We start from the raw sequence: 72,089 nt of genomic DNA on the forward strand, positions 1-72,089 counted from the left end.
TATAGTGGAAGCAGCAATGACGGCAACTACCAGTTTTGCACGTTTGGTGCCTGAAGTAACCATTCCTCATTGGTAAAACTGATAACAGTAAGCATACAAACTGAGATAAACCGTGTTTTATCTTTACCTACCAAAGAGTTACTTCATGGGAAGCCTAAAGCTTCAGTGTAGGCAATTGGACAAATTACTGTGATACCGAACTGTGCCTATAGCACAATGATGGATATTTTTCTCCCCTCTCCTGCAAAGGAAATTTAAATACATCTGTGTTTCACAGTTATAACTCAGGATGAAACCACAGTCTAAAGTCAGTCCCAGCAGTATAAATAGCTGGCATTTCAGTTAGCACCCCTAGCAAGTGCAAACTGTGTTTGTCTGGAATCACATCTTCTTTAGGGCTGCCAAAATAAAGTAGAGCGTGGTGTTCGGGTTTTTACTTTTTCTTCGAGGCAGTGGAGGTCAGACGCAGCCGCGTCCCTATGTTCCCCCACCCCCACCTTTTCAGTTCTAGTAGCTTTGGAAAGGATACAGGCTAGAAAGGCAACACAATATTGTACATTTCCTGTGTACACACACTATATCCACAACTCCTAACGGCCGCACACGTAGGTCCAATCACAGAATCACAGAATGATATGGGGTTGGAAGGAACCTCTGGAGATCACCTGGTCCAACCCCCCTGCCAAAGCAGGTCCACCTAGAGCAGGCTGCACAGGAACGTGTCCAGGCGGGTTTTGAATGTCTCCAGAGGCAGAGACTCCACCACCTCTCTGGGCAGCCTGTTGCAGTGCTCTGCCACCCTCAAAGTGAAGAAGTTCCTCCTCATATTTAGATGGAACTTCTTACGTACAAGTTTGTGCCCGTTTCCTCTTGCCCTGTCACTGGGCACCAGTGGATTCCAATGGGTTCATTGAGAGCCGTGCAGTTGCCTGTAGAGAAGGTTGCGACAGGTTTACTTCTCAAATGCAGGAAAGTCAGGGTTTTTCACGTTTATTTTCAAGCCAAAACCCTAACCCAGTTACTTCTCATGAACTTTTTCCAGAGTTTAATTACTGCCTAATACAGGGCTCAGTTGCTTTCTCAACATCTGAAGAAGGCACTTTCTAATGAAAACACGGAACACAGTAAGGACCTTCGCAAAGCAGAAGATAATCTTCCTGGTGTCTATCAGCAGTAGCTCCTCAGCACTGACAGATGTTAGGACTATTTTCTTGCCTTAGTAGTAATGGGGGAACCTAACAACTCTTGGATGATCTTTACAAAGAGCACAAAGGAGTGGAAAAAAAAAATACAAAAAGTTGAAAGAAAAACTGGGGGGGAAAAACCCCACCACTAATCACGAACAAGAATTATATCATTGGTCTGGCGTGTTGATGGCTACTAACAGTGGAGCCAGGATCGTTGCTTCTGTAAAGTTGAATACTTGGCTGATTATTGCATGTTATTAAAAATGTAAGCAAAAAGAATATTTTAGGCTCCTACAAAAAGCATTGGATTCAAAAGGTACCGCTCCGTTCTTTTTTGGTGTGTTCAAGCCCCGTTGCAGCAGCTCTGTTCTTCTTTGTCACAGCTCAAACATATTTAATATTCCATCTGAGTTATTCTACATTAGTATTATTTTAACTGACAAATATGAAGATAATATTGCTGCATACAACCTAGTATCACCAGAACTGTGCTTGCCATTCCCATTTTCGTTTCAGCACGCACAAATGGACCTTAAAAACCACCTCTGGAAATGGAATAAATATGCAAGAAGCTAAGACAATATACTTGGAAGGATTCACTTTGTGCTCACCCTATTATATTTTTCCTTAAAAATCTGCTACTGATGATCATCAAAGACAAGGAAGCAGCCAAATAAGCACTTTGAATAATAGGGCATCATAAAAGAAAATTATATATATAGGGTTTTTTAACTTTTCACTGAAAGGTGTTCTTTCAGCCTTACAATCTGTAATTTAGTGGTCCATTTGAGTCTTATTTTCAATACACAGCTCTGAAAATGGCACATTTTGCTGTACTCAAATCGCCTAGCACATTCTTCTTCAGCTCATGCTTAGAAGGCAATTAACTACTGAATCAGTAAACCGAACCAGTTAGGGAAGCCAGAAAAATTTGGATAGGCTGCAGTGCTAGGAAGGATCTGGTACAAAAGACACCACTGGTACAAGCTGTTCCTCAACCTATGCGTAGATGTAATACCATAAACTAAATATGCCAAGTTTTAACAGTTATTTTTCTTAATGAAAACTTAAGTCTACATATTGAGTGTTGAAACTGTTCCAAGTTCCAGTTCTAAATCTTTACCGAGCAATGGTAAAAGCCAATCATAAATTGTTTCAAATACGAAGAAATGAGCGCTTTGTTCTCAAAGCATTGCTAATACTGTTTTCTACGGGAGAGATGTTGAGTGTTTCTCTATAGTAAAGTTGACTGCAACACAGTATCTTGGAGAGGTGGAAAAGATGCCCAAGCCTTTTCAAAACCTGAGGTAGCACCATCTCTGTCAGGCTTTTACCTCTACAAAAGAACCTCTGACCCTCTGTAACCTGACCCTCTCCCCATCTCTCGCCCGACAGTAGAAGGGGATCTCAGAGAAGAGGGGGAATGGAAACAGGTCCCTAGTCGGCGAAGCAGGCGAATCCCCTCCCTGCCTCTCCCACCTCCCCAGTTACCCCTGCAGAACCGGTATGGAATCCTGCAGGAGGAATTGACTGTTGGAGAGGAGGATGGTACAACTAGGCAGGATGTGCCAGAAAGACCACGTCGCCGCAAACCTGGCATCACAACTAGTTCAAGAAGGAAAAGCAGAAGGGTCATCGTTGTGGGTGACTCTCTATTGAAGGGGGCAGAGGGACCAATATGCCGTCCTGACCCGCTTCACAGGGAAGTCTGCTGCCTCCCTGGGGCACGGGTCAGGGACGTGTTGGACAAAGTTCCTGCTCTAGTCAACCCTTCTGACTATTACCCCCTTGTAGTTTTTCAGGTAGGCAGTGATGATGTATATAATACATCCAGGAAATTAAAAACAATCATAAAGGACTTTAAGACACTGGGAAAACTGGTTGAGGGATCAGGGGCACAGGTAATTTTTTCAGCAATACCCTTAGTTGCAGGAGGAAATCCTGAAAGAAACAAAAAGGCAACTGCGATAAACAAGTGGCTCAGAAACTGGTGCCATCACCGAAATTTTGGGTATTCTGAACTCAGGGAATTTTATATGGCACCGAGTCGGATAGCAACAGATGGAGTACACCTGTCTCAGAAGGGGAGAAAGATACTGGCAAGTGAGTTGGCGGGGCTTGTTGAAAGGGCTTTAAACTAGGATCGAAGGGGGAGGGGGTTAAGCGTAGGTTGAGCAGAAAAAAACTCAAAGAGAGCCTTCAACCTGCCATCTCAGCTAATAAGTCGGCCCCTTTAGGCACCCAGCTGAAGTGCCTTTACACAAATGCACGCAGCATGGGGAACAAACAAGAGGAGTTAGAGATGTGCGCACGCCTCCAGGGCTACGACATTATTGGCATCACCGAGACGTGGTGGGATGGCTCTTACGACTGGAGTGTTCGAATGGAAGGTTACAAGCTCTTCAGGAAGGACAGGCTGGGCAGAAGGGGAGGGGGTGTTGCCCTCTATGTCAAGGACCAGCTGGAATGTATGGAGCTTCACCTGGGGATGGGTGAAGACAAGACAGAGAGCTTATGGGTCAGGATTAAAGGGAGCACGGGGGCAGGTGATGTTACAGTAGGAGTCTGCTACAGGCCACCAGATCAAAGTGACAGCGAGGATGTGGCCCTCTACAAACAGATAGGGGCAGCATCGCGCTCACACGCTCTGGTCCTCATGGGGGACTTCAACCACCCCGACATCTGTTGGAAGGACAACACAGCAGAGCACAGGAAATCCAGGAAGTTCTTAGAATGTGTCGACGACAACTTTCTTCTGCAAATAATAGAGGAACCAACGAGGAAAGGAGCAGTGCTGGACCTTGTCCTCACCAACAAGGAGGGGCTGGTCGGGAATGTCAAGTTCAAGGGTAGCCTCGGCTGCAGTGACCATGAGATGATAGAATTCAAGATTCATAAGGCAGCAAGGAGGGTGCGCAGCAAGCTGGCTACCCTGGACTTCAAAAGAGCAGACTTTGATCTCCTGAGAGATCTGATTGGTAAGGTAGCGTGGGAAAAAGAACTGGAAGGGAGAGGGGCCCAAAAAAGCTGGGTGGTATTTAAGGATTGCCTCCTCCAAGCTCAGGAGAGGTGCATCCCAAAAAAGAAGAAATCGGGCAAAATAGCCAGTAGGCCGGCGTGGATGAACAAGGAACTGCTGGACAAACTCAGGACCAAAAAGGAGGCCTATAGAGGGTGGAAGCAGGGAAAGGTAGACTGGGAAGAATACAGAGAAGCTGTCCGAGTCACCAGAAACCTGATCAGGCAAGCGAAAGCCCAGGCAGAACTAAATCTAGCCAGGGATGTGAAAAATAACAAGAAGAACTTCTATAGATATATCAGGGATAAAAATAAGACGAGGGAAGCTGTGGGTCCCCTCCGGAAGGAAACGGGAGACCTGGTCACCCAGGATGTGGATAAGGCTGAGCTACTGAATGACTTCTTTGCCTCAGTCTTCACTGGCAAGGGCCCTAACCACACTGCCCAAGTCACGGACGGCAAGAACAGGGGCTCTGGGAATGAAGAAGCACCCACAGTACAAGAAGACGAGGTTCGAGACCTCTTAAAGAACCTGAAGGTGCATAAGTCCATGGGACCTGATGAAATCCATCCACGGGTCCTGAGAGAACTGGCGGACGAAGTTGCTAAGCCCCTCTCCATCATATTTGAGAAATCGTGGCAGTCTGGTGAAGTTCCCACTGACTGGAAAAAAGGGAACATAACTCCAATATTCAAAAAAGGAAACAAAGAAGACCCGGGAAACTACAGGCCGGTCAGTCTCACCTCTGTGCCTGGCAAGATCATGGAGCAGATCCTCCTGAAATCCTTGCTAAGGCACATGGAGAATAAAGAAGTGATTGGAAACAGCCAACATGGCTTCACCAAGGGCAAATCGTGCCTGACAAATTTGGTGGCCTTTTACAATACTGCCACAGACTTGGTAGACAAGGGCAGAGCGACTGACGTCATTTACCTGGACTTATGCAAAGCATTTGACACTGTCCCGCACGACATCCTGGTCTCAAAATTGGAAACTCATGGATTCGATGGATGGACCACTCGGTGGATAGGGAACTGGCTGGATGGCCGCATCCAAAGGGTTACAATCAATGGCTCAATGTCCAGGTGGCGGCCAGTAACGAGTGGTGTTCCGCAGGGGTCGGTACTGGGACCAGTACTGTTTAACATCTTTGTCGGTGACATGGACAGTGGGATAGAGTGCACCCTCAGCAAGTTTGCTGATGACACCAAGCTCGGTGGCGCAGTTGACACGCTGGAGGGAAGGGATGCCATCCAGAGGGACCTAGACAGGCTGGAGAGGTGGGCTCGTGCAAATTGCATGAAGTTCAACCAAGCCAAGTGCAGGGTCCTGCACCTGGGACGTGGCAACCCCAGGCACAAATACAAGTTGGGTGGAGAATGGCTGGAGAGCAGCCCCGAGGAGAAGGACTTGGGAGTGCTTATGGATGAGAAGCTCAACATGAGCAGGCAGTGTGCACTGGCAACCCAGAGAGCCAACCGTGTCCTGGGCTGCATCAGGAGAAGTGTGGCCAGCAGGTCTCGCGAGGTGATTCTGCCCCTCTACTCTGCGCTCGTGAGACCCCTCCTGGAGTACTGTGTCCAGCTTTGGAGTCCTCAACACAGAAAGGACATGGACCTGTTGGAACGGGTCCAGCGGAGGGCCACGAGGATGATCAGAGGGATGGAGCACCTCTCCTATGAAGACAGACTGAGAGAGCTGGGGTTGTTCAGCCTGGAGAAGAGAAGGCTCCGGGGAGACCTTATAACAGCCTATCAGTACCTGAAGGGAGCCTACAGAAGAGCTGAAGAGGGACTCTTTGTCAGGAAGAGTGGTGACAGGACAAGGGGCAATGGTTTTAAATTGGAAGAGAAGAGATTTAGATTAGATATAAGGAAGAAATTCTTTACAGTGAGGGTGGTGAGGCACTGGAACAGGTTGCCCAGGGAAGTTGTGGATGCCCCATCCCTGGAAGTGTTCAAGGCCAGGCTGGATGGGGCTTTAAGCAACCTGCTCTAGTGAGAGGTGTCCCTGCCCATGGCAGGGGGGTTGGAACTAGATGATCTTTAAGGTCCTTTCCAACTCTAGCCATTCTATGATTCTATGATTCTATGAAAAGAAAAAAACCCAACAAAACAGACCGGAGATGTTACAGGCAAAAGACCATGTACAGATTTTTCAGGGGGAACAGTTGCTAGTTACTTGAGAATAAGCACTGGGTTTGCGTGGCAAGGTTTTGGCAGTGGGGGGGCTACAGGGGTGGCATCTACGGGAAGCTGCTAGAAGCTTCCCCCATGTCCAAGAAAGCCAATGTCAGCCAGCTCCAAAGATGGACCTGCTGCTGGCCAAGGCTGAGCCCATCAGTGACAGTGGTAGCCCCTCTGCGATAAAGTATGTGAGAAGGAGGAAAAAAAAACCTGTGCAACAGCAATTGCAGCTGGAGAGAGGAGTGAGAATATGTGAGAGCAACGACTCTGCAGATGCCAAGGTCAGTGAAGAAGGTGCTCCAGGTGCTGGAGCAGAGATTCCCCTGCAGCCTGTGGTGAAGACCATGGTGAGGCAGGCTGTCCCACTGCAGCCCATGGCGGTTAATGGTAAAGCAGATACCCACCTGCAGCCCACGGGAAGGACCCACGTTGGAGTTTGTGGAGGACTGTCTCCTGTGGGAGAGATCCCACACTGGAGCAGGGGAACAGGGTGAGGAGGAAGGAGGAACAGGGACAACATCTGATGAACTGACCACGCTACAGTACAAATATTAAAGAAACTTCTACAAAACAGGAGCGGAATAATTTCCTGCTTCTGAGCATAACTTGTATAATTGATGCATTTAGAAGTGTTAAAGCAGATAGGCTAGAAACTCTTATCTGTAGGTATACCAAGTTATTTAAAATCCTGTTTTCAGAAAGTTTTTTTCACTGTGCTAATAACAGACAGACAGGCAGAAAACACTGTAACCAGATTTGAGCAGCTTGCATACACAAAAAATATTAACATAAAAAACCGCATATTTTATTTTCAGCTTTAAAGATGCATCTCTAAACAGCCAGTAGAAAAAGCAAGTAAAAAAAGTAAACAACATCGTTTTGTAAAATCACGAACTAATACAAGACTTAATACAAAGTTTTCATATACCACTCAAAGCAGCTTTTTTTTAAAAAAAAAAAAAAAAAAAAAAAAAAAGTAGTCTGGTCTCTAAGACTTCTTCTACTTGAAATAAGTCGTTAAGTACCCACAGATCTTAACTATAAAACAAGGATACATTCTTTCTTTTTTCTTCCATTTATGAAGTCAATCTCCACTTACTTCAATCATTTGCAAGTGAAATTCACAGAGTCTGTTACAGAACTGAGGAGAACACCTACAATTCCATGATTGAAGTCCTTCCGTTTTCAGTACAGGCTCTTTATCAAGTCAACATTGGTCACATATCTTTAGACTGATCATCTTCTTCAAGTTTTCTGATTTCGTTCTTTAAACAGTTGATGGTTTCCCGACTTGCTTTTAGTCTTTCTTTAAGCTCAGCAATTTCAAAACTAGTTTTCTTTTTGGCAGCTTCCAGTTTTTCCCTGGTTTTTACTTCAAGATCTGCAACTGTGGTGGTGAGAAAGAAAAATAAATATTGTAAGTACCATGAAAAGTTGTAATTTTATTTTTTTTTTTAATTGCAACAGTAATTTGGATGGTGTGCGTCCTGAAAAAAAATCTATTACTGTTAGCCGTAGAGATTCAATGATTGTAGTCAAAATCATGTCCAAATAAAAACCTGGAATTAAAAAAGAAAAGAAAGCTTGTTTTGTGGCCTCATTCAAGCCATCAGTTTTGTGGCTGGAGTTAAATAATTCACTAAATCATTTCCCAGAGTTCTTTAAGTGGGAGAAAAAAAAAACCTGACGTGGCAACAGCAAATAAACTGGAGATTACAGAGAATTGCAAGTAATTTATATGTGGTGCCCAGTGACGGCGCATGAGGCTGTGGGCATAAACTCAAACAACAGGAGGTTCCCTCTGAACATCAGGAAACTTTCTTGTACCGTGAGGGTGACCGAGCACTGGCACCGGTTGCCCAGGGAGGTTGTGGAGTCTCCATAGAGACATTCAGAAGCGACCTGGACATAGTCCTGAGCAACCAGCTCTAGATGGCCCATGCTTGAGCAGGGGTTGGGACAAGATGAGCTCCAGAGATGCCTTCACACCTCAACCGTTCTGTGGTTCCTTTTCCATGGATTGTAAACACTTTCTACTCTCCGTCTCACCGGAGTTTAATTCTATGAATCTAAAGGATTTAGTGGTGCTGCCTTCGCTCTTACGAATATCTGACATTGGGGCAGCTCAATCTGGTTTACTGATATGCCCTAATTATATTTTTTATTTGTTCACGAGTTTTTGGACAAAGCTGGTAAAGCCAGCAAATCAATGGAGGCCATGGATAGCCCTTCGTATCCCATATATTACATAATTGTGGCCAGTGGCAAAAAAAAAGTCTTCATTTGTATCTGTTTCAGTAGCATATTTTAAGGAAATATACATTAAAAAAAACACAAAAAATTTTATCTATACCCAGGAGACACATCCAGGAATTTTGAGAGAAGTTTAAATTTGGACAAGATTTTTTTTATGATTCAAATTATTAAACATTTTCTACACGTAAAGTGTAACAAACAACGTGCAGTATAACAAAAATCCACCTCAAGACTGGCTACACTGCGGCAGAAAATACAAGGGGCTCCCATGTCCATGCACCCGAACAGACAGAAGGCAAATCGGAACCCTAACTTTGGGCAGCTTCAAACTCACAGAGACCACTCTGAACTCTAGGTATTCACCGTCTAAAAACACCTGACATTTATTGTCAGGGGAATATACAGATAAGCCAAAGGCCAGGGGAGCCGGACTACGACGGCATTACAGTTTGTAACTAACAAGGTAGGATTTGGGCTCAATAAATATTCCATCTGCTTTCCAAAAGTAGAAGATAAGAGACGGAATTCAGAAGATCAGAAGAGGAACCATCACTAAATGCATTATATTTTATGAATCAATGTCTTTTATTTAATTCTCTTAATATTCTGGTTTATATTTAAAGACAGATAAAGACACAAAGAACATTAAGCTATACTGAAGAAGTAAGTTATGAAATGACCTACAGTTAAAGAACTAGACAGAAAGGAAAGAGACAGGAAGAGCTTTCAGACACTACTCTATCCCAAAAGGGCTGCTGCTTTGACTAAACCTGTACTAACTGTTCTGTATTTCAGTGCTTAAAATGTGATCTTTGCTTATAGTTAACATCCTGATGAGCTGAACAAAACTTTATCACAAATACAGTGGCCTTAATTTATTCTCTGTTTTAACTCATTTCAAAGACATTAAGATGACACAGATCATGCCATCACTTTTCATACTGAGTAATTCTTAATTCATTTTTTTTCAGCAGGCATACACATCAGAAAATCTTAAATTTTTTCAAATAAGCATTAGTAACTTTGCAAAAGTTGAAGCTAATTTACTGCAAAAATACCACTTTTTAGCAGCATCCAGATCCATTGGACTGTTAAATCCTGGGGGGGGGGGCGGGGCGGTGGGACACAACAACCCCAAAACACTAAAAGCAAAACCAACTATTGTTTATTTCTAAAATTAAAATAATTTAATTTTTAACTTACACTCTGTTTCATGCTTATAAGCACCTAGCGTTAGCTGACGAGACGTTGTTAGCAGCTGCTGCATCATTGCAGTAGGATCTTGAAATATCTAACAAAGGAGAAAAACACATGGTATCACTCATACTCTTCAAAATAACGTGAGGATTACATTAAAAATTTACATACCATTTCATCATAGAATTCAGAAACCACAGTTTTCTTTCCCAGGATGGCATTGGTATCAGATTGAAAAAGCTTCAGCAAGTGATACAAGGTTACCTGTAAAAAGACAGAATTTTCTTAGCTTGACAACTGTAGGGAAATACAAGTCTTCTAGATACCAACAAGCAGTATTTGTTCTTACTAAACAACCATACAGGATTTAAAAAATCTTTCAGGAATGCAAAAAAAAAAGTCATATAACTTCAGTAGAATTACTTAAATTTAACAGTGTTAAACACACAAACTATGCAACGGCTTCCTGATACTTTTAAGGTCTATGCAAGTGGTTTAGGACTGGTGTATAAAAACTACTAAGACCTTCTCGCAAACATTTAGGTGATTTAGTTCAAGCTGACTTTGCCAATTAATCAGTTTGAAAGTGCTTTCTGTGACCTTACTATCCCTTCTTGTGAAGGAAAAACACTAGGGGCGCCTGCGAATAGCTTTCCACTGAAATTTATCTCTTGTGGAGGTACTTTTCCATAACTGCACTACAAATGGCAGGAGCTGGAGAGGATCAGGAGCCCTCTGCCCGGCCCTGAGGAACCGCTGACCGCTTGGACCATGACCAGGGAAAAGGGCACGCAGTCTACAGTTCTTTCTTCCATGAACAGGCCTGTGGAAAAGAGCAATGCCTCACCCCGGTTGGTACTTCCTGGAAACGAAGAACGAGACAGGCACCAAAACTGCCTTCCAAGAACAGCCGCAAAGAAAAAAAACAAACCCAACCAACTTTCGGACAATTTGCTCAAGCCATGAACGGAATTAATAGGACAAGTCAGGATGCCACTGAGCACAAAGCACAGGAAGCCCTTTCTAGTCTAGTATCAATTTTCACATACTCAAGAAAAACACAAGATTCAGTTTTCACCTCATTTGGCAAAAAAAATGGCTAAAGCAAAAGGATCGCTGTAGTTCATGTGACAGAGGGAACTCAGTCTTTCCAGAAATAAACATCCCCTGCCACTAAAATACATCAGTCAAGTTTCCTACCTAAACCTGGACAAACCTACCCACAAGATATGTCCAAAACACAGGATGGGAAGAAAGAAATTCATTCCAGTGCTTTATTCAATGAGAAAAGTGTCTTATCCTGGTTTTCCCAGGAAAGGGACTAATGCTATCATAGTACCTTTGCCCTTTTTGACTAACACTGATAGAAAAAAAAAAGGTAATTAGAATATTCTAATATTCTATAACTAGGAAGCCACATAGAAGGGAAATCGTCAGTATGTGCTCAGCCCAGTTAAGATGCAACATGTGGTCACATATTAGTAAACGTCAGAGAAACCAAACGCAGGAAAAGCCATCATGAATGCCGGTAGTAAAGCAGAGAAACAGGACAACGTGGCCAACCATTAAATACATTTCCTACAAAACCAGGCTTCCATGGCTGATGGGACTTATTTTCACCAGCAATAGCCTACAGCACAGCTTGAGACCACCATAATTAAGTGTTGTTACAAGGTCAATGTACTTACAGGTCTTTCGTTTGGATCAATGAAAAATATCTTAATGATTATTTCAAATTCACCCCAGCCTGTTTCGGTGATTTCATATGGTGGTTTGGTAACAACTGCAGTAGGAAACAGAAGTGTTAATACGGGTGATAAAGCCTCAGTGGAACTAATCAAAATCCCAGTTTTAGGAACAAATGCCCAAATGCAAGCCCCACCTCTTAAAGGATTTCCGTAGCTTTCATGCAACTTGAATTGAATTTTTTTCACATAGGCAGACATATCCTAAAACAGAAATGTAGTTTCTGATTATTTACACAGCATGCCAAACTGCTGCTTATTTATCCATCCTGCCTGCCTATCATTTCTTCTGACGCAGCTGCCTTTAAAAACAGTAGGAAAATAAGAAGGTAAATCCAAGAATTAATGCTGCTGCTCCAGCAGTATTTCGTCTCCATAACTGCTCTCTGGTTTTCCCCTGGCCTGGAAAGATCACTCCAAAAACACCGGAGGAAGAGTGTCTTCCCTCTCTTTTTTGTTTTTGGAGACCCACCTGCCCCTTCCCCAAATCCCGGCTTTTTAAAACCCTCGCTCCCTTTTGCGGGATGCTGCTGAGGGACCCTCACACAACGACACCAGCGGTGACATCCTTCCGCAGCCCCTTACGAGGCCGGGGCCGGGACCACCCCCCGTTGACCCCCACACACACACCTCGTTTCTGTAGGGCTTGACGTAAACCGTCCACTGGTGCGTGTGGCCGTCCTCTTCCCTTTTCTTCCCGAAATACCGCGCCACGTTCCCATACACGATCGGCTTCACAATGGTAACCCCCTTAAATAAAGAAAGGGAGAGATAAACAAATAAATAAATGAATGAAAACCCCCAACTGACAAGTATTGACAAGCATTAAGCTGGTGCCTGCAAAGGTCCCGCTCCTCCCGCCCGTCCTACCGCCGGGCCGGGCCGGGCCGGGCCGGGCCGGGCCGGGCCTCCCTCCCTCCCTGCCGCCAGTGCCGGTTCCGCACCTTCACCCTGCCCCCGGAGTCAGGCCCGAACTCAGCCATTCTCTTGAACATATTGCCCCGGGGGGGCGCCGCCCGCAGCCGCGCCGCCCGCGCTCAGCTCCCGCCCCGCTGCCGCCGCCGCCAGGCCCCGCCAAGGCCCGGCCCGGCCCCGCCGCAGCCCTGAGGGGTGGCACCCGCGCGACGGCCATCCCCCGCGGCTTCCGGCGGCGCGCTGGCGTCACGGCGGCGGGCGTGGCGCGGCGTCCCGGCGGTGGCTGAGTGACGCCGTGGGGGGCCTGGTGGGCGTAATGGCGTGGGGGAGGCGGAGGAAGGAACAGCAGCGCAATGAGGAGCTGGGGAGGTACGGTGAGATGGGCTCCTTCTAGGAAAGGCTGCCAGGGGGCCATAGCTCAGCTCGACCGCGGAAGAGCGGCAGGGAAAGAGCGGGTAAAGGGAGAGGCTGTAGAAAACACCTGCAGTCTGTGCCAGCAGAGATGGACTAACCCGACGCGATCCTAACATGTGCCTGCTCACTGTAACAAAGCTTGTTAAATGGAAATTTAACGGGCACAAGCTGGAGCATAGGAAGTTCCATTCAAATATGAGGAGAAACTTCTTTACGGTGAGGGTGACAGAGCACTGGAACAGGCTGCCCAGGGAGGTCGTGGAGTCCCCTTCTCTGGGGACCTTCAAGACCTGCCTGGATGCAGTCCTGAGTAATGTGCTATGGGCAATCCTGCTTCAGCAGGGGAGTTGGACTAGATGATCTCTAGAGGTCCCTTTCAACTCCCAACAGTTCCGTGATTCCATGAAATTCCCACCCCACGTGTCCCCTGGACTTGGAGATTCCCAGGCTGCGTCCCCACAAGTTACTGAGTCCAGGATGCTTCATGACTGATGGCTCACACCTCTCACAGACCTTCCCGGGAGCAGCCAGGGGTAGGAGGGAAAACGCAAAGATTTGCCAAGACTTGACGTTGCTGGGGTAATGCACACAGCTTCTTAACACGAAGACCGCAGGCTCTCCTGTGCTTGTCTCATCTCTTAATCTTCTCCCACCCCCTTTTGGTTCCTCCGCTCCATAGCAACCAGAAACGCAGCCTCTTCAGCACACAGACATTTCCCGATACTTAAAACATCACTCAAAAATTGCCAAATTTCTTGTACAATGTGGAAAGCCATAGGAGGAGAGAGTAACATCTCAGAAGAGTTTTGTTTCAACTCTGTCTCAATACCTACGAAAGAGGGAGCTGGCTATCTAAAACTCAGATTTATTATGAAGTTATTATCAAAGTCCTGGTCTTACTGCTCATCACAAATTCATCACCATTAACAACTCAGCAGTAAGCTGGGTAACAAATGGGACACTTGAAGCCACGATTTGAACTTTAGGGTATTACAGGATGGTTGAAGCGGGAAGTGACTCATGGAGGTCATCTGCTCCAACCCCTCTGCGCAAGCAGGGCCACCTAGAGGCAGTTGTCCAGGACTGTGACCAGACGGCTTTTGTGCATCTCCAAGGATGGAGACTCCATAACCTCTCTGGGCAACCTGTGCCGGTGATCGATCACTCTCACAGTAAAAAAGTGTCTCCTCATGTTCAGAGGGAACCTCCTGCGTTTCAGTTTGTGCCCGTGGCCCTGTGTCCTGTCAACCTGCAAACCTGTGTAATCAGAGATTGCTTCACCCCTCACCAGCTATGATCACGTACAGGAATAAATACCATTAAATCACAGCCTGCAGCATGACCAGGGGAAACACCTTGCCCATTACGAACGTGAATAAGCCCAGCCCTGGCAGGAATTTGACTTCTGTTTGAACCAATACTGCAAATTCCTGGGAAATCTGCCAAAACAGCCCTGTACACAGGAGTTTTTGCAAGGTGTCCATGAAGCATGTCCTTGTTAGGCCTGTTAAGGGTGATGCCCTCCAATCACCCTGCCCACACCTGCTTAAATTAAAAGAAAAGCCCAAACCTCTTTTACCCCTCTCCCTCCAGGCCAGCCCATTACCACCAGCAGTACCTTCTCCATGGCCCGTTGCCTCGAGCCCTTTTACCTCCACCTTGCAAACAACTGAACACTCTTACCCCGCCTTGCACTGTAGTAGAAGGGAATAGCCTTGCAGTGGTGTCCTCTAGTCTGTCTGCTGATCTCCTCCTTGTTGGTATTTTGTAGGGAACCGTGTTCCCCTTCTTCTCAGGGCTGGACATTCCCCAGGGGGTCTCCAGCTGCAAGACACACTCAAAGGTGGGTCAGTGAGGCCCAATGGTGGGTAGGGCTCCACACTCCCCCTACAGGACCATTCCTCCCTGCTTTGAGCTGGGCTGGGAAGAGGCTTCCAGGTCACCATCAGGAGCATTCTGGCTACTAGTGAAGGAAAGGGCTAGGAGGGACCGGTGGTGACACATCTGCGGCAATACACTCCCCAAGAGCAACCCCTGAGGACAGTTGTCACTGCAGTGGCAAAAAGCTCCAAGTAGAGCAGCTACAGCAGTGACTATCAGCCACCTTACACCAACCACAGGTTTTTGAGGAGAGGAATGGCAATAAAGGATTTGCCTGAATTGCTTGAATGTTGTTAAAGGGAAAGGGGAAAAGTTGCAGAACTGGAGAAGGTGGCACTGGACACATGTTCTGTGCCTACTGAAATAAAGGAAATCACCTCAAATGGGGCAGTCTTCAAAGCAGTCACTTTCAGAGTCACGAGTAGGTTGTGGCATAGGGCCAGCTACAGAGGAAAAACCTTTTGGTGGAACAAGTGGAATGCAAAAAAATCTGTGTAACAAGATGACATGGGAAGGACTGGAAATGGATGGGATTGTTTGAACTAGAGTGTGGTACTGGGGTTCCGGTCTGTAGCAAAGGGCTGGGAGTGCCCTGAAGAAAAGAAGTGCTGAACCTGCTTCTACTGACCTATTTTTGGAAGTGGCTGCATGTGATCTGCCACCGTGAGGTAACTGTTGAGCCCAGCCTCCACCCGAGTGTGCAGTTTAGGTGAAGCTTTATCATACGCCGCTGTTGTGAAAGAAATGAGCCAGGTACAGGCAGCTGCTGCTCCTCAGAGAGCAGAGTCCTTCAGCTGCCAGCCGCCTTTACATTTCACAGCTCCCTCAGATGGCACACGGATACTGGCATATTCCATAAACAAAGAATAACTTCTGACTCTGGAGCCTCAGCAAAATTATCATGGGCCTCAGGTCAATCCAAGATTTAATTCCAGAGTAGTGGTTTTAAATTTGCCATTTTTTTCAAGTTAAAAAGAAGTAGGAATGTTTTTATTTTTGGTAAGGGCATTACATACAACCTCACAGGAGTTGACCTTGCCCATAGAATCCTAGAATGGTTAGAGTTGGAAGGGACCTTGAAGCTCATCAAGTTCCAATCCCCTGCCATGGGCAGGGACACCTCCCACTAGAGCAGGTTGCTCAAAGCCCCATCCAGCCTGGCCTTGAACACTTCCAGGGATGGGGCATCCACAGCTTCTCCAGGCAACCTGTTCCAGCATCTCACCACACTCACAGTAAAGAATTTCTTCCTAATGCCTAATCTAAATCTCCCCTCTTTCAATTTACAACCGTTACCCCTTTTCCCGTCACTCCACTCCCTGATAAAGTGTCCCTCCCCATCTCTCAGTACCTGAAGGGGGCCTACAGGAAAGGGCCACTATAAGGTCTCCCAGGAGCCTTCTCTTCTCCAGGCTGAACAACCAACTCCAACTCTCTCACCCTGTCATGTCATGCAAGACTTTTCCTCAAACTTCTTCCAGTCCTAGAAAGGATGAACCCGAGCAGGGGAAGAGGCCGCCTGCTCCAAGGATCGGGCACAGCTGGAGGTAGCACAAACCTGGCTCCAGCAATGAACACTCTCCTGCTGTCCCTCTTGCTAGCCCCAATGGTTTTAACAGGCTGTTAAATTTAATGTGGTGGTAACACTTTTTTGGTTTTGGCAACTTGCCAGTTTATTTTATTTTTTTTTTTTAAAAAAGAGAGACTTGAATTTTTAGAAACCTTCCTTTCTTCTTCAGTAATGGACCCAAGCCCCTCAGAGCTAAAACTCCGAGAGAGTCATTGCTGTAATGATAACCAAAGAAACATTGAAAGAGGTGATACTGTAGAAGTTGAGTTTTATTTCTAAATTCATTTTGAGTAAAAGGCATAAAATTACCTTTTTTTAATATTATAAGTGACTTAACTGAATGGAACAGTCAGGGGACAACTTAAAATTAGGAGGGCACAGTAGGGATCCTACATGACAAAAAAACCCTGTTGTTTTTCTGAAGTATCATACTGTTACCACTGTGAAAGAAACAACAAGAAAATTTCCCTGGACCCCAGCTGAGATGGAAGGCAGCCAGCAGATAGCTTTAATCATTATGGAGAATTTATACTTACACACAAAAGCTCAAAATACAGCTTTTCTTGTCAAGAAAAAGGCTAATCACTCTCATCTGTTTTTATAGCTGCTAATAAAACATTACCCTTCTCAGACCCTTTTTATTCAAAGTACTGTGTGTTAAAAAAAGAACCCACCACACAATTTAGACATTATTTCCAACAGTTTCTTCTGCAGGGCCCTGTTGGCCATTCTACACCATTCACCATTTTCCTTACCCTGACGCTACAAGTCTTTGAGGAGATGGGGGCTGCAGACCTACATTTTGCAAAGATTCCATGCTAAACGATTTAGGAAAGTGAGAACTGCAGTTTTAATTATGTATAGGCTCCAATTAACTTTTCTGAGGTGGGAGCCCAAGTGCCTTACAGCTTGGCCCATGAATAAGGATTCTGTTTGAGATGAATGGTCCCTGTTTCCATCCCCTCCCACCAGCAGGGAGCTGTAGCACATCCAGGCAGAGCCACGGGTTTTTCAAGCGAAGCACAGGCTGTGGATTGTAAAAGGCGGTGAGGGTAGCTGCCCAAACAGGGAGGGGGGATACCAGGGAGCTTTAGAAATCAGTTTTAAGCATCCGTTTCACCATTCTGAAACCCAGTAACTCTACAGGGCTCCCTGCTCGTTCAGAGGCGAACACTGCCTGTTCCACATGGGAACCCACCCATCTTCTGCCGGGTTTTGGACATGTGTTCAACTACAGCCAGTATGTTTTCTGCCTGCGCAGATGGAAACTTCCACTGTTTTCAGTGTCAAAGAAAGGCTTTTGAGAATTAAAGTATTCCTTTCACTCCAAGTGTATTGTATAGAAAAACAGGCACAGGAATTTAACAGCAGTGCACTCAAAGGGCACTCAAAATAATACACAGAAAATAAGGCAAGAAACAAGGACTTTTTCATGAGGTGTCGTGGCAAGGACAAAAAAAAATACAGCTTGTTTATTTTGTGGAAAAAGGGGGAAGAAGCAACTGCAATCTTTTCTTAAATTTAGGACAGTTAAGGATTATGAAATCTAGTTCTGCTGACAAAGTTCTTAACTCCTAAGGAGGAGGGTATGTGGGATAAATGACCAATGTGTGGACATCACAGTAATTAAGACAAGCAAGGGCTGCAGACAGGCTTCATGATTCATGAAGTTATGAATGAAGCAGAGGAGTGGAGAGGGTTTTTCATGCCACTAGATGGCAGGAGGAGACCCTTTGACACCACTTTTGCAGATTACACCATTTTGAACTCTCTTGCCTTGTGTGACAGAATACCTAGGGGCCTACCTTCACCATTAATATACAGGATAAAAAGAGAAAAATCTACTCGATGAGTACCAGTGCTAACTTGATTCAAGCATAATTGACAAAGTATTCAGCAACATATATATACATATATTTAAACACCTGTTTACATTGGGTCATATCTGTAAAATTGGGAAACCCCATTTGAGAAGAATTTCTATTTCCGTTTCCCACTTATACATGGGGCACAAGGTTTACAAGACTTACAGCTACTGTAGTCTGATGGGAAGCAGAGCGTTAATAAAGTTTTCTGCAAATTGTTCAGAAGAGATGGATGAAAAGATGCAGATAGTTAAAAGGGATAGCAATCTTCTGCCTGCAGCACAAAGACCTATATCTCAATTAATAAAACCAGTCTGCAATTGTTTTTCACACTGCCTCTCCAGCATCAGTAAAAAAGCAGTGAGAAAGGCAGAAATTTTTTGATTACTTTTGAACAGCATATACTTTGCTTCTCGGCATTAAAAGCATCAACTGACCAGCATCTCACTGTTTCCTACATTACACGACCCAAAGAAAAGGGAGTTTCTTCTCTGACCCACTTCCAGCTCAAACTTAATCAAGGGAAGCTTCACCTGTCTCATTAGCACCAGCCCTTCTCCCCTCCTTGCCCACAGACAGCATCATCCCACCTCTCGGCTTGCAACATCCTTGAAATAAAACCTGCTGCCCTCCCCTCGCTGCCACTGCCCCTGGCTGCTGCTGTGCCTGTCGCTAACCCCTCCTGTCACCTCCAGTCTCAGAAAGGAAATATATTCCCACCCCACTTTCGCCTCTTGCTGTTGCCTCTGTAAAGGATCTCTCTTGTACAGCTCCCAGCAAGTTATTTCTCTTCAATGTGGAACAGGCTTATAATCTATTTCCAGCCATTTACTCACATTTTTCAGCAGAAATCACTTTTGTATCTTTTAAGAGGTGAAATTGATAAAAATTCAATGCCACTGATACACTTTCCTCCTCTTGCGCTCCCAGTCAACTGCCTCTTACACAGCTAACTCTCTCGAGCAGCAGCAGCCTTACCTGCTCTTGTAGGGCGTGAATGAGCATTAACTCTTTAAAATTAAACTCTTCACTACATTTGAAGTAATCTCTGTAGTTAGCCAAGATGCATTCAAAAAGTCAGGTAGATGCGTCGTGCTTTTACGATATGCCAAACCCACTGTCAGAGGTGGAGGTGCTGAGTGTGCAAACTATGTTCCTTTCACACACACGTCATGCTACCAGCTGGTTATCTTTGGAAAAAGAGACGTTAATTTGGCAAACATCTTTCTCAGTGGATTATCTGAGAGTATGATGCTACAGGTCTTAAAGAGGACCTGGGTAATTCCCAGTGCAAAACAGAGGTTCTGGCCCCAAAATGATTCAACCAGTGTTTCCTTGGCTGGTGTATCATGATTTGTTGTAGTCTAGCATTTCAGGATAAGTTGGGAATAAAGACATTCAGGTGCCTGCATCCGATTTTCCTGCAACACTGTAAAAAAGCTACACAGCTGCTACAACAGCTCACCTCAGGCTCTGGGCCTTTCAATCTGCAGCAGCTATGGAGAGGACACTGAAAAAGGCTGGATGCAAGGTTCTTTTAAGTAGAATTGAACACAAAACAGCTTTCCTAAAAAGCGTCATCAATTTCCTTGTCTCTGAGGGATGGTATTTTCCCCAGAGAGCTTACATGGAAGAAAAAACAACCCACATAGAGAGCACTTACCGTCCTCGTTCTTCTGATACCATTTCAAATCAGACCTTGATGATCAGGCATCCTGGTTAGCTAACCTATGCCTGGACGCTTCCACAACCAATTCATCCATGTACTACTGAATCCTCACTGTTTACCTTAGAGTATAACATCCTATGGTTTTGGGGACAGGATGATTTACAGTTCTCTTCCATTCAACAACAGGAACTGCTGAACACCCTAACCTAGAGGAAAATCGCAACAAGGTATTTTAAAATAGAGTTAGCAATTATAGCAATTATTTTCCCTTGTGCTCTCCACCCAGAAGGAAGTCCCTTGAACCCCACCAGCCACAGCCCAACACTCCTTCCACCTCTGTCCGAACCTCCACTTGGTCAGTGAAGCTGAGCTACAACCCACACTCATCTAGTTAAAAACCCAGCATAACTGTAAAATTCTGACACAGTGCAGCCAGTGGCCAAGTTAATGTTTTCCTATCCTGTTGCTTGCTACTTTGAACAATTAAAATTTGAGTCCTTTAGAATAAGTGACTTATTTTTGTTATTACAAGTTTAGAGCACTAGCCAAAGAAATTCAGGTTCATTTTCTAATGACCGTTTTGTTTCCTCTACACAAACCTATACAATCACCCACTTTTTCATTCAAAAATAATGTTTAAATAAAATAAAAACAGTTGTGATTTTCCAAGCCAATGAGATTGCATTGCAAATTTCTTTTTGAATCTATAAAGATTGGGAAAAAAAATTTTTTTTCAAGTGAAAATCAGCATTCTCACAATCTTACCACTGCCAAATGCTGGAGACTCATCACAGACAAAAGTTGGAGCCGACAACACTGCAAAATGGCACCAGCAATCTCAGATGGTTCAACAGATCTAGCTCATTTTGTGCTGCAGTAAATGAACTTCAACAAGTATTATGAATTATGAAAATTTCACCATTAGTATGGCACAGCATGACAATCCTAATGACTTTTTGTATATAACAGACAGATGTGTGTTTTGCATATACAATATTCTGATTTAGCAGCACAGTGGAACATTTGGCCATGAAACCCCAGTGCCAAAAGTAGTTTAGATCATTGCAGGATGGATATTGTCATCGGTACCAGACCAACTGTCTGCGTGAGGTGACCTGGCAACAGTTCAGCCTGCCCATACAGCTGTTACACCACTGCGTGTTTAACACACACGTTCTTCGTAATGATTAACATTTGCCAGATTTAGCCAACTCAAGAAGCCAGATTAAAATAAAAGATTTATCATCACTGGTTTAATACCTCCTATACAGCCAGCCCACAAACATTAGTATATGTTTGATTCGGAAAATCTAATTTTAAGAGACCAAAAGTGCTTACAAAGCCAGCTTTTGGTTTTTTTTTTCCTTCAGCTGACACATTACACACAGGTCACTGCATTTTGCAGAAAAATGCAAGGAAAAAAAGGTTGGCTTAAAAAAAAAAAAAAAAAGACTGCACTTCTCACTGATTTTAAACTCTGTAAAATCTCTAAAGACCAGATGAGAAGGACAGGAGTTAGTATGAACGGAACTATTTCTAGATTCAGAAATAACTGTAACACTTTATCCAGCTATAACTACATTAGAATGTCCAACATTTAGTTTTAACATCTGAATATTTGAAAAGACTCTGACATAATTAGCACTGCAAAGATATTAGACAAGCTGAAATGAAGACAGACAAAAGTAATTTTTTATATAAAAATGGTCTTTATTTCTTCAATACAAGGTAAACTACTATTGCAGTTTAAGACCAACACAAAAGTTGGACAGCAAATTGCTTAACAGTCTCCTAAAGGCTGAAAAAAAAAGAAACCCATGAAAGCTAGAAGTTATGCTGTATTTCAAGTATAACATCTAAAAACGATGAAATGATCCCTAAACGTAACTAAGTACCTCTGCTGAAAATGTATTAAAATCTGTATTTGCTAGGATACCATCTTACCTTGTTGAGAAATATAGGTCTCCAGAAACTCAAGTATTCAACAGACTCTTTGGCCTGCCAGTATCAGGAAACTGTTTACTATATATATATATATATATATAAAATGCTTTGGAGTCAGGTATTCTGAGAGACATCCATTTCCTTACATTTTGCATTGCAGTTCTGCATTCCCAAACTTATTCCAAAACAAGCCCCCCCTCCTGTATTTCAAAACCATTTCTTGAATAGTTTACTCAGACATCCTTGTGCAAAATGGGAATCAGGAAATGGAATGGTACAGGAAGACAATATAGCCTTTTGTTTAGAAAGTCAGCAGTACTGGTAATAAGTCATAAAAATGTTACGGTTTACCAAACAGGAATGTACTTCACCTTTAAAACACTTGGGGTTGGGTTTTTTTTTTTCCTTTTTTTTTTTATTTTAAAAAAGGATATCTGCAGTAGCAAGGAAACTGAATTTGCAATCACTTGTATTTATAAAAGCACACACATTCCTCATTTTCTTACATTTGAAGATCAAGGGAATGTCTGTTTCATAATGTAGTAATAATATGCACAGATTAAAATATTTTCTATTACAAAATACAGTATACAAGAGGGTGAGGCCAAAGTCTATTACTTGGATATACTCCAAAGTGTTAGCACTGAATCAGGTAAAATCACATTACATGGTATGAATAGATGGGAATTTTTACAACTTAAATGCTCTATTTCATTGGGATCAAAGGTATACTGTTTACTATTTTCAAAAGACTTCAATAAGACTAGTGTATTTCCAAAGAAGCTTTAAAAGATTTAGGTCATACCATAACCTAAAACCCGCAGCAACAACTGAGGTTATAGAAAGGATTCAAGAACTAACAAGTGCATAACATATCAATAGAATGCGATGCTTTATCATATTTTGTCCGACACGGGGGAAAAAAAAAAATAAATCCCATGAGAACATCAAATTGAAGAACTTCTAAGCTCCAAACTGCTGCTTAGTAATTCATCCTCTAAAGCTAAAATCAATCTAAAAGTACACAGCATGTCAGATCTTAATTTGGGGGGAAGGGGGACGGACACCAACAAAACCCAAAAACCACCTCAAACACCCCAACCCACCCCAAGCCTGTCTGCAATATTAATTGCAAGTCATCATAGTAAACAGTTGCAAGAGACAGTATTTCTGCATAAACATCATGACTACTTAGCATGCTGCAACCATTATGTTTAAGACCTATGCAGTCAATTACCAAAATAATTTAAACCCTGAACAAATCCCTGTTGCTTCTTTCCTAAGTCAAAATACTTAGTTTGGAAAGAATTCAATCATCTTTAAGTATATGCACACTGACCTGCACTTTCCTTCTCTAAGATCTTGAGGGGTTTACATTTCAATGCAGAAGCGATTTAGTGTCTTGGATCTCTGAAGAGTACCAGTCTTAAACATGCATGTTTTGTATGTGAATCTACACAACTAACAGTATCTTAATGTGCATTGTGTTAGGAAATTTAAGGCTGTATCTCAGTTTACAGAAGAACCAATTATAACTTTAAGAGGCTACGTATAAAATTCTATAAATAAAAATAGGAGCAAAGTCTGTTTAACCTGTACACGGAGAGCAAGTGGATAAGAAAAGGAAATCAGGAATTAAGTATTTCTATAAAGAATGCCATGTATTTTTTACTAGAAACACAGATGACAAGTATATACAACATTTAAATCTCCAATTATCCACATACAACTAGGAAAACATTTACAAGGGTTTGGGTATGCAACTAAACAATCAGGTAAAAAAATACAGTTAGAAAAACTAGGCCTCACCAATTTCAAAGGAACAAAAATAGAAAACGCTCACCCCTTAAAAAAAAAAAGCTAATACCTAAATTTAACACGATACTTTGTTTAACACAAAAACAGCTATCCAAGCTTATAGGCCACACTGTAAATAAAATTTTGCAGAAGTTCTGACAAACGCTTTTCAAAATGCAATCAGAACTAAAGTTATTGGCACAGAAAGCAAAAAGGGAATGAGGGAAAAAGAAGACTGTACAGTTTCCAAAATGCTATGTTCTTCTTCTAAGAAGTATTTTTGACCTGTCAAAACGTATAGTCCAGTAGAAATTTTACTTTAAAAAAAACCCCTCTACTTCTAAAAAACAAACCTCCAGTAAAACAACATCTGTTGCTAAAGCACTGCCACCCCTAAGCCACTACTTGTTGCTTTTGTCTTTCAAGATAAAGGACACAGCCTTAAGATGTTATTTTCAATGTTACTTATAAAATCAATATTTAAAAGAAATAAAGTATTTCATCACAGACTATTTTGTCCCTTCATCAGCTAAAGGAGATGAAATACAATTGGATGAGCATTAAAGAGCACAGCAGTAGCTATCACGGCATCACCAGTCAGGAAAGTTACCAAACTGCTATTTCCCAAGCGTGTACAGGAAATTGCCAGTAACATTTAATAAATCAAAACCTGGTAAAAATTCTATTACAGATCCAGTTATACATGATGTGCATTAGACATATTCCTTTTTGGTGTCTATCAGGGTCTTTGGATTTTTTCTGTACATTTTTTTTTGTTTCATTAAAAAAAAAATCTAACAAATGAATCTCACAATAACAAGAGAGTATTATCTAAATTGCAACACGGTACATCTATCAGTTAAAACTAAGTATTCGGAGAAAGGGCAGAAATAAGGGGCTTCATACGGGGACCTCATCTCTCAAAATCACAATGATCACTCAGTTTAACTTCTGCTATTTTCCCCCTGCTATTCCCTCCCTGCCACTTCCATTGCCAGCAATGGAAATCTGTATGTGAGTGAGAAATTACACTTCGTGTTAAAAGAGCAACGGTCTCCTTAAATCTATTTCCATGTGGAGTAAAATATCAGTTCCTGCATAAAATGCTTGTAAATTTACTTTTTTATTTTAAGATTTAATAGATCTATGCAATGGAACATTACTTACCTGCTGCCTCTCCAGTATTAGCTATTCCCCATGTAACAGCTACAGGCAGGTTATTTCTTCCTTAAACTTATTACACACAGTAAACAATGTTTTTAAGTAAAGTAAATAAAATTACAACAGTGCTGTTCTGTTTGTAACCAACACCTATTCACAAAAAGCAGGAAATGAGTCATGACTTGTTTGATACAACTTTTCAGTTTTACAAAATTTTAAAAGGCAGTTTTCATTTGCAAACAGGATTAAACAAACATGTCAAATATCTTCTCAGTAGCAAATAGTTCAATAAACACCAGTGATCCCATGCATGAGGAACTGAGGTACACAATTTAAGGGGGGGGGGGGGGGGGGGAGGGAGGGAAGGGGGAGAGTCTGAAGCTGTAGCCAAGTCCAACAGCATCAACCTGGCTGCAGGAAACCTGGCTGAGTGGTAGGTGACAAAAATATTAGAGCATTTCAGACTTATGCAAAACTTTTGCAGTTGCACAGGCTGCTGGTCCCAACTCAGTAAAGCATAAAAATCACTCACATATGCAAAAAAAGGTACTTAAAACATATGTTTACATTCCTTGAAATCTATGGAGCGTAAGCACATGCTTTAAATGCTCTGGAAAACCAAATGGATTTAAGTGCTTTCCTGAACAAGGTAACATTTTCGGTTGGCTGTAAAATGTTCAAAATTGGTAAAAAAAAGAAATCAAGAGTTGTCTAAGAGTTGCCTCGTAAAGCCATCTGAGGTCTTGAAACTTAACTTAAAACAGTAAGTGCAGCTATTTGAGTAAGTGAGAACTCCAAGAATAAATCTGTTACATAACGATTTCAATACACTAAAACCGAGCCTTTGTGCAAGGCTGCCAGAAACTATGTTTTTGCCACTTATATGAACTTCCTATTCACTTGCATTTCACGCTTAATGAAATTTAAAACAAATTCTTATAATTTGAAGTCAACTTTCACTCTGAGCTCCAATAATTTGTTTTTAGGTAAATTTACAAAACCTCATCTGACAGATTTAATGAGCCTCATTTAAATATTGCCCATCACTGAGCACGGACATACAAGTGTACCTTCTCTTTTATATGCATGTGTGAATAAACTCTGAAGTATTAAGAAAATACCAAACCCATCAAGTCTGAAAAATGGGAACATCTGGTTTCTTCTGGCACATTTCTAATATACAACTATGTACAGACTGCTACGCCTTGGGGGTGGAGGGGGAACACACACAAGCACTATTACTATAAAACTGTAAACAACTGCAGAGTTTTGTTCTGGTTTGTTTTTTTTTTTTTAAAGCTAACCTTTCCACCCCTTATCATGGACAGTTTAAGTTCATATGAACAGTTTAAGTTTATATTAACTATAGTGTCAATCAGGATCAAGGCTGTACGAGGGAGAAAATTTTCAGCGTGCTGAAAATCACAGACCTGGGACCACCTCTCCTCAAAACAGAAGACATAGAACTGCAGTTTTTACAGTTTTATATGCCAATTAGCAAATTCACAAGCCACCTAGGTAAACACTGCTAGAAAGCAAAATAGCATTAAAGGTTTTATGTAACCACCTATTTTCATATCAAAATTGAATGTGTGAGAGCAACATTAGTATGTTTAACTCACTGAATGCAAGATTAGGTTGAGGCATATGCAAGAACTATTGCGATGTTTTTAAAGACAGCATCAATGTTTTCATTGTAACATTATCTTTAAATATTGCTGAACACAAGACTTTCCCTGAGGTGTAAACATCAAATAACTTGAACAGCTTTACACATCAGCCCCATTAAACAGTTTATTACAACACTACATCTACTGTAATCAAAGTGGTGCTGTGTACAGACATTATCATATGAACAGTTTAACATGAACAAACTACTATAAAAACAAGCATTTACTTGACTTTTTTCCAATTGCTTGCACATTATAATTGCCAAATGTATATAACCAGTAATAAAGTTGCAAAAGCTATAAGGTTTAAATCACACAGGTTTCCCTCAAATAAAACAGTTAAGCAACATAAAAAAGTAAAAGAGCTACTGGTTACCATGTATGCAGATTTGCTTTATTCAGATCTATTCCTGTTCATTTTATCCATGAATCCTTACAGGCTCAGTTCAATCACATGAAGCAAACTGCTGGACAAGCATCTTTCCTTGAAGAGTGTATCTTGTCTTGCACGCTGTTCCTCTTCCTTCAGCTGTAATGTGTCAAAATTTGTGATGTAGATTTTGCTAGTCCCCATAATACACAGAAAATTGTTGGCTTATCTATACATACACGAGTCGTGCATCTACTTCACCATAATGTAAACTAACACAAAATGCCCAGAAGCAGTAGCTACTTGTTTCTGCACGAAACTGTTTTATAACACAATAGTTAAAAATAAAATTAAGGTTGTTGTACAACAAAGTTTAAAGAATATAAATTTCACAGTTGAAGTATTGAACGATAAAGGAAGAAATAGCTACTGTTCCTGTGACTGATGGGAACATTTATGTAGAACATATCCTAAAGTGTGCATTCTGCAAGGGTAAACGAACAAGCATGTAAGGTAGTTTTGCCACTAGATTTTTACATTTTTACCTGCCCACTTACAGAAATGTTAAGCTGAGTTGACATTTAAGTAATGCACTGATTGTGTAATGAAGTGGATGGCTCACAGCTCAGTAACATTTAAAAGTGCACAGAATCTAATACCAGTAATTCAAAATTTTCAGCAAGCAGGATGGGCTTCACATCTAAAAATACACGCTTGCAGTTTAATCACAAGAACCCACTTTTCAAATAATACAATATAGATCTGCAGGTTTCCTCACCTACTTGCCCTAGAAAAAAAATCCCAAGCCCTACTTCCTACTCTCATCTATTATGGCAAATAAGGAACCACACCATTCAGAGTAAATTATTGTGTAAGAGTTCACAAAATACTTGGGATGGTATAATTCCATACACTGGATTTCAGTTGAATTCCATTACAAAACAATTAGCTATCTTCATTTCATTAATAATTCACAATTTCAACATTCAATAATTTCAAAATAGTTTAAATCAAATTGTTCAAAAAACCAACACATTAAATTGTTCATTTGAAAAACAAGACATTTAGAGGAGCAATTTCATGAACGTGCACCAGTACACAGCTGTCAAATATTCTTCTACCAGTATAATAAGTTCAAAGTAGTTGGGAAAACAAAGTACTGAATTTTCACATGAACAATTGACACATTTCCTCCTTTCCTCAAAGTGACTGTTAATAATAATTTTTTTAAAAAAATTATAACCCAGTAGGCTCTATATACTACAGTATGCACATAAATTAATCCAAATCCAAAGCAGTGACTGGAATTTCTTTTCTTATTCACAGACTTTGTTCCCAAGTTGTGTATGTTTCAACCAGTAACTACTTTTAGGGAAGTTCCTTCCCCAGAGACCAAAATTTTCATAGGAGTTATGTACTTTTAAAATTAATTAGTATCAAAGTGAAAAAGTGCTGTCTCCACCAGAAGATGCATTCAGAGTTGCGAGCTAAGTTAGCACAAACAGGCAGGGGAAAAAAATCTCAGGTTTTTAGTGGAGAAAGTAAAGCGTATGACAGCTGTGAGACTGCATGTCAGAATTTGCTGCTCTCATCATACAATTGCTGCGGCAAGAGTTATGGATCTTTATCACTTCTATGGCGACAGTTAACAGATCCAAAGCACCACATATATGATTTATAATACTAGCATCAGAAAGCTTCAGTTCCTGGGAATAATTTTCCAGATTCGTAAGGGTACTTATGGAACTACAGGAACTTTAAAGAATGGATTTAAAACTGGATTTAGGATTAATACTTTTCATCATAGGGCTCTTAAGATGGTCAGCACCACACTGAACCTTCATTTTAAAAAAACATGACCAACTAAAATCCAAGTATTCTGCCACTATTTCTTGGCAAAACCAGAAACCTTTGTGGTTCCAAAAGGAAGAAATAAATCCGTATGGATTATACCTTCATGCTCAGCCCTTTTCAGTATTCTATAAGCAAGTAGAATATTGAAGTAAGAAACAACTTTTTTTTTTTTTTTTAAAAAAGATTAAATCTCTAGTCAGTACTTCTTGTGAATGCTGTTTTCCATCTGCCTCAAGCTATCTGTCCCAAGCACGTGTTAGGTTTGTACAATTTAACACCATAAAGCAATCAAGTTTCTCAGCATTTCTACTAATAAAACCCAGATTTCAGACTTATCTGTTATATACTTATTTTGTGGTTTTAAAGTTAGGGTTTTATGCCAGAACGTTTCACAAATGAAATCCCAGAACTTAAGTGATCAAACATTTTTGTATTTATGCAAGATGCAACTTGAGCATCATTTTTCACAAAGACAGACTCTTACAACAAAACCCAATAGATTTCTTATATATATATAAAGCATCTTGCAGTAGCAATTAAATTTTTTCCTTAAATTATCTAAATAAGCATATAAAAACAGCTTTTAGAAGCGTAAAAGATCTACAGTAGTTTAAAGCTGTATGTGCATACACCAATCAAGTTTAGTTATAGTAGTGTAGTATGATATTTTCAGAGACTGAATTTCAGTCTCCCAATTTATTCACATTTCAGTAAAATGCATGATATACATTTGTCATTATATCCTCATAGCACCTAAGAATTACTTCATGTAATTCTCCTTTATTTTATTCTATACATAAAGAAAAAATATACAAAGCGAAATCCCACATAAAATATCAGCTTGCAAGCCAAAATTAGTTTTAACTTAACCTACATTCCAGAACATCACGAATCTCCAAATTCTGTGATGCCTTAGCTATAACACAGTGAGAAAGAAGGAATTTCAAGCTCAACTCTATATTTGTCTTTCTGCATGTAAGCTGAGGTACATACGTGATTCTGTTCATCATACATGTACAAACAGACTATTTTACCACCACTATAGTGCACCTTCTTCCATTTGTTGCATCCCCTCCTCCCCTCCATTATTAGTGTACTTACCTGGTATCTGTTCAATCTTAGTGTATAATTTAAGATCAACACCAGAACAATTTAATGATTGTATAAATAATTTTACATGGGAAGAAAAATAACACTCCCAAACTGGTTTCATTCATCACATGTCTTTCTCCTACCATCCCAGCCTGTCTATTCACCAAAAATAACTGATGAACAGAGGTGTGTTCAGAAAACTCAATCTTTAGTTTACAGATTAAAAAGATGTGAATTACTGGCAAGTATCTTTCACATTAATATACGAGGAAGACACAAAAAGGTAAATCAGGCTGCCACAGGAAAACATAAAAATGAGGATCTCTCTCTCATTTCTCTTTTTTCTTTTATTTTTTTGTAAAAAGAAATCTTAGTTCTCAAACCACAATGAGCAAAAGGAAAAGATGGAATTTGTTTGTTCTTTGGAGAATACTGCATTAAGCCAACATTTTCACTTGCAAGTACCTTTATGTTTCAAATGCTATAAAGCCTTAAAGTTTCTTGGGGAGCTTTCACACAGGTCAAATTTATCAAAACTATTGGTTTGACAAACAAAAGCACAGGATGTGGGGAACACAAAAATATAAGCGTGTCTGTAGACACCTCAGAAGACAACAAAATTACAGCAACATGTTCATGGAAAAAAATAATAAAAGTTACGCAGTTACGCATTTGAAAATAAACAATACTGTACTTCATTTTTTCAATTCGTCTTATCACCCTCAAGAAAATGAGAGAAATCACTGAACATTAAGAAACAAACTATATGTTTCCATGAAGCACCAGAGTAGTCATAAAATAGACTTTAAGAAGCACATAAAACAGTGGCACTGCTTGCCCCTTTCACTCTGTAGCAGATTTCAAATACTGAATCAGATGCACAAAGCATGATTTCTCTGATGAATGCTAAATGTAATAGAATAGTGCCAGCCCCACATATGTTCTTCCTCAAAAATATACATTTTAAAAAAGAGATGTTATGTAAATAATGTTCATAATAGCTTAGTATTAGTAAGATCTGAAATAATCCAAGACAAGTACATATACCCAGATCTTGAACAATGCTACTACGACTCACTTAAAATTCTGTTATTAAATAGAAGCTTATTATTAAAATGACTTACAAAAATAGGCATTTTCCTATTAATGTACAAGGTTTCTTAAAAGGCTAATTGCATACTTCACTTGATGTTTTAAGTGGTTGATAACACAGTTACAGGACAGTTCCTACTCACACAAGTAAAAATGAGTATTATTTAAACTATCAGTACCATTTCCCCTCCTACTGACACCAAAAAAAATTCCAATCATGTTAGTTTTTAGATCACTCCAAAGCTGACACTATTTCAGAGGGCTGAGAGCCATTTTTGAAGCAGCATATGAGCCTCAGAAGCACATTAGACTTTAAAATATTTTGCTTACAGTGGTTTGAGAGCAAAAAAATCAGAGGAAAACCATGAAATATGGAGTACAAAGTCTACATACATATCAACTGTTACAATGTTAGTGTGTTTTTGTCTTTGCAACTCAGTCCAAATCCAGTTTAAATAGGAAATAATCAATCAACCCAATAACAAAAACATAAAATGAAAAACTTAACATTCAGCAGTTATAGAAATTCAGACAGATTAAGATTGGGACAATGTATCAGCTAGAAATACATCATTGAGTATCAATTAAACTAAAAAAAAAAAATCTGTCTAAAAAAAAGTCAAGACATGCTGATGAAGTTATATTACTATTCTGTTTGTACACATTAATTTTGCTGTTAATCCTTCTAAATATCATTCTATTGGATTCTTAGTTTTCTTGACTAACGCGGGTTAGAAATTTTTCTTAAATCCATTGTTCTCTTTTATATCTATAGGCTTTCTACAAGCAAAGACAAGATGTTGCAAGGAAATATTCAATTTATAGTTGTTCTGTAGAATGGATTATCAATGTACATGACACCTTACTCAAATGAAGGCACAGAATCTTGCAAGAATTTAATTTTAAATCATGAACTGTACAAACAGAAGTGTAAATACCTGCTATGGTACATCTAAACTTTTTAATAGAGTTTTATTGTTATAAACACATTTAGTAAGTTATTCCAATTTAATCCATCTCTATGAATGTAATACAGTACAAACTGAATTTCACTGTATACAAAAATGTTCACAATGGACCTTTAAAATCCTTCTAAACTAGATATGTAACACTTTTTAAAAAATGCCAGTACAGTATCACAGTTATGACTATAGGTACACAAAAAGGAGAAGTTATCTGGCATGTTATGTGGCAAAACACAGTAATATGGGGAGTTCAGCACTGCTGGTATTTATTAAATGACTGAGACTGTTAAATCTGTTTATGATTATTAATCAATGTAAAGAACAAAAAAAAAAATGTATGGTAACATACATCTTAGTGAAAATGAAACATACAAACCAGGAGATACTCTTTTTTGTGTGTGTGTGCGTGTGTGTAAAACCAGAACTACAATAAAGCCCTTCTTCATTAAGACAGCAACAAGACAAAATGTTTACAACTTAACTTTAAAAAAATACCAAATGCTTTCATTTACATGCAGAATACTAAATGTTCCTTTTAAATCAAGTTCTTAAGACCTATTTTCCTCTTTCCACGAGTGAATCTTACCTATGCAACTCCTCTGAAAGAAAAGAGAAGTCCCAGCACACAAACTTGAAGGAAGTTGCATATATAAATCCCACCTGAACTGAGACTGAAACCACAGTCTCATTTTAAAATTGTGCTTTGGAAATTATAAAATGCAACCTAATGCTATTTGGTATGTTTTCTTGGAGTGACAGGGTAGGGAACCTGTACTTGGCACAGACACTCCATATCTACATGCACAACACTTAATAAAATATGCCAAAGGTAAAAAAAAAAAAAATCATCTTAAATTCCAGGTTATTAACAATTTTAATTATGGTTTGCTTATCTCCACCAGAAGAAAACACTCTGTAAATGCACCCATCACTCAGCTCAATGGTTACCTCGTATTAATAACAACTATTTGTAAATACCACAAATACTCATTTATCGTAAAAAGTAAAAATCCAGTTCAACAAAAAAAGCTACATTTACTCTTGTTAAATCTGTTTTTTCTTCTCTTATATTTTACAGTTAAGAACCACAGTTGCTATTTTTATGCAATTCCAGAAATATTTCTGCCAATCCATTCTTTATGACCAAAAAGTGGCTTCAACAGATACATACTGCCAACTTTATTTCAGCTGCCACATTTCACCTCCTGTTTTAATCCTTTGACTCCCCTCCTCTAGGTCGATTACTGCTTTGTGTGTCCCTGTTACCATATGAACCCAAGGCAACACTCCCACTTAATACTCAATAGACTAGAGCACTTAGTATCAGAATTTGTTGTCTCCCAAAGGAGTCAGTGCACTTAGTATCAGAATTTGTTGTCTCCCAAAGGAGTCAGTGACATAAAAGCCTGACTGAAACACTGACATTTAACTAATACTAAATTATATTTTATATGATTTCTAAAAAGTTTTGTTCTATTTAACTTCTGTAAATGAACTTCCATGAATAAATAACACATGCAAACCTGGAAACTAAATCTGAGCGTAAACTGAAGAAATGGAAGTTTGGCAGACAAGCAAGTCTGCAAGCTTCAATTTTTGTGTACATGCAGTGGGAAATTCTTCTAAAAAAGGGAAGACTACTGTAGAGAAACTAATAGGTAAGGTTTTTTCCAATTGTCAAATATAAGGAATCATGGGTAGCTTGAATTCCCAATCCTCAAAATGGTACATTATATAATGTGATGAACATTTCCATGTATTTTAAAGCTCTCAGCAGTACACTGAAAAAAGCAATATTTAGCATGCTACTCTGTAGCTATTTAGACATTTGATGCACGTGAGACTGCAGGTATATGAAATAAAAGAACACATTAGTTTGTGAACAACCACAAAAGAAACGATCCTTGCATCATACATTTGTTTACTAGACTTCAGAAAATGACTTTCCTATCAGAGAAGGGAGGGAATGAAAAAATCAGGGTGGTGGGGAACAACTGATCATATATCTTATTGAAAATAACACCTGAATTTAGAAGGTGGAAGATACTGACAAGGCACATTTCATAAAATAAAGAGCAAACTATGGCTATATTTCCTGAATTTGATTAAAACTCACTTGGAAAAAAAACAAACAAACAAACAACAAAAAAAACCCCAAACCAAACCCCAAACACTGTTGTACTTGTGCAAGAACAGCAACTGTATGTACATGCGTTCCCTAAATTGAAATAATCCACCCAGGATGTATGAAGGGCTAAATGCTGCAGTCCTTACATAAGTAGATTTTTAAATACAAAATTAGCATTTTAAAATACAAATAAGAAATACAACCAATAAATTTAATATAATCTTCTACAATTACAAAGAGAGCAGACTTACCAGTCTGGCTTACTGCTTTTTTTTTTTTAGAATTGGTTTAATTGCATTTCATACAAACTGCAAACATTAATAGTACCTAAAATTAAAAAGGCAGCATGCAAACTGCAGAAGATAATCACACCAACACTCCCTCCCTCTCCCAAGACCAATTACCTGTTGTTACTTACCTACGTTCATGTCAGATGCTGCAAGAAGAAAGTGATTCAGTACATACTTGCAGGACCATTTAAATGCAGATATTAATGGTGTAAATAATCCCAAACCTAGGGTAGTTACTTTTAGTAAGTCAGTAACAGTAAAGTTAAGAACACAAAACAAATGCTCACCTTCTTTAACGATGACGATACTCTCTCTCTCTGTCTCGTTCTCTGTCACGATCTCTGTCACGATCACGATGCCTCTCCCTCTCACGGCTTCTTTCCCGGTAATAGTCATCATGACGATCTCTACTGCGCGATTTGTGGCGCCTACTTTTTTCTCGTGACCTACTATGGTCCCTCTCTCTGGATCGCTCACGTCTTCTAAAAGAAATTACTTCATTAAATTTTTCCTCAAAATAGAAGCCACCTGCTGCATGCCAATTTTGTGTTCTGTTTATGGGTACGAATTTCATCAAAAAAGAATGTGAGAGAAATATCTGTTCACTGTGATACAGATATGGTTTTGTATGTAACATGAAAGACGGGTGGTATAAAAGGTGACGGCTAAGAACTCAGTTACAGATAGTAAGGTGCATCTGCTTTCTAATCCATCAAGGAAATGATACTACATTCTACTCAGAATGGTGGACAAGGTGGCTGAAATCAGCTGAGGGAACGCACCACACCTCAAACGATCACTACAACATGGCTGCCAATCTGTGCACTGACAGTATGTACCAAAACCAGCTGTCTTTGTGTTTTTAATATTCAAGGCCAACTACAATACTACAATATCCAAATGAACTAGAGGCTCAGTGTTTGTCCTAACTCTGAAAGGGGCGTTATTTAAGTTTTGAAAGAAATATCAATCTCTTATTTGTACTAGGTAGAAGAGTCCATGAATTCCAAATCTACCTACTCTCAATTTTTAGATCGTATGACAAAAGGCAAAAAAAAATTAAATAAATAAAATAATTAATAAATAAATAAATCATTCTGCCCAACTCCCCCCACAGCCCAACTCACATGTACTACTGTGACAAGTGTGGAGAAAATCACTTTTAAGCAAAATGAAAAATGGCATCAAATATCCTCAACCTTGATTTTCAATAGCAACTTCTAATAAAAATTTTGTACTGGACATCTTAATTGATAAAGGATAATTCTATGTTGAAGTCTACACTTTTCAAGAATACCATGCAGGAACGGACACCAAATAAAACTGAGAGTTAAACTTTGGCTAGTCAGATCAATTTTGAAAAAAGGGTCAATAAAATGTAGCTGTGTTTGGGAAACCCCTATTTGGTTCTTCGAAACATTTCTTGTGCAACCCAGCAAATCATTAAGCGTCTTACATGACTTCGTTTCTTCTCTGTGAACTAGTCCTGCCCTACACCTTCCCTTTTGTAAGTAAGGGCAGATGGAAGAGGAAAGTTTTACCTGGATCCAGAACCATAAGATTTGGACTCAATTCCATGAAGGCAGTCCTGAAGAGAGCTAATAAGTACTTTACAGCGATCATCCGCAGATACTTTGGACTGTTTAATTAAGGAAATTGCAGTTACCAAGGTCTCTATAGCACTTCCGTAGTCACCTGAAAATGACATAAGATCATGACCAGAGTATTATGCAATTTAAAGCAAAGATATCTGTATATCTGTCATAGTATTACCACTTTGAGCATCTTCTCTTCAACAGCCATCCAGATCGTTTACTGTAGAACCAAATATTAAAATACTATCCAGATCAGTTCTCAGAATGCATTCTCAGAAACTAATTGGAGCATAGTACAAAATCAGTCATAGGTTGTACCTAAATTCAGCCTCCTGGAAAATGTGGCTTCAGGACTCCAAATTTCCTCACAGAAAAACTATAAACTCTTTTTAGTTGGGTAGAATAACAAACACATTAATTGAATTTTACTAACCAGCACTGGCATCTGATACAGCTCTCGAAATGGCACTGCTTGAGATCGCCCTATTTCTATTCATGATTTCTTCAAATTCTGCTTCACTTAGAGGTGTCCTTGCAGCATCCATTTCTCTGCAAGCAATAAAACTAGTATTTAAAAGGTTAAGAAAAATGTACAAAGATATCATTGCAGTTTTAACAATCCAAGTTTGCAACTTTAAGCAAAGTGACAAACAGAAAAGAAAGCAGGATCTGGGTTTGGTTTTGGTTTGTTTTTTTTTTTTGTTAAGGACCATGTTACAGTATAAAATCCTGAACGCTAAAAAAAAAAAGTAAAATAAGAAAAAAGGTAAAAAACAATTAAAACATTGCTGTATAAATACTTATTCTTGTTCATCCCATCTATTTTGAAGATTCAGCAGCACTTAATGTTGTGCTTTACAAATATTTCAAATTTTCGTAAAATCCTTGAAGTAGACATTATCCCAATTGAATGGATGTGGAAATACACGTACATAGGCAATGCAACTTTGAGCAAAATTAGAGATCATTTTTATTAACAGTAATGGAATTAGAACTATATGATCCTGTTTCCCAGATCTTAACTAAGACCAGAATGCTGTAACTTATGAAAAGCAAACATAGTCTATCATCTTCAAAACACTCCATTTTATGAATGATACTTCAACATTTTATAGCTAATTTTGTTTGGTTTTATTTTTTATTTCCAGTCAGGTTCAGGGTCCTCAAATTTGATCTCCAAACCGGTCACAGTAAGGAGAAAGCAATAAAGCAGAATCCTCATACTCATTACACTTTTTTACTTTAATTATTAGCTACCTATATAGGGTTTCCAAAGTAACAGAAGTTAACCTACACAAAATTTTTCCCAAAAGTTTGCAGTGTCCTATTAGCCAGTCTCTGTATCATATAGAAAATTTGGAGAAATATGTTAGAGAAATGTTGAGACTGTTAAACTGGCCCACTGCTTGGTATTTCTAGAATAGTGTTAGTTCTTCTGGTAGAAAGAAAATGCAGAATAATAAGCAATGCTATCCTCTTAATTGCAAGAAGTGGAACAAGATCCTATAGCCAGTTTAGCATAAGAGGAAATGTCTAAAAATTCATACCTCCCTGAGTTTTGAGTATTATTTTTCGTGTGCCTCCCATAGAATGGAATATGTAATTTTTCTCTTATGGACATGTTATTTCCAGTGAAACGCCTATGATATATAATTAATGACAATTTAAATAGTTATGGATGATAGTTTTAACATTATTAATGAAAATACTGGACAGTAAGTTAATACTGTCCTATTCCCACTCCTTCCCTCCCCAGACATTCTACAAACTGCAGACAACCTCAATTCTGTCCATCAAAAAAATAACCAACACCTTATAGTTTTATTGTATTTCAGGCAATTAAGCCAAATGCTTGAATTTCTATACTTTCTGTATGAACATAGTATGTATAGATGCATGGAATTTTTTAAACTTTGTGATAAAAGAATCAAAGCAAAGTGTCTTCGCAGAAAACATTTTAAACAAGAAGTGTGTCTTATGCTAGCAGTAAAATCACAACTGAAAAATCCAAATGTAACTATATATAAAAAGTGCCTTATAATTTATCCCAAAATCTTCTGTGACAAATACAAATATGGTGACAATCGAGAAACAGCAGCAAGACAGAGATGCTTGAAAGCACAGATGAAAGACTGTTCAAACAAGATGTTAAAAACTTCACAACTCAAGTCAGAAAGACTCGAGAACTCTGTCCCAGATAGGATTAACCCTGTAGGAAAAGCCACTGCTACAAACAAGCAAGACTGCACCAAATGAGCAGAAGCATCTTGACAGGAAAGGAAGATAAAAGTCCTGCAGTTAATTCCCGTGTGGCTTTTGGGACAAAGACACACTTTGAATTGAATCCTGAAGGAAAAAGGGACAAGCAGAGCTGCTGAAAGACGATAACGGTATGAGCTTGGCATAGCACTGTGCTCAATGTAACGCACATATTCAAAAAGGACAACTCCAGAGCATTCTAAAAAGACAGCTTGCAAAGCACAATGGTAAAGGTACACGTCAGAATTTCAAGTTAAGACAGAAGCACAACCAGAAGCTGCTGCATAAGAAGTGATATATAAGTTTACATGTAGAACACACGGAACGATGATACTGCCAAATACAAACTGAAGACAAGCAGCTCAGAGCTGAAAAGGGAAAGCGAGATTACTGGTGCTACATTTCAGGATTTTCCTACTGCTACCAACATGTTTCTGAGAGATATTTCACTGAAAAAGTGAAAAGGGGCAAATTAGAAGGCTGTTGGGATCCCTTCCAGTCCTATTTTTCATTATTTCTAACATTTGTATTAGAAGGGAAAATCAAACATTTCCTACAAGAGGAGTAAATCTGCTACCAAGCACATTGCACCAAAAGCACTCACCTTCCAGGTGGCCCATAGTCACCTCTGTCATATGGTGGAGGTCGGCCATACGGATCTGTTGGAGGTGGGCCACGGCTGTCTGAAGTAGGTATGCCGCTATTGGCAGGTGGGGGGAAGAAAGCTGGATTCACATGTGGTGCAGGTGGTGGAGCACCTGGAGGTGGTCCAGGGAGATGTGGAGGAGGAGCAAGAGTTAAGGGTGGCCCAAGAGGACCAGGTGGACGAGGGGGAAATGGACCCGGAGGTGGAGGTGGACCCTGCTGAGGTGGTGGCGGACCTGGTGGTGGCCCATAGCCTGGAACTGGTGGTGGAGGGCCTGGAGGAAGTGGCCCAAGTGGAGGCTGACCAAAAGGCTGTCCTGGAAACAGAACTGGTGGTGGTGGACGGTCACCACGGTTAGGAGGTCCAGCTAACGGAGGTGGGAGGACCTGACCAGGAGGTGGAGGACCTGGAGGGCCTGGTGGGCCAGGAGGACCTAAAGGTGGACGTGGGGGAGTTTGTCCAGCTAGAAAGAGGAGAAAAAAAAAAAAAAAAGAAAAAAAAAAAGAGTTAAATATAAAGAAATAAAAGACTTAGCAAAATAATTAAAATTCTTGTTTTTTAAAAATTGTTAAAAACAACAACAACAAAAAAAAAAAAACAAACAACCCTCACTGAAAAATTTGCAACTTACACAAGACATGCATGGTCCCACTTTGGGTCCAGTAGCTTAGAAATTTTTTAACAGTTGCTGGACTATCAATATCTAAAGAGAACAACATTAATTGGAAAACTGACAACTCGCCCCCCAATCACTTAATCACATGCTATTGTGACCAAAATCCCCAAAAGCTTACAAAAACTAGAAAACATCACATCCTACTTACACCTGCAACTACTCCTTCATATGGGGCATAAGATACAATATAAATTAAAAATATGGGAAAAACTATATTGGAGAAGGTAAGTTAAATGCAGTATCCAAACTACTTTCAGGTCCTCATTAGTAGTTTCTCAATTTGACCATGTCCCTTTGACTGCTGTAGATGATTTACTACTGAATGACATTTATTAAAAATACTAAAGCTGAAATAAGAACTTCACTGCAATGCAAGCCTGATTGTTTAACAGTTCTTTCCCATGAGAGATACCTGACTAAACATGAACCCCTCCTCTTCAAATCTGTGTTATTCTAAGTGCCAACTAACAGACCTGTCAGTCGACATGAATCAAAGCTGAATTTCTGATGATGTGCAAACTTGTAAGGCAGTAAGGAAAAGAATTACTTCATGCTCTGCAACAAAGGCATTCCCACCCCATATAGCAAATCAGAAAATCTGAACTACACTGCACTAAAGACAAGTCTACTTGCTAATATGAGCTATCTTAATTTTTTCATACTTCAAAAATACGTACTTTGCCACATTATAAAGTATGTCTCTAAAAAATGTTATTATATTGCTATCAAATTTAGGAAGTACAACTCCCTGTTTGAATATCAACAAAAATATTGTTGAATCCCACAATCAAGCTGCGAACCCTGATTATAGCACATTACTGAACTGCCTTCATCTATATCATTTCCCAAAGAAGCATGCTGCACTAATACAAGAAAACACAAATGAAACTGAAACTCCACCTTTGAATTATTTTACCTGGGAAAGGTGGTGGTGGCCCTCCTGGCCCTGCTGGTCCAGGGAATCTGTCTCCACCTGGAATGGCACCTGGAAAACGGCCTCGCCCTCTGTTACTAGGTGGAAATGCTGCTCGTGAGCTTCCTCCTGGGGGACCAGCTTTACCTTCCCCAGACATCTGGCCAGATTGTGTGGCTGCAATGGAAAAGCAAAAGTGTAATTACATAAATCAAAATAGGTTAAAGCTTTACAACACTTGACCTAAAGTTTTACGCAGCGCTAAAGCATGACCTTAGGAGCACCAGCTTGTTCCTTGGCACCCAAACCCAAAGCATTTGGGGAAGAAAAATACAGCAGTGTTTCCGTATGCCCTATAGTAATGGAATAGCATCTGGGAAGACGTCAGTCCTTCCTTTAAGGCAGCCCAAGACCACCAACTATTAGGACTGGGAACCACAAGATGAGGTGCTGGAGGAAAGTACAACACAGAATCTCTCTTCCTCATTCTGTCATAAGCACAGCCTATTCAGACATCAGAATTTAGTTCAGTTTGTCTACGAGTGTTAAATTCTAAATGCTCTTACGTTTTTTTAAAAATTACATCTGCATGAAATTGTGAAAGCTTCTCCAACTGTAAGACAACAGTTTCACCAAGGAGCAACCTTCTTTCAGTGAGCGCTATCTCTTGCCAAAACAGCAGCTCTTCAGCGCACTAAATGATTTTTTTATTTAAGAGGATTATCTTTGTTTAAAGATGCAACTTCATTCACCTGGACTGTAAGTTTTTAATGGCTATTTTAAACTCTGTAGAAATTATCAGATGCTGAGAGAAAAACTGCCATACTACTTTTGAAATAAACTTCTGTTTTTCCAACACAACAAATAAGAAAGGCTTACTTTTCCTTGACTGCATTTCAAACTGACTCAGAAACTGTTTATTACACGGAGTTACAACAGGATTCTGCCCATGCAATTCTCTTTTAGGCAACAAATCCATCAACTTTTTGGAGGATGCTTCTGATCCCACGCCCACAAGGGCAAACCTGAAAGGAAGAAAAGAAAAGAAGTTACACCACAGTTTTTCCCTTTCCTGGATATCCCGGTGCCTCATGAAAAAGGTTAAATTCAGTAAGCAAAAGAATACAGAAGCTGTCTCACAGGTCTTAGTCAAGTTTTCAGAATAGATAAGCTAACTCATTCTAGGACGTATAAGAAGAACCAAAAGCGTTAAGTACAAGATGTATCAAAATATATCACAACAAAAGCAGCTTTTTGGTACAGTATCAATACACTATACATGAATTATATGATTAATATGATAAAGTTATTATTAGCATTCACTGTGTTCCTATTACTACTAAATAGAGAGAAAGGTACATTCATGCAAGGAAGATTATGTTGCCAGTGAAAAATGGGCTCAAGCGCTCATTTTCAACAGTTAACGGAAAATAAAGACATAAAGAAAGATTTAAAAATGGAGGTTGGGGGAACAGTATTCACACTATGAGGAACAACAAGCATCACCACCACCCTAAATGAAATCTAGAAACAGTCTTAATGAAGATGGCCAACAGGATTTAACTTGCATAATAATAAGACACACAATACCATCATGAAAATTTATGCCTGAAATTTAAACTAACAAAGATTATCCATTCACATACTGATAGTTATGAAAATTGAGAACTCTTTCCTGATTTCCATCCTCCCAAACTTCAGCCCATTTACAGAAAAAAAACAACAAATTACAAGTTCTTACCCTTTAGACTGGCCATTAGCACGATTTTCAAAAAATTTTATCTCCAAAATATCATTTACCCCCAGTGAATGAACTGCTTCAGTTAAGTCTTCATCTGTTGTCCACTGAAAAATATTTTTAATATTCAACTATGAAAGCTTATCTATAAGACCAGGAAAAGGGCAACTGTTTTCCATGGATTTTTTGTGTGTGCGTGAAATCAGTCAAGAGGAATACTTAATTCAGGCTGTCAGTATTTTCTGACTTTCGGTGAGCAGTCATTTATACTTTATAAGTCTCAGAAAATTAATTTTAAAAATATACACACTTCCCCATATACTACACCGCATCAACCCCTCCACACAGTATAACAGCTACAGTATGCCCAAAAACCTTTGCATTTGCATAACTTTTGTCTTCTGAGAGTATAGGCTTAAACAGGACTATTTCAATGACTGTTTCTTTTTTCACACACAATTCAATTTTTCTCCCACTGATTCTATTATTTCCACACAAAAGTCAATTTTAAACATCAAATTAATCAGGTGCTCTTTATGAGAACTAGTGAGAGTTTAGTGAACTACATATTATTTGCACAAAAATAGCACAATTTACAGACAAAAAGAACCAAAACTAGTACAGAAACTATGGTTAGAAACAAATGCTTCCACTTAACCAAACCTACTTACTGTAACTTCCTATTAATTACTATGTGATGTTTAACAATTTCACTCGTATCCAAAGATACAAAAATACACTAATACTTATGGGTTTCTTCCTACTTCTGTTAACTTCACTGCTTCTTTAGATTTCATATGGGAAGTGCAAAGCAAGCTTTCAAGATTCTGAACTACTTATCTGATCTCCCTCAAATCAAGGCTTCTTTTAAAAATTCAGCAAATTACTTTGCTGAGAGCTAAACGCAGAGATAACAAACACAACAGTAATGCTAAAGTAGGTAAATGCACCTTTTTTGTATAACTTCATTTGTGAAACCAAATAATGAGTAACAGGTACAAACTGCTGAACATTGGCCTACCTGCTTTATAAATTGTGTTATTTAACTCAGATGAGTTAAGCTAATTCATGTGCATTTTACTGAGTCCATTAATACATTTTAGAATGGTACAACTGTTAAGTCAACAGCTCCTTTACTTACCTATTAGCTCCTGAAACTATGATACTGTAATAACTAATGAAAAAACACCTGAGCACCAATACTCTTTTGCAAGTTTAGCACTAGTAAGAAATTAATCAGAAGGGAAAAAACCTTGAACAAGAGTTTTGCATGTGTGGACCTGGAGGAATTGAATTTCAGATAAACAGATAAGAACTCCAGTTAACTCAGCTACTGACCGGATCTTGCACTTTTGTCTGCTTAACTGCAATTGATTTTAAAATGCTTTAATGCTAACAGAAGTAATTGCTTTAAGGGCAACTGCAATTTAATGAGTTATCCCAAACCTGTTAACTCCTAAGACCACAGAAATAAGCCTCGAGGCAAAAACCTGAAAATAGTTTTGTTCTAAGAGTCACTGCCCTGCAAAAAGGGAAGCAGAAAAAGGCAAAAAGTAATTTCAAGAAAAACTCAGAGAACCTTCCAGCTCCTTTTAAAACTAAAAACTTCAGCAAGAGTTTACTAAAAAATGGGTTCATTCAGTAGCCTTAAATTATCTACAGGCACAAAGTATTGCACAGTTTAAACTTGTTCTCCTCTTTCATTCAGTTCTCTGAAAACCTTAAAAAGATAGTAGTACAAATATCCCTTCATAACACTTAAAACCTGAGAGGAAACCTTGAAGTTTATATTTACTGGAAATTTCCTTGATTTTTTAGACAAGACAGCTCCACACAGGCTCACTAAATTTCGAGTAAGAAAAGCCCACAAACCCACCAAACCCCACCTGCTTTGCTGTACTCCTAATATTTCAGGTAAAACAATTTTTAAGCCAAAAATATTTACAAATAATTCATAATTTTAAAACTCCTGGCTACACCAAAATAGTAATAAGATACTTACCCAAGTAAGATTTCCAATGTACAAGGCAATTCTCTTTCCAGTATATGTATAGACAACATTTGGTGCAGCTCCTTTACCTACATCATCCCCAACAGACGGTGGGAGAGAATCCATGTAATCACGATCTTCTGGGGCATCTCCATTATTTGCAGATGGAGAAATTACATCATCATACAAATCAATCTGATCATGCCCACCATATTCAGCTTCCTGAAATACAAAAGACACCTTGATTAATTAAACACTCTTAAAACTTACTTGAAACAAAATGCTGAGATAACTGCCACGTTCCACAGACATTGTAACTTTGATCCAACACCTACACAACATCCCTGCTGAAAAGGTAAGGCAGTTTCATCCACATTAAAGTGTAGAAAATTCCTACGACTTCTGTTATATTCTAAACTGACAGGGGGGAAAAAAAAAACAAAAAACAAAAAACAAAAAACAACTTCTGGCCACTGTTTTGCATTGCAATACTTCTGCCCTTGTAATACCAGCAGAAGTCCAAAAAACCCACAACCCCTACTCCCAGAATTATAGCCATCAGCAAGCATGAACAACATGCAAAATGAGAGGCTAACATCCACTCTCAAGCAAATCTTTTTTCCATCAAAACACTTGGTAGAATAAACAGATCAAGCTGCTAGAGGAGCCCTACTTTCAAACACAACATTCTACCTTTCAGATTTCTACTGCATTTCTAACTTGATTTTTATCTCCTCATTCACAGAGGGTCTAGACAGGGACAATTCTATTTTGTTTCATTAACTGTAATAAACCCAAGGGTTTGTGTTTATTAAACATTTATTTATTCATGGGCTACAGAGGGACTATTCTACAGCATCATGGCTCCCTCTGAAACATTTCGGTTCAGAAAAGCATCGTGGGGTTCTGTAGTGAATCACCCCCTTCTCCCTTAGGTTGGTAGAGGTTACAGCACAGTTCTGGCCAAGTGAACTACATTCCTTTAGAGGGAATGGAAACCTGAGAGTTAGTTTCCAGACGCTCTGCTTCATGTGCTCAACAACTGCATCCTACCTGCTAAATGGGAACAGACGGGTCAAGATCAATCAGTGGTCCTTCAGACAGCTTTGACTCATAACAGAGGTAGGAATATTTGGTCCAAAAGGCCAGACTAAGTTTACTCTGAAGCAGAGTATGCAAACAGTGCGTTATGTAGACAGGGGGGCCTGAGCACCAACCGCCTCAATCTGCTGATGTGCTACTACCAAGCCATATTAATTTTTTTTATAAAGACAGCTGTACTGTCATGTTGACTGCAAGTGATAATAACCTCCTTCACAAAAACATGCAAAAACTTTTCTAAAACCACAGTGTAACCTTAATCAGTGGGATTGCTTCATTTCAAATATAGATGAAGCTGTGTATTATATATTTGCATTAAGAAACTATTTTTAAAACAAAGACTTATTTTAATACTTGTAATTTTTCATCTTATATACTGTCACTCATCATATTCAATGGTGATCAACTCCACAATGGGATTCTGCTATCCTTTTTTACCATCCTAGCAATCACCCAATCTATGTGAGAGAGAGGCACCATCTAAATGTCTACCGACAGGAAGGCAGTAACTTCTCAGTGAACAACAGTGATCTGTCAAAGCTGAGGAGAATCTCATCATGTTTAATGTTAACCTTCAGCTTTTATATTGATTTTCACAGGCTGCTTTGCCACATGCAAAAGTTGGACTTCAAAAGCCTGCAGAGGGTTCCTCGGCTCTTCCACACTAATCCAACACAGAAACCACGTCATCGGGTTTTGAGATCAGAGATATTTCAGCATCCAGTATCTCATGAATTTGTATCTAGAAACCCACATAAGCATCCTAGACAGAATAGTTCAAGGTACCAGATACGACAACTAGAGAGAATCAAGTTGGATTCCAAAGAAAACAGGCTGCAAAGCTAGCAATCTTGGTTGAAAACCCACTATACCCACAACCATTGCCAGATGATTATCTGTCTTGAAAATATGAAAATACTATCAACTGCTAGTCATACAGAAAGAATATTACTAAAATAAAAAAGACAACACCCAACCCCCCCCCCCAAACCCCTAGATAAGCTAAGTTTTGGCATTGTTAGTCAAGTAGACTTGTTCCTCAGTAAACTGCACTGTCCCAATACACCCTACACTTCAACAGAAAATTTATCTCTCTTAAGGTAAGTTTATCATCATTAAGTGTTTCATATTTTCACCTAGTCTGTCCAGTTCTCTCAGTTTGATTCCTCCTATCACCATAGCTAATGAAATGAAAGTCAGTTCAAAAGAACTGCCTGGGACAGGCCTGAACATTGCATCTTACAAGAAGATTAAGGATGATGTCACAAGGCAATTAAGGAAATCCTCTGCTAAACGTGCAGTAATTCTAGTCATCTGTGTGTATAGATGATGACTTCAGGGAAGTAGAATTTAGTCTTGGTAGACAGATCCAAACAGGCAGCCCCCAGTCTTGCAGCAGATGTACTCAAGCCTATCACTCCAAGAAGGCTGAGGTCAGTGTTGCCAAAAATGCCAGAGGAGGCAACAGCCCACAGCTCTGCTGCACTTCTCTAGTGGCAAGAAACTCCTCAAACAGATCATTTCTATCACATAGACTTTCAAGTCACTATCAAAGGAGGGAAAGAATTATCAGGGCAGCGCAGTCAGCATGTAATTCGGGGGAGGGGGGGGGAAGGGGGGCAAAGGGCCCAATCAAAACAGTGCCTTAATTTAAATCAATAAAGACACGACAAAACCTGATGTTATTCACCATAATCTCTTCCTACATCATGCTGGTTTTGCAGCCAGCATGGAATTCATTCAGTTACCACTCTGTCAACAAGGTGTGTGGTGAGGTGATTAAGAATGATCCAAGTCAGCAACTGCAAGTGTAGATGGAAGAGAGGTGTTTTGATGGCAATTGCACAAGATCCAACAACCCTTCCTCCTTCGTAGGTGTACCATGGAAACTTACCTAAACACACCCTTTTTTCCCAGATGCAGAAGAGTAAGAAAAAATACAGGAAGCGTTACTTCTCTAAGCTACTTCAACAGATGCTCTGCCCATACCAGGAATTGGTTTTGACCTCTTCCGACTTCCTTAGTTAAGAGAAGACTATCAAGCATGAAGAGAAATAATTTCTGCTCAATTCTAATTCACAATCTTACAGATAAACATGCTAAGAAACAAAGTCAGCATTGCTATTTTGGCCCCCTCTACAACCAACTCAGAGCAGCAATACATTTCCAAAGCCCATGTTTTAACTAGACCACAGTCTGAAATGCTAGATCATTTGCTATGGAAAATCAGGACCAAAATTCCACATTCTGTGATTTTAAGTGGGACTGGGTGAATAAAAAGCATACTGAAAAGATATGCTCTCAAAGATTCATGCCAGACTAGCTGTTACACTTTCAGTTACTCAGCCCTTCCTCAATATTTTCTATTTTAATTACTGATTGCAGTGTTTTGCAACATTCAATATGAAAGTGATAAACACACGGAGCATCACAGTCACATCCAGAAGGGACAAATTAAAAATGTTATTATTTTTGGAACTTAGGAGCCATACTCCTCTGAGTTGCAGAGAACTGGTCACTCCCTTTACAAATACTGGTTTGGAATTATTTTTTTTTTAAACTAAATTTCTTGAAACTATACATACATATGAGACTTGCTTTTTTCCCCCCACAGCTCTGTTCAATTTATGAGTTAAACACTGAAATACACCTCCAAAAATACATTAAAAAATAAAAATCAGTGATTTAAATAAAATGTCATAAAAAATTACTATTGTTTCTGAAAAAAAATCCATTCAATTAGGAAAAAGCAAATTATCCATCTTGTCCCTTATCCGTTTTTTTTTTTTATTCAAGTTACAATATATGTGGTCAAAAACTCTAAAGACACGTTAGCATCCTCACTTTTAAAAGAGTTTGAAGGTCTGAAGAATATCACTTTAAAGAGATAAGCAAAAATCTTTCTGATTTTGATTAGCTGCCTGAGCACAGACAGGAACCTTACTAAACAGTAGGCCTTTGATGTTTCTAAAATAGCACACTGCCTGTGGCAGAAACATCCACCACGGTGGACAAGTTTGTTAGACCATAAGATTCACGTTTACTCTACAGGCCAAAACGCTCCCAGCTCTACAACACCACTATAAATTTAAGCAATCTGATCCCTTGTCAAATAGAGTAACTAAAAATTCACAAGTAGTCAAAAGTATAAGTTAAACCTAGATAGCAATGCTGTTTGCATTAGGACAAAGCTAAGAGGTGCCAGATGAGATGGTCTCGAATTTTCTTTGGAGTTTAATATTTGCAAGTATACAAAGGTTATCTTTTCCCCATACCCCTGGCAGCTTATCAACAGAACTAACAAAATACACATGCAATAAGGTATTAAGTATGCATTTTACAATAAATGCAAGTCTGCCAGCTTATGTTTTTTACGAGCAGGACAGCTCTGCCACTTCTGAGTAGAAATTTATTACACCACAATATGTCCATCCCCTCTCATAATGAGACAACTGTCCTCCTGATATAAAGGCTGTTTTTAATAACCTGTTTTATATGGCCACTATTTTTATTATTTATTATACAGAAAAATATTTTCCTCTCCGCGTTATAGGCAAGGAGTCAAGAGAGTAACTAACACATTCCTAAGAATCTGTAGCCACAGAGGTTTCCAGATAATTAGCCCCTTAGCTGCTTACTCCAGCTAAATCACTTTTATTATCCAGTTACAAAATACAAAGTCAGAACTCTTTCATTTTTAATTTGTTAGCATTTAAATATCAAACTAGAACACTACAGGAATGTTTAGACATATCCACAATGCAACTAATTAGAGTATAAACAAAGCAAGCGCTTTCTGCACAGCACTGAAGTAAGAGATCCTTCTGACCAAGCAGAGGATAGAAAACAATTTTTAAAACATATGTATACTCATAAAAAAATATTTTACTGCATAGATTACAGTAAATAATGTATAATAAAACCGTTTTTTACTGTTTAATTACATGCATGTGTGTATGTGAAAAAAGACAACAAAACAAACTTGGGAAATGCAAGGTTGATTAGAGCATCAGAGAACTTGAGAATGCATAGTCACATCTTTATGACCGCAGGAAAGTAACCCTGTTTGCTGGCCAGAGTTACAGGCAATCCTGAGTCAGACCCAAGTTGGCCTCATGCACAGGCTCATCATCTCAGTATCATGCACCGATAGTCGAAGGTTTTGTGTATGAAACCACACCCTAATATTTGCTAAAGCGACCCAAATCTTACTGTGGTCTTCTGCCATCAAGAAAATGCCAGCCTCAGCCATTTGCACACGGATAATGCAGTTCTTATGTGCAGCACAGATCTCTCTTTCTTGAAGAGCAAGATGTATAACATATGCCAGGAGATCAAAGTATGCCACGCAATACTTATTTCTTACCGGTCACAAGTAATGTATGCAGGAAGTATTAAACTTTTGAGACTCTAGTCTCAAAACAAGACTTTAAACAAATACAAAAGACTACTGTATGGGGAAGGCAGCTTAGAAGAACCAAATGGAAAATGAGTCAACCGAGTTCTCAAAAAAAAAAAAAAAAGAGAGAAAAAAGAAAACATAATTTAAAAAAAAAAAATACAACTGGTGGGAGCCAAATTGAGTAAAGCTGTAAGCCAAAGTACAAAGAAGAATACGATTACGATAAACAATAAGTTAATGAAGAGGCAACACAGACATAGTTTTGATGAGCTCCAGATGGAATGGGGAAGATGTATTTTCACTAAGAAGATGTGACTTCAAGTCAAGTTTGTCAGCTCATTGCAACCAACACTGAACACATCCCAACACAGTTCTCAGTTGTCATCCATCTTAGCCAGCTTGTAAATCCGTGGCTCTGTGGTCTTTACTTCACCCATATAACCTGTGGTTCATTTAGCACTAATCAAACAGAACATCCCATCCTCCCACCTTCTTCTAGAAAAAGGCATTAAAAAAAATCCCCGAAGATCCTCAAGGACAAGTACCCCGAGGCCCAGAACAAGACAGAACAATGAAGGGAAGCTCATCCAGCCGCAAGTCCTAAATGACCCATTTGCTGTAGATGCACACAAAAGTTCTGTCCTAGCTTGGGTATAAACACAGTTATACTGAACCCAGAAGAACAAAGCCACACAGTATATTTTTCAGTCCGTGCTACTGGTAAAACTAGAGGAAAGGGTTCCTATAGTCCAAGTCAAACGAATACTGGTAAGTCAAATGAACACACTGCAACACAATCCAAAATCAATAGCTTACTGCTTTACACATATACATTTCCTTAAAAATAGGGTGTTCTGTAAAATATCCACTACGTAATCAAATTAATAACACAAATCACTTTCTCCCTACAGCGTTTTCTCAACTTTCATCTTCAACCATCCACAGATACGCAGAACCATGTCCCATCTTATAAATTTAAGCTGTCAGCTTCAAATCAGAAACAGTAATTCATGAATAGAAGCTTCTAGAGGACATCACAATGATGTCAGAATTAGAGGTAACAAGTAATACTGTAGACCGTAACAACTAGCTTTCTTTTGTTCTTGACAGAATGAAATGGTAAAGTGCAGAGGTGTCAATCTCCCCCAGCACATCTTTCTATTTTAAAGTAAAAGTTCAACTGAGCAGGTCCTGAGACAAAATGAAAGTCACAAAAATGAAACTTGGAAAAGAACAAACAGCAATTATTTTTTTTTTTTTTTGGGGGGTGGGGGGAAATAATAAAACACATACCCCCCAAAAAACCCAAACAACAACCAAACCAACCCAACTCAAAGCCAAGCTGAGGGAAAATGTGCACTAGGCTCCTTCTCACTTTTCTGCCGTATATTTTGCAAGGTTCACGAACTGAGGAAGCAGACTGCAAAAACACAGCCCCAGCAGGAGAACAGCTAGAGTGAATACAGTGAAAAGTGTAAAAGGGTCTCCTGAGCGCTGGAATAAGCTAAATCAAATCATCACAAGCCTCATATGTATCACCATCCTTCTTTGCACTATGGCTATAAGGAATATCCATATTAATCATAACCTGAGTAGACCAGGACAGTGAAACAGAGCACCCCTGTCACTTTTGTTCTGGCAATATCTGTCTGCACTATACTCATAGCACAAAACTATTCTACTCTGAGGGCTTCTGCACACGTGGATTTACACAAACGCTACTGGATTCAAGTTACTTTTTTCTGAAAAAACTTGATTTGTTATCAGTGTTTTACCTGGAACTGATTAAAACAAACCCCCGTTATTAAAGAAACTGAAGAGATGTACTCTTATGCTGACCAGTATTTTTACTAGAGTTCACCCCCATTTAAATTCATATAACGGGTCTTCAATTTTAAGGGAGAAACCTTCACATGAAGACAAACTAAGAGCAAATCAGTCCTCTCCATCATCTGCTCTCTAGTAGGGCATTCTCTTATAGTATACCTTTATGAGATTAGCTATTTATTGATAAATAATTCAGAAGATTAGTAAAGAATTAAAGTTTCCTGAGATAGTTATAAGTTGATATCAAAACTAACTGTGAGTCCCATAACCTATTACCTATTTTGCAGTTCTCTGTATGGCAGGCAGGCATACAATTGGTCACGGACTCAGTAAACCCAGAAAATGTGCGAAAGTGCAGTGTTCTCGGTTATTTAGGTTCTAGGGCAAGAACAATGCAATCTGGGGCAACACAACCTGGAGAAGTGCAGGAGTCACAACCAGGACAGATGGCACACAGAACTGATATGAACATTAGGTTTTGGGAGGAAAGCAGGCACACGGCTTTTTGGGAAAGATAAGGGGTAAAAAAAGAACTAGAAAAGTGGACTACTTGTAATCCAGAGAAGTTCTGTTTATTTCATTCCCACTTCCTCATCAAAATACGAGCTTCTCCTCTAATGATGAGCAGCGTGACTTTTGTAAGGAGTAGGAGAACAACGAATAAGAAATAACTTTAAAAAATATATTAAAAAAGGTAAGACAGTTTCTCCAGCGCTGCAGAATAAAGCTGCACTAGTTCTGCCTCCCCCGCAAAGAGCGGCGAGAAACTGCTACCGCTCGGCGGCTTTTTTATTCATCTGCGAACAATGGCAGTATTTCCCCTCCGCCGCCGGGAAGGAGCCGCTCGCCCCACCGCATCCGGCAGGGTCCCGGCCTCCAGGGCCTCCTCCGACCCGCGGCGGGAGAGGGATCCGCGGCCGCTCCGGCGCGGGCACTTGAGGAGGGAGGGAGGGAATGCGCTGGCCGCCGGCGCACCGCGGCCTCCCTCCCTGCCCGCCAGCAGCCTCCCCTCACAGACCGCGGCCGGGCGGCGCGGCGCTCCCCGCCAAGCCGGGCCCCGATGGCCCCCGAAGGACGGGACGGGCTTGAGGCGCGGCCTCTCGCCACCCCGTCCCGCCGAGCGGAGGGGACACATCCCCGCACTCGGCGGCGGGAAAGCCCGGCGGCAGAGCCAGCCGAACAATGGCGGCGCGGCCCAGCGCTGAGGGCCCTGCAGGCGGCGAAGGCGGGCGAGGGAAGGGAAGGGAAAGGAGGGGAGGGGCCGCGCCGGGCCGGGCCGCGCGTACCTGGTTGAATTCCTCTCCCACATCGGCGTAGATGTCGATGTGGTCCACGCCGTCCGCCATGATCCCGCCCGGGCCGCCACCGCCAGCCGCGCCCGGCTCCGAGGCCGCCGCCGGGAGGGGGGAAGGAGGGAGGGAGGGAGGGAGCGAGGGGGTGGGGCAGGGGGACGTCACTTCCGCGCGAGGAAGGGGGAGCTTCCGCTAGCGGCAGAAGTGGCGGCTGCTCCGGGAGGGGCGGGCTGGGCCCGCCCCGCCTCGCCCCGCCTCGCCCCGCCTCGCCCCGCCCCGCGGATGGTGGGGCAGGGTCGGCCCGTTCCAGGGAGCTCGACGCAGGCCGCCCCCGGGCTGGGGTTCCCTGCGCCGCCATGTTAGGCCGGGGCCTCGCGGCGCCTCAGGGAGCGCAGGGGCCCGGTGCTGGTGGCGCTGGGCCCTCCCTGTACGGGGTGTGCTGCCAGGCGGCTGTGGGGGGCCCGCTGTCTCGGGGGACAGGGCTCCTACAAGCCCTGCTGGGTGCTTGGTCGTGTGTCTGGCTGCCGCAGCTTCGAGGAGAGGGCTGGCCAGCAGAGGCAAAGTGCGTTGATGGCTTAGTAGCCAAGGACTTTTAATTAAAACATCTGTAAAATGAAGCAGGAATGCTGTGTCTTCAAAGCAGGAGTGCACAGCCTGGGCTTAGGAGCACAGTATAATTTGCAGAAAGGACATGAACGAGCACACGCTGTTCTGTGTTTAGCTGGACGCTGAAATACTCGGTTTTAATGTCACGAAGTGAAGAAAATTGGTGTCAAGAGGTTGGATTTTTTTTGTTCATTTGTGGGGGGTTTTTTTTATGCATTCGGAGCAAAGACAGCTTCAGATTATTTTTGGATGACTGTGCCTATTACCCAGATCCATGTTTAAGCTCCAGGTGATTTCAAAAGCAGTGAGCATCTCCTGGAGCATAATGCACAATGTACATAGTGTTCTGCATCATAGATTATGTTCTTCGTACATTATGTTGCGCATCCAAAAATAAAGCTACTCTTTTTACCTTATCATGAGCTGACAATAAGAAGCGTTTCTCAGACTGAATTAAAATAATGTAAAAACATCACTGCAAGGAATAAAAATGCCAAGTGTTATTTTTAGCTTGACTCACAATTTCTTTTTCCATGACTGGGAGAGCTTCCCAGTTCAGCGTCTGTGTCCCAAACAGTCCTGACTTCACATCGGGTCCAGGACTTGGGTAGAGACCATCTCTTTCTACGTTGCTGCCTTGCTACAACATTGTAATCTCCATTGAGAGGAAAGATGAACAGACCAGAAAAGTGCTGAAAAATTGGAGAACCACAACAAGGGATAGTGCTGTAAAATGCCAGCAGTCAAGATATACCTCAGGCATGGAGATGCTTAGGCTTTATTTCTGGAGTTAGTATCTGGCTTGTGGCATGTTAAAATTTTCAGCTGCAGATCTCTTGTGTCATTCCCAATGTTGATAATTCTGGCAGACAGACAAGCATTAATTGAGTTTGTTTTCAACTGTATTGGAGTTTCCTGATTAGAGGAACTATCAGATCCCATACCCTTTGGAAGAGTTCAGAATAGCCCCTGAAAAAAACATTTTAGAGATGGTAGTTGGGAACAAACAAGCAAAAAGCTTTAATAGAATTTTTAGTGTTGGTTACAATTATGATTGATAATACTATGTTTGATCACAGGTTAAAAGTTCATATCTATGAATGCTCAAGTTGTATGTGGATGAAATAATTCCTTGGTTTGGCAAGGAAGATTCACTTTTCTTCTGGATTTGCCCCAGTCCGTACAGGTACTGTTAGAGTGTTGAAATGTAACTGGATTCACATATTTCCTTAATGATGAACTAATTTAGCAACTGGTCTTCTACAGAACAAAATGAAGCACTGTGACACTTAGTACTTCTGGCCACGCTGAACAAAGTTACTGAAGTCAAGAAAACTTAACCCTTGCTGTCCTAATGATCTGACAAAAATTCACAGGAGATAGTAGGTTTTGTGCAGTTTATATGAATATCTTAAAGTTAAGCATAGATTGTAATTATGTTTAAAAGGGCAAGGAAATGAAATATGAATGAGAAAGTCATTATCATCACCTCAGAATCCACCTCAGGGATTGCCACTGGCATTTGAAGGACCCCACTGTGGGGTCTTTGAAGAGATGGGAAAAGACAATGCCTCTTCTTTGCTCTGTAAGATAATGAAGGGGGATCAGTGAAGCCTGTGGACCTCCCTGCACTGTGTTTCTGTGCTCAGGGGGCTTTACCACTTTGGAGCCTTTCTAAATAGTTTGACTTGCTAGATTTATTGCCCACAGGCATTTAGAGAATAGGCTATGATCATTTTTATTCTTGTATACATATCATTAAGCAAATTCTGTAAACAGTGTAGGAGATTAAATATTATGCAAGCTGTTCTATTTCTGCTGTGGTCTCATTCTTTTCATGAGTGCGCTTACTAAATATTGTCTTCATCTTTCTTGTGGTCAGCAATAGCTTCTTTGTGAATTATTATCTCTCTACGGAGCATCTTAAGAGTTGATCCACTCCAGTGAAAATGTTAATGCTTCGTGTTTTGTACACATCAAAATTATTTAGACCATATGTTGCTTTCACCCGGCAAAATTCAGAAGGCTGAGGTAGAGCATGGGCTGAAATAGAAATGTGGTCATGAGAGAAAGAGTTATCAGTGTTACAACTTGGTCTGGGAGAAGAGTAAAACTGGTAAAGTTTGTTGGGGACAGCAGAAGGCACAGGTTGTGAAGTAATTGCACACCTTCCAAACTCGTAGCCCAACATGAGAACAAGTGGCAGCAGATGAACTGGTGCCTTCCATCAGTTCCTCTTTTACACCATGGGATGTTTTTTCATCTGACAGCAACAGCTGGAGCTCCTTTGATATCAAAAGCAGGAGGAAAAAGGGACACTGGCAGCTTTACATAAGAAAGTGCCCTATACATTAAGTCCCTGTTTCTCATGGATCCACAAGAGCCTATTTATTTGTATATTGTTCCTTTGGTCTCTTGTGCTGTAACGATGCAAATTCAAGTATAATCCTCATTTTGAACGTAAAAGCAGCAGCTGTTGCTCTGAGAACCTTATGACGCATGTTCTGTTAGCCCACAAGACCTCTCCATGCTTTCCTCTCCAAGGCCTTTCACAGCCTTTTCTACTAGGATGTTACTGCCACAAGACAAAGGGGAGGAGAACGCTTTTCCTGTCCATTTGTATTCTGTGTGATTACTTCAGAATATATTTAAATGTATTACTTTAGGTAAGAGTGGCAGAACTGGTAATCTATTTGTGCTAACATCAACACAGCAAAAATATATCTTGATACTAAAAAAATTAATTTATGTTAGAAATTTCCCAGAGGTATTGAGACTGAGAATGGTACAGGAATTTTCAAATGGACTTTTTATTTTAATATCAGAGTGAACTGTTCATGCAGTAATGTTACAGACAGCAAAGTGAAAAGATAAGAAATAACTCAATGAAATGCTGTATTAATCAGGATAGTACTCAAAATGAAAAGAGGCCTCAGCATAGTTGAGATGTACAGTGTATGTGTTGTATTAACTTGTGTCCTAGCTTCATTGCATTGAATTTGTTTAGTTTCTTTAGTGGTAGTCCTGAAGCTTTTGATCTTTCCAAAGCTGTGTGAAGCCACTGTGCACGTTCTTTTATTGTTTTACTCCCAGTAAAATAATCCAAGTGGTAAAAGTCTGTACACTCTAAACTGTAAGAAACTATCTTTTCCAGTGAAATGCCTTAGTTTATAAACTGCGCAGACAACAACTGAGAAAAAACATTGGGTTCCACATGAGGCATGAATCCTTGACTGCGTACTTACTTCCAAAGGCCAAAATGGCAAGTTTTATTAACTGCAATGTGACTGCAGGCTGACAAGGAAAGGGACAGTCATGTTCCCATTCCCAAACAAAGGTAGCAACAGTCTGTGCTGGGAAAGGAGGAATATTACCTCCTCTTTTGGTTGCAGCTTACAGTTAAATTGGATTAAGTGTAACATGAAACTGCATCCGAAAGGCATCTACAAGAACTTCTACTGACATAGTATTGTAGGAAAATAGCTGGTATTATTTATCTCTTGCCCAGAGTTGTCTTTTTGTAGGTATCCAATTGTTCTGGGCTCAGAAACGTGAGCATAGTGTTCCATCTTTTTTCCCCCCTGTAACAGCCCATCAGTCTGCTCATTCTCTTGGTTCAGCTGTTCACTCTCTGATTCAGAGCCAGGTTGAAAATTAGGGGTAATCAGAAGATGATTTGCAAATGGCACGGATATTCAGCCCTCAAGGCAGGAAAGTGTATTAGAGTAGGTAAGCATAGTGGAAGAGGTGATGATAAATTCAGTTGACCCGTTTGAATCCACTTCTGTATGAGCTGCTGATCAGAAGGCTCAATTACCTCCAGAAAAAGTATTGAGATTGAATTTTCAGCTTTAAATTACATACCAATTTTTTGATAGCTTCATTTTCCATTTGTTTAAAAACCTCCCTCCGAATTTCATTTTTACCCTTAAGATCGGCACTGATCTATTTTTTGCAATACCTGTCTGCAGTTGATCTCTTCTTCTAAATTAACTGAAACCTCCTAAATGTGCTAAGTGCATTAAACATATCTCTCTTTCTCTGAATGGGCTATATGCATGCATGAACAAAGGAACAGCCCTATCAAGATCACTTTCAGGTGGTTTTGATTTTTCCAAGAATTTAAGCTCTGGGATAAATTAGTTGCATAGGCTTCGGTTCATTTTCTTTTGCCTTTTTAATTCCTGTTTATTTATGATATCAGGAGAAACTCTGATTTTGAAAAAAATCTTCACTGCTCCCCCATGTATTGCACCTGCCTTAGCAATTTGAGCCCAGGCTGGTACAACACAGCTCTCCAGGCTTCATCTCTTTCAAGCTCAGCTATTTAGAGATACGGTTTCAGACAAGAGAAGCCTCCTCCATAATGTTCAATTTTGGTTTTTTTGAAACCAGATTTCGGGAGTGGCAATATCTATTGTTATTGTATTATAAATAAGCAGAATTAGTCTGGAACTGGAAAGCAACGTATCTTATTCAAACAGCATGCCATCCTGTTTCACAGTGGTCCAAGTCTATGCAGCTCTGCTGAGCGCTATCTGCATGAGCGATGGCCAGAGGGAACCCGCCTGTGCCAGTGGCCTCCTGGAGCTCATTGCTCCTGCTACCAGGATGGTGTTTTCTGTGCAGAGACAGCGGAGAGGGACAGTGGCTCAGAGATCTTCCTTTCAACATCCCCTGAGACTGCCCGGGGAACGAGGTTGTGCAGAGAGCCAGGGGGGTTGGTCTTGAGGATACTGCAGAATAAATCACCGCTGCAAGTCCCATGGCAGCTTCTTTCTGCCCTGCAGTTCAGGGTGTAGGTGTACAGTTCACTCACCCCAGAGGAGGAGCCATCAACTGCTGCCCACACCATAAATCACAATTATGCGTGCACTGATTACAGTTGTTACAGGACAAAGGTTTAGATTTAAAGACAGCAAAGGGAGGCAAATAAGCAGAATATGAATTGATGAAAGCTATGTGCGCTGGCGAGCTGACACCAGCATTCTGTCAGAATGCTTGTAGTACAGCAAAGTCGTGGTTTTCAAGGCCATTCTTAGGGACTGCATCGGTGTTCTTTTCGTGTGTCTATGTAGAACAGGCTTTTGCTGTTAACAGCTTAGGGGCAGAAAAGTATTCCTTATTCTCAACAAGGTTATTTCTTTAGGAATTTTAAGGATATTTTAGGAATAAATAATTTTTCATATAATAATTAACTTCCGGTGTAAGGTCTCATTCTGAATTACTTTGAGCCCAACTTCACTTTGTGTTACAGAAAATACACAAAGTGCTTGTAATTATTTTGCATTTTCCCAACACTTTAAATCTGAATTTATTGTATATCTTACAAATGTTATAATATACTCATTAACTCTTTCTCTGTAAGTTAGGTAAGTACACCATGTGTCATGGTTTAACCCCAGCCAGCAACTAGAACCACACAGCCACTAGCTCACTCCCCCCCACATTGCAATGGGGAAGAGAATCAGGAGAGTAAAGGTGTCAAAAAACGTGTGGGTTGAGATAAAAACAGTTTAATAGGTAAAGCAAAAGCCACACATACAAGCGAAGCAAAACAAGAAGTCCATTAACTGCTTCCCATCGGTAGTCAGGTGTTCAGCCATCCCCAGGAAAGCAGGGTTCCATCATGCATAACAGTTACTTGGGAAGACAAACACCCTAACTCCAAACATCCTTCCTTCCTCCTTCTTCTCCCAGCTTTATGTACTGGGCTTGATGTCATATGGCATAGAATATTCCTTTGGTCAGTTGGGGTCAGCTCTCCTGGCTGTGTCCCAACTTCTTGTGCCCCCCCAGCCTGCCTGCTGGTGGGGCGGTGTGAGGACCAGAAGAGACCTTGACTCCTGAGCAACAACCAAAACTACCAGTGCCCTATCACACTATTCCCATCACAGATCCAAACACCGGCATTACACCACCTGCTAGCAAAAAAAGTTAACTCCATCCCAGCTGAAATCATGACACCATGATATTTATTTTAGTCAAAGGGAGATATTTGGGTTCAAATTTCCAAAGGACCTATTGAATTTGTGGGAATCTGACATATAGAGTGCCAGCCACAGCAGTATTAGCAGAAGTCAGTAAACACAGATGGAATTCAGTACCTTTATGTATTTGAGCACTCAGAATTAATGGACATTTTAAAAAACATTGATTTTTCTCTTCCTGCGAGTGTGAGGTCATAAGATATCATCACTAAAGCAGAAAAAAAGAAGTTGAAAATTTCAGAAATATTTGAAGAACACCTGAATCGATGATAACAATCACAAAACCCATATAATTTGACTAATTTAAAATGCAAGTAAGTAAATACAAACTCCTCTTTTGTGTTTATAACCCATCTGGGATAACTGAAGATAAGCAAACTAGGAGAACAGATGAGAATCTATATTAGATTCATTAGAAGGGAGATACAGTCCTAATATTAATCTGATACTCACTTTATTGCAACAGAAAAGGAAAGGAAAAGTATAACTAATTTTGGCTTATGTTTGTGTCTTTACTCCTTTTGTTTGGTTGGTTGTTTTTAACTAGAAATATATATTTTTATTCTATGATTATGAACTGAGCACATATATATGAGGAGCAATGGAGAATTTCACAGACAAAAATAGAAAATTCATATCCATATTTCAGGTAGAAGTTATGTTTGTCAGACATTTTGCATTGAGATAAAAATCAGACATGAAAGAAAAAAAAAGAAAGAAGAGCAAGGGAAATCAGAAGAGCAGGATCAGAAAATGTGGGGTTTGTCAGCCAGATATAAAATGGCTCTAATGTCTGTTTCTATGGCAACTAAAAATGAATGGCTCTGAAGATAAACTCAGTATTTTTTTTCAGCAGGGACATTAATGTTGCTGTCTGCTGGCACACACTTCAAATGATATTCTGTGCCCCAAACTTGAGCATGTACAGATTCAGTATCCCCATCATATAATTTCACACAGTTGACCTGCAACAACTTCTAAGGACAGGGACTGGTCCCTGGTTGAGTCTCAGCTGCTCTGCCCTGAGCAGTAAACCAGAGCCCTGATCCTTTTCTGAACTAAAGCCCACCTGTGTTCACCCATCCTTTACCTATGCCAAAGCCAACTCAGCAGTTTTTAACTCCTTGGAATTACCTGCCCTTTCATTAAGATCAGTTTATTACACGTCAGTGCTATTAGATACACGATGTCCTTCCAAGACGAATTGAAGTCCTCCAGGCACTTGAAGTGGACACTGCCACTGGAGGAAGGGGAACCACACTTCTGCAACCACTCCTTTTCCTGTCTGCACCTCCCCTCTGTGCCTGGGCAAGTTCACAATATAGTTCACTCCAGGATCCCCTGACTGGACAGGATGGATGAGACTTTGCTAATTCTGGGTCCCTCTGTCCTACACAGTCCCCCAAATTTACTCTGTCCTCATCAACCCCCACCCTGCCCACGTTACCGCAGAGTGTACAACATGTACCTGCTGCTTCATGCAATAGAAAACCCTCCTGGTAAGCTGCAGCACGGCCATACCATTCTTGCAGACTCCTTGAACTGAAAAAAAAGCACACAAAAGAGTCATCATGTTTTGGGGCCACAACAGCACCGTGTGTGATCTGTAGAAGACCAAGGGCCAGGTGTTTTGTGGAGAGGAAGGAGCCGTTCTCCAGAGGTGACCAGCCATAAAGAGAGTAGCTGCAAGTCCCTCTAACACTGCTTAGCACTCAATTAGCAATAAAGTCATCACCTGTGTAGACCATGGCGAACTGGGTCAGAGCAGTGGCCTGGCTCGAAATTACCATGGTAAAAAGAATAAAGCTGACATGAGACCTTTGTGTGAGCAGATGGGAGTGGTGGGGGCCATGCATGCAAGGGTCAGGGAAGGGCAGGGTGACCTCTTTCGGTGGCAGTTCTTGTTTGTGCCAGTTCCAAACAACTGTGAAAATATGGCCTTGTTTATCATGGCAGGTTTTAAAGGTGGCTTGGGGTTTTTTCCCAGAAATTCTGGTGGCACCATTCCCAATGAAATATAGCCATTTTTTCCAGCTGTATGCACTATCAGTGTGCTGAACAGAGGACTTTCAGACAAGAGTGCCTTCAAACAGTAAAGCGTTTTCACACAGGCTTACTAAAATGCCCCGTATCAAACTCAACCAGCTGATAATTCAACCAGCTGATTATTTCCTTCAGGGTCCCCATCTGGGACACAACCGACTCGCACCAGTCTTTATAGGAGATGACCTCTCAGTGAACTACAGTATCATGTGTTTCTTTAAGGTTTGTTTTCCATTGCTCAATAAAAATTCCAATGGGGGAATTGTTCACAATACAAGCGAAAAGGAGAAGGGCATACAATGCAGTTCACTGGAAAGAGAGAATTAACCAGCTGTAAATCTCTGCTGTCTTTGCAGTGCAACCGCCAGCTGCAAAATGGTCTGAGGAATAAGCAGGGAGGACAGACTGGTTTGAAGAAGTAGGTAGCAAAAAGAACAGAGCCCCGCCAGTCGAAGACACAAAGCAGTATAGTCTTGAATTTGGTGCTCGGTGATGCAACCAGGTTCATTTTAGATGTGAATCCTCCTGACTTCCCTTGGAAGCTGATGCAAAGGTTTTGAGGAAGATGTGAAATGTTATTTGGCTACAGGTTCAGGAAATTAGTGGCTGTTGACTGCAGTATGAACCGAAATCATAGACTACAAATGCTCACTCACTCTTCAGAGTGAAGATTTCTTTCTTTGCATGTAGAAAACTAAAGCCTGACACAGAAGTAGCGCTAGCACCTTTTTCTTCATAGTGGCATGTGATGTAGTTACAAGTTTGCATCAATGTAGAGAGTCTCTGAACTACTCTGCAGGGCTGTCCAGGCTTACAGCAGCACCATGAACACATGGGCTGCAAAACTGTGGGCTGTGTGTCGACTGTCCCTGTCCTCAAAGCTGGTTATATCCCAGTCATAATAACAACGTGCCAAAAGGCTCTCTGGAGGCTACTCTGTATCTGTTCCCATATTGCTTGAACTGGGAGAACCATCTCCAACTAGTATGTGTCCCTGCAATGTGTTGTAGTTGCCTACAAAAAGGCAAGGTTTTCAGCCCCGGTTCTGTCTTTGAGATCTCAATGCCAAAGTCTGGAGATATTTTCCATATGCGCATCATACTGGAGCATATGTATGGAAGTGTACAACTTTGCATCCCTTCTAATTTTAGTATTTAAAGACTGGCTTCTTTGGCCATCCTGAACTCCAGTGCAAGTTATATACCCTCAAAAAGTCTTCATTGTAGTTTGTACATCTGTCTGGTTTCCTAATAATGTGTTCTAACTATGTTGTTGAAACTCTGGATAACCTTTCTATTTATATTCATATCTGATACTATTTTAAGTGCTTCTAAATTCATAGCTTGATTTGATTACAGCTACAGTGGAAAATAATTGAAAAATAAGCTCAGGACAGGGAAATTTTATAATATATCTGGACTATCTACTACAGTAGATGGCACTATAACTTAAGTCAAATGAGCAAGTCAGCTGAACTGGGATCTTACAAACCTCTAAATAATGGGATTCTTTGTGCAATTTTAAAGAGCATTCCAACAAAGTAAGTAAGGATCAGGCCTTTGGCAACCATCTGTGTTGTGGCCAAATTCCAGATTTTTCAGGTCAAATTATTTCCTTAGGAAAACTATGAATCATGCATTTGCATAATAGTTTTTCCATCTGCTTGCATCTCTCCACTCAGAGACATTTTTGTTCCTTTTAATATTTCACCTGAAAACACATACATCTTGTTTTCTTTATTAAATTCTGTGAAAATCTTTGGATTGCTATCAGCAGCGTACAGCATTATGATCTAATCTTGCTATCATTACTAACTAAAACAATCACGTCTTGCTCTAAGTTGGGAAGATTGCATCCTGGAATGATACCCCACATACTCCGGATTTGCATGTTAATTTGATCTCTCTGAGCTAGAATGTGTATCTGACCCTTTTACCAATAATTTTGTGTAAAGCCCAAAGTTATTTGCTTCTAGTGCTCTCATAATATCCCAGGAGGTAAGATGGCAAATTTATTCCTATTTCCAAATAGAAAATCAAAGAACAGAGAGGTCAAATGGCTTTGCCTTGTTCACATAGGGACTGTGTTAGAATGGAGACTTGCATTGTATATGGAATATATCTATATCTCAGGTATACACAGAGCACATTTTTGTTCTGTGTATCCCATTTGAACAAAACGGTCTGCATTCCTCTACCACTGGTGTTTAGGTTGTTCTGGTGTTTTGCAGAATGAAGGCTTGGTCTGAAGTGACCAAGTCTGGTGTTGCTGTTAATCCCTATATACTTCAGAAAAGGCCCTAAATACTGGAGATCTGAAATAAAGATGTTTGCTTTAGACAAACCTAAGGCATCTGTAGCTGTTACTAAACCTCTTTCCTGTTACTAAAACTCTTTCCAGTGTATTGAAAAAATCAGAGAGCTGTAAATAAATTAATTCTCTCCATTAATTATGTTTTTAAAGACAAGTTGTATCTCTCCAAGAAGCAGAGAAAGAAGTAATTCCACAAGAAAGCATGAGCTGTAAACCTTGCCATGAAGTATCAGTTTATTGTTCAGTGTATATTGAAATACAGCTGTGGCAGATACCACATTCCATCAGGGTCATTGCTTTCTTCAAGATAATTTTGGATATGTATGGACCTTTGTTTCTGCAGTAACACACAGCTGAAATAAAATCAGACCTTGAGGTGTAAGGGTTTTTTGAATGTGTTCAAGAAGAAGTGCAGAAAGGACTCTTTATTTTTTATTATATTTCATTGGCTTGTATATGACTGTTTTCATCAGATCAATTATGCTGCTGGTAGTACTTCCTATAATGCGAGGACATGTTTTTCTAGTTTAAAAAAAAAGGGATTTAAAGACAACAAGAGCTGAATCTGAAAGTCAGGGAGAACAAGCTGTTTCTGCCTTAGGAGTATTATTAGTTTGGTAAAGAGCTCACAAAGCCTTTCCAAAAAGCTAAATCTTCTGTGATTCAGGTTTGCACTAGGGTACACTAGATAATTTCCAGAATAAAAGCAGAGAGCACACATTTATGCAAACAAGGAAAATCCTCAGAATTGTTATTGATAATCTACATTTTTTGTAAGATTTTTTTTTTCTTACCTTGACACATAAAGAATCATATAGGAAATCTCAAATGAGCACTTGAACTACTCAAGACATAACTTGAAACAGTAAACAACTGGGCCTAGGTAAGACAAATAATTGAAACAGTAAAAGAATGAATCTAAATAAATAAGTGCAAACTGCGGGGATGTTTTTTTACGACAAAAAGAGCAGTTACCAAGAGCTATTTTAAAATAAAAATTTATAATGCAAATTTTGAAGGAAATTAGATCCACCATTATATCCACCAAATACAGTAGAGAGAGCTCATCTTTAGTTTCACAGGTCTCTTCTTTCTATGGAACCTGTCTTAAAAATGAACCTATTGGTGGTTTTCATATACCTCATGTTTAAGGTCTTTGTAAAATGACTGGAAATAAGCTCCTAACCTAGGTTTCCTGAGCTAACCTGCAGAGGAGCCTCACTCATTTCTTTAACAAGGGGCTCCTGAATTAGTTGCCTTAATTCAAACAGTGTGAGTGTCCTTCTCAGGCTGCTATAATTTTTGATGTATTTCACTGAAACATTGCATACTATGCTAATAACTTGCATATTGGATGTTATGATTACATCACTAGACTACAAATAGGAAATAAAAGGGTCAGAATCCTTAGATCTAGAGTCCTGCTTTAAGGAGTGTCTCTGAAAAGAGTATGGTTTGATATAAGCCAATTATATAGATAAGTGAAAGAATAATCTTGAAAATATGTTTTTATGATAGTGGTTGCAATTGATTTTATAGTTAGAGAGATTCGTTTCATCTTTACAAATGAAAACAAGCTCACCATGGATGTACTCAACCTACCGTTTTATTCTACTTTGCCAGAATTATCTAAAGTTCTTTATTTGTTCCAGAGGTACTGTGAGGTTATGAAAATACTTGAAAAAAGTAATTCACTACCAACTCTGTGACAGTAGGCAGTGCAACTGCCCTGGTTTTGACCCCCTGAACAATCTGGGATGACTCAGACTAACACCTTCACTTTTGGGAAGGTTCATTTTAAAATGCTTATATCATTTTTTAAACACCCTGTTTGTACATGTCTTTTCTAACCCCTCAAAATTTGCGTTGCAGCTTGTTTCCTGAAAATGAAACTGTCATGCAGACAATGCGTGTCCCTGATCTTCACTTGCTTCTTTTCCAGTTCTTCAGCTTTCTCAACATCTGGGGCTGGAAAAATGCAGTACTTTATACTTCTTTTTCAGGAATGCAACACCTACGCAAAACTGGTATAAAATTGAGACTTCATGATTTAAAATCTTGGCTAAAAAGCTGAATTTGTGTACTGAGCTGCTATACACACTGACTCAGTTTGAATCTGACAATAGGTGAAATTTTCTACCTATGTGATCAGGGAAATGTAGCCCATAGATCAAAATGAAAATAATTCCTCTTATGGAGAGCAAAAACATTTTTTCATACAGTCAAAGCTGTTTCTGTATCTAGAATTGCTTTTTTTTAAAAAAAAAGAAAACCAATTATGAATGTTTTCTATTGTATTTATCACTTACTGTATTCTGCACTTATCAGAAACAGTATATTTATAATAATTCTTTAATTTCACATTTTACTTGATATGTGACCATATTGACCATGACTGAGATGGAATTTCTGACATTTTTTGGTTTTCTTTAATTTTTAAGGGAAATTCAACATTTGAGTCCTCAGTACATGACTGTTTTCTTGTAGGCATGTTGGTGTTGCACCTGTTATGATGAATTTAACAACAAGCGAAATGAAGCACATTCACTTAACGGAAAAGCTTAAGAAGTGAAGAGGAGCAGAGGGAAGACTTCAGTGTGACACTTGGAGATGGCAGTAACAGGCAATCACATGGTTTCTTGCATTTGTAATTCTTGGTGCCACACCAAAGTGAACAGAGTTGTCATCTGATTTTTTCCTAACTTCAAAGGCATCTCCCAAATCCTCAGCAAACTCTTTAGCCTTAGTTGAAAACACCTCATTGCCTGTGTTTTCTGAAAGGAGGAAAAATGTCAAAATATTTACCTTAGGAACAAATTATTGGAAAAATGGTGCCCTGCAGATAATTTGTTGGGACAACAGGATACTTGGTTGGAAAAAGGGGGTGATTATGTTAAAAAGATTTATGACTTACACAGTTCTCTGCACTCGAGTCAAATCTCCTAGTAAATGAACTTTTCTTCTACTTGTGGCTTGCCTTCTCATTTGAATGCCTACGGTGATGGAGGCGGGAAGAACATCAGGGAGAAATATTCTGAAGAAACAGCAGACATTTCTGTTTGCTATCAGTCATTTTAGTTAATGCTCTTCCACCTTAGAAGAATAGGTGAGAGCTTTTAATTATTAGTTGGACCTTAGAATAGGCTAAGCACAGAGTAAGCAGATAGGAAATCTAAAGAAAAACTAGAAACTAATATAATTGTTCTGGTGATTTAGCAGCAGCATTTGTAAGTCACACAAACCTGAGGAAGCAAAAGGGCTTCTTGCTGAGATGACAGACGCAAATGGTTGATTAAATCTAGCAGAGGAACAAAAGGGCCATTTTTTTCAGGAGGCAGGCAATACCTCTCCCAGTTACAGCAGAGTGCTTGAGTATCTTAAATGAGCTTTTGTTATGTTCATGCTCACAAGGGGAATGCTTAATGTGGATAATCTCTCTAATCACTGTGCAATCTGAAAGTTTATTTTTTCTGGAAAGGTCACTCGGAGAGCTCTTGAGAGAGAGGATAAAGAGGGTGTGAACTCTGAAAAGTTGTAAACTGAGAGGGGAGAAAAATCCTGTCCTTGTAGGGCTGTGGAAAGGAACAAAAGAAGGAAGGAAGATGAACCCAAGAACAGTGGGGAATACAGCACAAATGTTACAAGAGGCATGAAATGTCTTCTGTAAGGGAATCAGTGGGAGCTGTATGGTGTCTGAAGCTGGCAACAGAGACTCTCAGGACAGCAATGAACACTATTTAAGAGAGGAAAGATATCACCAGATGTTGTTTCTTCTCTCTTGCATTCATCATTCTTTTGTCTGTTCTGATTTGTCTCTGGTTTGTATCCTCTACTTTTACCCTTCTGTGTGTGAACAGGTACACCTCAACTCTGGAACTTGCAGTTATGGTAACTGGAAAGACTGAAATATTTTCCCTGTGCATTTAAGGGGGGCGGGGGGGGGCTGGTGGAATAGCCTTAATGTGTATTTTTAAACATATTGTTAGTTTGAAGAGTTAAAATTATCACAAACACTGTAACTTCAAGGAGAAACAGGATATTGTATCGATTTCATTGGCTTACACAACCAAGACACATAATGTGGCAGTGTGAAAACTATCTAATATTTGATAGGAAAAGTCCCTAAACCCACTGAAAAAAAATAAAATTTTATATATATAAGTATTTCCACTGTGTAGTCCTAGAATCCCAGGCGTATGTGATAACTGAAACTGGAAGGGATGTCAGGAAGTCTGCATGCAGCCCAGCCTCCTACTCCAAGAAGCATCAGCCATGAGATCAGACCAGGTTAATCAGGACTTTTTTCTGGTCGAGTCTTGAAAATCTCCAAAGATGTAGACTGCAGAGGATCTCTGGAAAACCTGTTCCAGTGTTTGACTTTCCTCAATGTGAAAAATATGTGTTTGTCTACTGGTATATGCCAGTGAGCCAATATTGTTCTTCAGGAAGACGTACAGGTCAGAAGCATAATACGTCTTCATGTCGATACTTCAAAATATTCATACCAGGATTCCTGAATTAAGTTTTTTAATCAGACTCTGTGTGTGTGTAAGTATATATATTTGTGGAAGGCTGAAGAGAATGCGGAGGACTGCTGATTAAACAGAGAGCCTCAAAAATGCCCATCTGGCTAACACCCGAACCAGATTAACGTCTAATAGGTTAGAATTTGTACATTCAGGTGAGTATTTTATGATATTTAATACAAGAAACATCTGTGGCTCCAGTCAGCTTCTCATGAAAGGAAGTTCGAATTGCAAAGCTGTCATAACAGTATCCTCTAATCTATACACTTTAATGGAAATTTCAAGGAGAGGAGGACACAGAACAGTTCTCACCCTCTGGAGCTGGGAAGTGATGTGAATCGCAGCCCTTCAAAACCCCAGAGACAGAACATAGTGATTCATGAGTTCAGTTTAAAAATAGGGGTGTTAAAAATAGTAAATGTTCTTTTTGTTGGTATGCTGGTTTTAAATCCATATAGGTCACAGTTTCTGGCTACACAGGCCGGAAATCTATTAAAAATGCAACTACTTCAAAAGCAAACAAATAGCAACTGACCCCATTGTATAATCCAATGAAACTATGAGCTTGGCTTTATACTGACAAATGGGGCCTTTACACTGCAAAAGGGCCTTGGTGTAAGTAAGAGCCAGGCCCAAGAGTTTTAGTCCAACCAGGTCAATACCTTCTACAGCAGGATGACAATTAAACCCACAAAACATGAGTTTTGGCTTTTTATTAACAGAAATCTCAGCTCGAGAGAGATGAAAGCTGGTGCTTTCTTCTGAAACGCTGAACTCCTGGTCCTGCTCTGTAGATCATCCCTCTTTCCTAAGTAATGGAGAGGGGCCATCATGAGAAGATGGATGGGCCTGACATGGACAGTCTCCTGCCTGCTACCCTGCTCGCCCTGAGAGCTCGCTGGACTTCAGTGCTGTGTCCTACAACGGTATTTCTGATGTACCGTCCTCTGCTCTGTCATTGCTGTGCCCTTTGCGCTGTGTCTTGGTGGGGTTACTGGAAGACAGGCCTACAGCTGTTTTCCTTAGTGCCTGCCCACTCCAGAAACCATCCCAGTCACACAGCATTTAGGACTCTTCCAAAATTAACTATCTTTTTTTTTTTTTTTTTTTTTTCAGGGCATAAAGGTTTTAGAGTGCCAATGAAAAATCTGAGGATAAACCAAGTCCTAACATCCTTCCTCAGTTATCATTTAAATTTTACTCAGTCAAAACTCCCACTGACTTCACTAAGTCTTTTGAGACTTGGCCGTATCACATTAGCACATTGCAATCAGCTATAAAAGCAGCAGCAGAACCGAATCCCAAAGAGTAACATCAGAGCAACATACATTATTTCCATCCAAGTAAAAAGATCTTCCGGGATTTTCTTTTCTGGCCAAATCTAAAGCTAAACACATTACTCATCTGCGCACAAGTCTGTTTGCTTTCCAAGCCAAAACTTACTAGAAAAACAGGAAATAATAAGATTGTGATATATAAAACTAGGTTGCTCTGCTCTGTTAATTTGTCAAAGCCACAAAATGTGTTTTCCATTAGCTTTCAAGTACGGGGTGAAATGTTTAGTGCATCTGTCTACCCATCAATCCACCCATCCATCCATCCATCCATCCATGCACCCATCCATGCATCTTGTTTTTTCTCAGCAAGGCAAAAGTTCAGCACAGTTTTCAGTTATATTTCTTAGTGTCTTTTGTTTAAAGCAAACAACTGACAACACAATTAAGATTGCATTTTGCTCTTACTGATAAGACTATCCCTGTGAAAGGGGAGTAAAACAGCCAAGAACCTCACGCTTAAAAGTGCAGTTCTGCTGGTTCCAGTCTCATTGGTTCAGAAGGTGCAGTCCTTCCTCTGAACAGCTAAGAGTGAAGGAAAGTAGTTGGAAAAATCCCATTGATTTCCAAGAGCACTGCATTCTCCCTAAAGAGCAGTGCCCACCCTTCATTTCCACACTCCTTAACTTGCACTCTCTTATCTGTTTTATTGCACTAAATATCCAGGCAATAACCAACTCTGTAGCTCTTTATTTTCTGACCATATTTTCAGAACTGGATGAAGTGATTTGGTGACTAGTGATTTTTGAAATACTCTTAGAGAGGTCTTAACAGTATGGATACCGCATTTAATCCTTGGAAACTGTGGCAACTTTGGCTGCCTGTGCTGAAAACAGAACTCCAAATTCTACTTTTTTCATTTTTGTAAACTCAAAAAATATATATATTTTGGCTATGCTGTATAGATGTGGGAAATAATGATCATCATTGAGTCTCAATACACCCAAACACTCCAATTATTTCAAGCAATTGATTTTACTAGAAATACATGGGTTTTTTCACTTACACTTCTATATTCATTGTGCTTGTAGTGATTATATGCAAGATATCAGAAAGTCCTATTTACTTGTAAATATATTAATGCTAAATATAGACCCCAGGCAACTGTAGTTCAAGTCTTCCTCTTAATTTATTAACCTTTGGACAATTCTAAGCTGTGTTAAAGTGTAAAAATCTTTGGATGGCACGATTTTCAAGGATTAAATCCAAACAACCTTCTGGCAATTAAAAGTGGATCAGTCCATTAAATGGCCAACGCCAAACTAATGGTCAAATGGTTTATCAGTTCCATGAAATTATTCCAATCAGTCCTTGTCTTCTTTTTGCGTTCCCTCCAAAGTTCGTATTTTAGGAAAGAAAGGGGGAATTACACCACCAGTATGTATAGATGATGGGGCAAAACACAAATCTTTGCATACTTCCCAAATTGTTAGCACTACACTCGAGGAATCCACAAAAATCACAAATACAGTCTTGTGGCTTAGTGTTTAAAATAGAGAAAGAATAGATAGGATTTACGGCAATCAGGTGATTGCTGCTGGCAGTCTTTATAAAACCAAGGGAATGCTGGGAATGCTGAATGTGTCTTTTAACAAATTTCTTGAACATTCAATAGAGAATACAGTTATGAAGTCATTGAAATAATATATTAGCAATTTTTCCCCTACAAAGGGTGATTTTTTAAAAGGCAGAAGCTGTAATGAAATTCAGGACTTTGGTGAGGATCACATAGTGATGGTACAGATATGATTTTGCAATGAAGTGAAGCCAGAAAATGTCATGACAGTGGAGAGTGAGTGGAGTTGTCATCAGGATTAACCTCATCTTTGTGCAGGTGAGCTACAAATGTGAAACTGAAGCTAGGTATAGGCTTGGCCTTGTGTGAGGAACAAACTACATTTTAATATATTACGTAACTAGGTATTTGAATCTTTGTGCCAAATTTCTCACTGGCATGTACACCCCTAGGTGCCAATAAGCATATGCTACATATACCCTAGCCATGTAGTTACTATTATTAGTATTGCTTATTTTTGAGTAACAGTTTAAAAAGCAAACCCAAAGTTTGCAGCTGATGTATGTTGCTAAATGCCATACACCCCAAAGAGTGTCCAAACGTCTTAAGCAATTCCACAATTCTTCACAGAAGCAGACTTGAAAGATAGGAAAGCAGCAAAGCCAAAATTGTATCTAATTTGTGTGGCAGGAACATATGCTTTCAATGGTAATTGAGATGGGCTCAAATGTGCTGTTGTACTTTGCCCTGGATTTTTCAAATCCAAAACATCATATATTGATGATCACATCTGTCCCTAAGGCTGAAAGATCAGGTCACGTGAAGGACTTTGGTACCCATAGCGGACTGTGAACACCAGGACCCAAAATTGCTACTCTTCAAACCGGTGCTCAGGTATGACCTCAGCTGGGAGGCATCTAAAATCCTTGGCTTTTCAAAGGTCCTGAAGATTCAGCCTGTGGACACGCGCAGAAGGTCTGCAGTTTCAACGGGGCTCGGCAAATTGTTTTCTGTCTCATGCATGTACTGCATGTACCTCACCAGAATTCAGAAAT

General features: G+C 40.1%; 2 protein-coding genes across 5 annotated transcripts; both read right to left on the minus strand.

Annotated features, from left to right (window-relative positions):
• Window positions 1-7,177: 7,177 nt before the first annotated feature.
• On the minus strand, window positions 7,178-12,623 carry YEATS4 (YEATS domain containing 4). 2 transcript variants are annotated; one of them, XM_074168852.1, is made up of 7 exons: window positions 12,535-12,623; window positions 12,221-12,340; window positions 11,728-11,794; window positions 11,534-11,628; window positions 10,017-10,109; window positions 9,852-9,939; window positions 7,178-7,779 (listed from the first exon to the last, which is right to left on the minus strand). In XM_074168852.1, the coding sequence occupies exons 1-7, from the start codon at window positions 12,583-12,585 to the stop codon at window positions 7,610-7,612; spliced, it is 684 nt and encodes a 227-aa protein (XP_074024953.1). In that variant the 5' UTR covers window positions 12,586-12,623; the 3' UTR covers window positions 7,178-7,609. The 2 variants fall into 2 exon arrangements, with proteins under 2 accessions (XP_074024953.1, XP_074024954.1); XM_074168853.1 differs by lacking the exons at window positions 11,534-11,628; window positions 11,728-11,794 and having other exon boundaries at window positions 7,610-7,779.
• An 8,982-nt stretch (window positions 12,624-21,605) lies between these two features.
• On the minus strand, window positions 21,606-52,813 carry CPSF6 (cleavage and polyadenylation specific factor 6). 3 transcript variants are annotated; one of them, XM_074165838.1, is made up of 11 exons: window positions 52,701-52,760; window positions 44,097-44,306; window positions 42,098-42,201; window positions 41,236-41,381; window positions 40,360-40,533; window positions 38,726-39,230; window positions 37,410-37,502; window positions 36,296-36,411; window positions 35,809-35,962; window positions 34,555-34,749; window positions 21,606-27,005 (listed from the first exon to the last, which is right to left on the minus strand). In XM_074165838.1, the coding sequence occupies exons 1-10, from the start codon at window positions 52,758-52,760 to the stop codon at window positions 34,560-34,562; spliced, it is 1,752 nt and encodes a 583-aa protein (XP_074021939.1). In that variant the 3' UTR covers window positions 21,606-27,005; window positions 34,555-34,559. The 3 variants fall into 3 exon arrangements, with proteins under 3 accessions (XP_074021939.1, XP_074021958.1, XP_074021947.1); XM_074165857.1 differs by lacking the exon at window positions 37,410-37,502 and having other exon boundaries at window positions 34,555-34,746; window positions 52,701-52,813; XM_074165846.1 differs by lacking the exon at window positions 37,410-37,502 and having other exon boundaries at window positions 52,701-52,794.
• Between the last annotated feature and the right edge of the window lie 19,276 nt (window positions 52,814-72,089).

This window comes from Numenius arquata, chromosome 2 (genome assembly GCF_964106895.1).
Source record: "Numenius arquata chromosome 2, bNumArq3.hap1.1, whole genome shotgun sequence".
Classification (NCBI taxonomy): domain Eukaryota; kingdom Metazoa; phylum Chordata; class Aves; order Charadriiformes; family Scolopacidae; genus Numenius; species Numenius arquata.

Coding starts and splice junctions, on each gene's coding strand:
- CPSF6 (XM_074165838.1), bottom strand. CDS start 52,760: ATGGCGGACGGCGTGGACCACATCGACATCTACGCCGATGTGGGAGAG. Junction 41,382..42,097: donor GCTAATGGCCAGTCTAAAGG/GTAAGAACTTGT, acceptor TCTTCCTTTCAG/GTTTGCCCTTGTGGGCGTGG. Junction 34,750..35,808: donor TCTTATGGTTCTGGATCCAG/GTAAAACTTTCC, acceptor AATTTCTTTTAG/AAGACGTGAGCGATCCAGAG.
- YEATS4 (XM_074168852.1), bottom strand. CDS start 12,585: ATGTTCAAGAGAATGGCTGAGTTCGGGCCTGACTCCGGGGGCAGGGTG. Junction 11,795..12,220: donor TCAAGCCCTACAGAAACGAG/GTGTGTGTGTGG, acceptor TTTCTGTTTTAG/GATATGTCTGCCTATGTGAA. Junction 9,940..10,016: donor CTGAATTCTATGATGAAATG/GTATGTAAATTT, acceptor CTCCTTTGTTAG/ATATTTCAAGATCCTACTGC.